The sequence below is a fragment of the Triturus cristatus genome, chromosome 12, assembly GCF_964204655.1.
Source record: "Triturus cristatus chromosome 12, aTriCri1.1, whole genome shotgun sequence".
In the NCBI taxonomy this organism is placed as follows: domain Eukaryota; kingdom Metazoa; phylum Chordata; class Amphibia; order Caudata; family Salamandridae; genus Triturus; species Triturus cristatus.
This window is the reverse complement of record NC_140595.1, coordinates 716,893,192-716,965,280: the sequence shown is the minus strand read 5'-3', so window position 1 is coordinate 716,965,280 and position 72,089 is coordinate 716,893,192.

The window sequence follows — 72,089 nt, the reverse complement described above, 5'->3', positions numbered from 1 at the left end:
TACCCCTCCTTGATACATAGTCAAACTTAGGGTTCAATGAATCAAATTCCCAAGATTTAGTTGCCCACCATCCTGACAGCTGATAGTACTTGTATCTTGATAGGGTTCCGCCTGTCAGGCAGGATAGGGACTCCCAATTCAAAAGCTGTGAGTCTTTCTGCAGATCCTGCCAGTTGAACAAGCCTGCCACTTTAAGAGGACAAGATAGTTGGTCATTAAGGCAGTCTGGTATACCAGAAGAGTCCCAAATCGGAGCCTGAGGCACATAATATGGGATTTTTAGACTCTTTCTAACGTACAGCCAGTTCTTAAGAGCAGTATCCAGAATCTTTAGTCTGACCCTCTTAAAAAACCTTGGGTCACCATACTTAAATAAAAAGTATTCTTGCCCCTGAGGTATACCATGTAATAAGGCTTGAACCAATAAACCCAGAGAAGAGGCATCTGTCTTTCCAGCTAACATTCTGAAATTTTTAAAATGAAACGAGTGACAGTAGACAAATAAGTCCGGTAGAGTCCACCCTCCCATTTTAAGGCTTCTCCTTAATTTTTTCCAGGAGATCCTTGATGTCTTAGTGTTCCAGATAAAGGAGCCTATTTTCCCCTGTATTTTAGCAATGTCAGATGCTGGAAATGGCAATGGAATAGAGCCAAATAAAAAAGTAATCTTCGGCAGAATAATCATTTTAATTAAACTTACCAAAAATACTCAAGGAGAGGCCAGACCATCGTTGCAATAGGCCACAACCGTCCTTATAAACTCTCATCAGGTTTATTTGAGCTATTTCCGAAATATTTTGGGCCAAAATTATACCCAAATACCTCATATGTGTCTTAGCTCCACCTGCCCCTCCTGCTTGGTTCCAGTGCATAGTCTCAGTTTTTTCCTTATTTACCTTATACCCAGAGATTACTCCAAACAATTCTGCTTGCTCAAACAATCTTGGGGTAGCCTCAGCTGGATTGGAGGTAAACATAAGGAGATCGTCGGCAAATAGAGCAAATTTTAGCTCTAGGTCTGCAATTCTAAAAGGATGAATCATAGGATCAGACCTAAGATGACAGACAAAAGGTTCAATATAGAGATTAAACAACAGAGGTGATAAAGGACACCCCTGCCTGGTTCCGCGAGAGATTATGAACCAGTCTGAGAGGACTCCGTTTACCAAGACTTTTGCTCGAGGGCTCTTACATAAGGACTGAACAGCTGAAAAAAGTTAAGAGGAAGTCCAAACCTGGACAGAGCCGACCACAAATAGGACCAGTTTACTTGATCAAAAGTCTTAGCGGCGTCGATGGCCAGAAGGGTCAGCGGAAGCGTCTTAGCCACTGCAACATCTACTGCTGCAATAGCTTGAAAGGTTAGCTCATTTAACTGTCTATCAGGAATAAAACCTCTCTGATCCTGATGCACAATCGTTTTAATGACTTTGGCCAACCTTGTTGCTAAGACCCCTGCGAAGATTTTATAATCAGTGTTCAACAATGAAATTGGTCTGTAAGACTCAATTTTTGGGGATCTTTATTAGGCTTCAGGATCAGAGTGACTGTGGCTTCAGACCAAGTATCTGGAGTAATATCACCCAATAGGTATATTCTGTTGAACAAAATCGTCAAGGCGGAGACAACTTCCCCTGACTCTATCTGATATAGTTCAATTGGGAGCCCGTCTGGGCCAGCTGCCTTGCCCCTAGCCATTTTTTTTATCTGGGCGAGGACTTCCTCTTCCCTTATATGCGAAGCCATAAAGATGCATTCTGTTTCCGTTAGCCGAGGGATCTCTATCCGGTTTAACCACTCTTCTATATTCCGGGTAGAAGGACATATATCTTCTTTGTATAGGTTTTGCATGAATGATCTGGCTTCCTCTCGAATGAGGACGTCATCATAAGTGATGACTCCTATATCTTGAAGCAGAATACATTTATTCTGGTTTCGAACTCTATCAGTTCTGGCTTTCCAGGCAAGAAGTCGGCCACATTTTTCCCCATAGGAGAAATTCTGAAGCTTACTTGAATCCCACCTATCTTTTAAAATTTTATCTAGACTTGCCTGGTATTCTGCCCGCAAATCATCTAATTCACTTTGGATAGATAGTATATTTTTTTGAGGATCTACGAGGCCTGCTGGAGCTGCTCTTCTTTTTTCTTGATCTTAACAAGGCTCTCTTTTTCAATCCACCTCCTAACCTTATTTCTCCTGATCGTCCATGCGCTTATGGTCCCTCTAATGTACACCTTAAATGCTTCCCATATAGTCTGATCGTTTGCTGTTCCAGAGTTGAGCCTGAAATATTCCTCTATATCCGATTTAAAATTTCCTATAACCTCCTCCTGCGATAGTATAGACCTATCTAATATCCACCTTCTCTGTTGATTTTCTTTCTTCAGGTTTATGGTCAATTCCACCATACAGTGATCGGAGAGTATAGCTGGAATATATGCTATCGAGTCTACCTCAGGGTAGAAGACTTGGTCCAACAGGAAGTAATCAATCCTCGAGTGGTGCCTATACTTACGGCTATAGTAGGAACAATCCCTCCTGTTGCCGTTTTTCACCCTCCAGATGTTTATTAGGTTGAAGTCTTTAATAATATTTTTCAGCTCTACTAACGACTTACGGGGGGGGGGGGGGTATATTTAACCCTAGATGTACGATCTAGATTCTCATTCAAAACCAGATTAAAATCTCCTCCCATTACAACTGGTATTGTCAAAGCTGAGAGGCTGGTTTTTAAACATGATAGAGCTCCGGGTGTATCCTGATTGGGTCCATAATATACTGCACATGTTAATGGAGAGCTTTCAATTAGAAGAGATGCAACTAGCCATCTCCCTGAATGGTCCGTCTCAAACTTTTCTACTCTAATCCCCTTAGTAGATCGAATTATAATTGCCACTCCCCTTGTGTTTCCTATCTATTTGGAACAGCAAAGCTCTTGAATCCACCTATGCTTACCAAACGCTGCCTCACATTCATATGCCTCCAGGTGGGTCTCTTCCAATAAACAGATATGGGCCTCTGATTTATTTAAAAATTCACAGACTCTAGCCATTTTCCTATTATCTCTCAGTCCAGTGACATTCCAGCTAATAATTTTAATTCTATTGGGAATATTATTCATCAGGGGTTTTTTCTAAGTTTCTCCTACGGTGGATCATTTTTCCTTCTAAATCTATTCTCGCCCCAATTTCAATCCTTACTTTCATTTCCAAGATTATATGAGGAACACGTTTTTCTTTTTTACTCCCTCTACTCCCCCTCCCCCCTACATCCCCCCTACATCCCCCCTCACCCCTTGAGGAACCCCCCCCTTATGGTCTTTGGCGATCCTGTCGCCTATCGAGAGTCAATGAACCCAACTCGGGATAGAACCTCCCATGGATAGTAAGATCATAATCGAGTGGCATGCCGTTTTCCCTTTACTCTTTATAATTTTTTTCCTTTTTTTTTTTCCTCTCATTTCTCTCCTTTATACTACACCCCTCTCTAAAATGTTTTTTTTTTTTTTGAGATATTATAGGGGGATCTCAGAGTACGGGTAAACCTAATAGAAAAGTAAAGAGAAAAGAGGATGGGAAAAAGGAAGCAGTCACATCTCTTGCTTCTCTCGTTTAAATTTTTATTTTATTATTTTATTTATTTATTTATATTAGTGTGGAGTCTTCCTAATATCAGACAAAAATGTGTCTACTTCCTGCGGAGATGTAAAATTATATGTTTTGTTACTCCAAACGACCCGTAGGGCTGCTGGAAACTTCATTTGTACCTGCGCCCCCAGACTTCTCAAATCTGGCATTCTAGAGCCTAGCTCCCACTGCCTCTGTGCCGTTGCCCGGCCCACCCCAGAGCGAATGAGGTATTTAGTGGTATCTATCTGAAGGGATTTATCAATTAACGCTCGACCCAATATCAACTCCTTAACTGCATATGTTTGAAAGTTAACCAGGATTTTCCTTGGGGCTTTCCTATTGGGATGCTGCCTAAAAGGATCCCTATGCGCTCTCTGAATTTCTTTTTCGAGGTCAATCTCGGATTTGTCTCTTAATATTCCCTCTCTAAGGAGCTTACAGATCAGAGTCTTGACGTCGCCATTTTCCGCCCCTTCAGGTACATTAAAAAATTTAAGATTGTTTCTTCTGGCATGCAACTCTAATCGCTCAATATCCATTTGCAGCAGTCTATTCTGAGCCTTTAAATCCACTATATCTTTAGTGTGGTCTTGAGTAACTTGAGATAAGGTAGCGACCTCAGCCTCCAGCACCTCTGTTCTATTACTAATGTCGTCCAGCTTCTGCTACAGACTTGTACATTTCTCGTTTATCTCTTTCTGATTAAACTCAGAAATTTCTAATTTAGACAATATATCTCCACGGAGAGATTGGAAGAGTTGCACGAGCTGGCTGCTTCTGCCATCTGAACCCCCTGAGCAGCACCTCTCAGTATCCATCGTATCCGTCTCAATGATTTCATTTTGTGGACTTGGTAATAACAAACCGCCTGGTTCTAGGGGGTTTTGAGGCTCAGAGATAATTTCAGCGAGAGAGGTTGTTTGGACCGACCCATCAGGTTCAGACATTAAAGGGGAAAATCTGTTCTCAATCCGTATTTGGGGATGCACAATATCAAGATTTATCTGGTTATCGGCCTCTTTGGAGCAAGTACTTTTAGTGTTAGAAGTGTTAGAAGTGCTAGAGGTACTGGATGCGTTAGATGCATCCAAGATGTTGGAGGATGAAACAGGTGGGGTTACTTTATTCTTGGAGGTAGCTACTTGCTCCATAATATTAAAAAAAGATTTCAGGGAGGGAGTTGACTTAAATAGGGGAGCACGACCTATAACAGCCTGACTTATTTTTTCTCTTCCATCTTACTACCCTTATTCCTCTTTTTTCTCTGCCGTGGTGTGGTCGGAATTACTATGCTGGCCCCACCAGAAAAGGCAGGCTGCAGCTCGCTTTCTATCTGTGAGCGTAGCTGATATCTGTTTCTTTGAGCAATTGAGATAGATTTGGTCAATCTATCAGGTAGCTCAGCGGCCAGTGGGTCAGTCCAACTTTCTGGTGTCCGCCTTCTCGCCCTTCTCGCTCCCCCGGCCTCTCCCACCACTCCTGCTTGACTCTCCCTCAGCCTCTGGTCCCTCTTACCACCAAACAAGCCTTCACCGCAAGGTACACTTAATCCCTCTTCCGGTAGAGCGTCCATGCCTACATGGGTCGATAGCATAGACAAAGTGCATCCCACAAGGGTCCCAGAGTCAGGAAGCTCGCAGCTTTCCCAATTTTTAACTGCAGCGACACACCGCAGATATAGAGAATCTGGTGGGTTACAATTCATATATGCTCCATCAACCTCCCCCGTCACTGACCGTGTTGCTCTTCTGCTTCGGAGTGGCCAGGAATCAATCCTGGCAACAGCTGCTCTGGTCCGCCGCCACAAACCTGCCCGGCGTCTACCGCCAGCTTCCCTCGCACAGCGCGGTCCGACGTTCGGCTCTGCAAACGCTTCCGCCCCCATCCGCAGCCGGGTCTTCACGGTCCTACCGCCTACCACTCAGGAGCACGCCATACCGCCAGTCCGGAAAAAAACAACAGGAGTGTTTAGTACCAGCAATACAGGTGAAAAAATCATTTTATCATTCTCGCACCTTTAGCTAAAGAAACGGCATCTTGGGGTTAATCGTCCATGGGTTTTCCTCCCTGTTGGTCCGGAGCTTCCGCGACCAGCGTCAGCCAGCCGCCATGCTCCCCTCCTCCACTAGGGAGACTTGAGCAGTGTGAGCACCGCGCATCGATGTGCCCGCTGTCACTGCAGTCCAGAAAAGAACGGACCGGATGTTATTCATAAGGATGTTAGGGGTGGTAGTAGTACTCATGCTGTTGTCTTTGACAATTCTGTCAGTGCTCCATGTTTGACCATCATCAAGTAACACAACATTCTTGAAAACATTGCATATAACTTTTTTGTCCGAAAACTTAGAACAACCTGAATGTACAGTTCTAGGTAATTTCACTCTTATTACATCTCCTTCCTTCCAACATCTTACCTGTCTTTGTATTTTACAATTGTACCTGTCAACATATTTCTTTTGGTGATCATGTATTCTTTCCATAATTCTTCCCCTATCAACCTCTTACATCTTGTTACCCACTAGCCACATAGGACTTAGTTTTGTTCCTGGTTCCCTTCCTTTTAAGGACCTAAATGGTGATACACCAGTAACAGAATGAGGGGATACGAGGTAAGACCTTATTATCTCATCCAAGCCTTCTTGAACATTGGTGCCATTATTTACATTGAGTTGGATGCAATCCTTAATCATCCGATTTATTTGTTCGACAAGTAGCTCTCGGACAATATAATGCAGTTTGAAGGTGAGTCACAGCAAATTCATTTAAGAACTCCTTCATGAGTGTAGATACAAATTGAACCAAATTGTCCGTGACTATAGTCTGAGGTACTCCTTCATTGTGGAATACTTTGTGCAAGAACGAAATGACTGTGCTTGTTGTTACATAGTTTACTGTTTTGGTGATTACCCATTTGGAATAATAATCCACTAATGTTAGTATGAATCTACCACTTAACCCCTTCACATTCACAGGGCCAATGATGTCCATAGCTAATTTATTCCATGGAAAGGAAGGTACCTCCGCCGCTGAAATTGGACCTTTACTTACTTGTTTACTTTTATCGCTCATGGCACATTGAGAGCATTGTCTTATTTTCCTCTCAGTCATAGTGTCCATACTAGGCCACCAAAAGTGAAGACGGATTTTGCTTTTGGTAAGGCTACACCCTAGATGACCTTTGTGTGCCAAAATGACAATCTTCTCTCTTAAGCTTTCAGGAGCTACTAGTTTGTTTCCTCTGTAGAGGTTTTCATCACAAACATACAATTCATTTCTTACTTCCTAGTATCCACTTTCATCACTCATAATGTCTGTGCTCTTATGTGGAAATATGGATTTTTCTGGTCAGTTATGTCCCCTATCTTGGACCCCAACGGTTCTATGTGCATGTTACAAGTACATGTATGTTTCCTCCAGTTCCAGTTATGAAGACGCAAACACATGTGCGTCCACCGTCAACATGTCCTCTGCCAGATCCGCCATGAATAGGACGGATATTCCATTCCTAAATATGAAAGGCCACCGGCTTTATATGGTTCACTTATGCCATTTTACAGTCCAGGCAAGTAGGCCCTGATTCTGTCATCAAACTCTTCTTGCCTTCTGCCTCTGAAAACTCCAGTCTGAGCCTGCATCTGTGACCATGAACTTTGTCTCATTCTCTGCGCGGCTCACGAAGCCTGACATCAGCCTATTCTCTGCCAAGAACTGTATTTCACCTTCGAATTATCTGCTTCCCCCTCAGCCGATGCATTCCTGCCTAGTAGTTTAAGTAAACATTCTTCCAGTTACCAAGCAAAAGGCCCGGCTTCTCTGCCCTTATGCAAGTAATTCATAGTCCTGTTACTATGGAAGATTCCTGCCCTCGCATTTAGTGTAGACACTTAGACGCTTGTACACGCACGCACAGTCAGTATAGAATAGATTCTGTCCGAGAGTCCTTCTTTCGTGGATAACATAGTTCTTTAAACATAGGATGTTAGATATGATTTGGGATTAGGTTGACTTGACCCCCCAGACTTCTTGTCTCCACATGTAGAGCTAAATGTCAAGTCCCCTTCACCCCCTAGTTACACGTCAATTACACGTCATGTTGCTGCGCGCGCATCTATGCCAAGTATTATCTTATAGATCCACCTATATGTGACATCATAACCAATTATGTTCCTTTTTACTCCTTATTACACCCATTTTTTGGTTACGCAGATAAATCGTCATTTTCCTTATCAATTGTTACGCCTACTGCATTCGCTTCATTGTAATGTATGATCTATAAAAGTCATTTCTTGTCAATAAAGTATGTACTTCACTTCCTGAACCCCCGTGGTGATGGAACTTGGAGCAACCGATTATAATCGATCACTGGAATAAAGCCCATTCCGAACCTCTAATACCACGGATTCTGCCTCTCATTTTACTGAGCTATTTTATTATGTTTATATATCAAATTAAGTCCCGGTAAAGGAATTTTATTTACCACATGAATGGCGCCCGAACAGGGACACTTTCTCATCTCACGCGCCGGCGGTGAGTTGCAGGCCCGGTCTCCTGCCACAGCTGGACGGACAATAACGCGTACCAGCAGGATTTCCTGTATCTCCCTCCGGTCAAGCGGGGGCGACTGAGGCTGCGATCAACACCCAGACGAGGCGGTGAGAAGTGCGAAGTATCCCGACCAGAGCCTAGCTGAGAGAGCAAGATCCGAGGTATACAGAGGCCCACCAGTTTCCGAAGTCCCAAGTCGAGTCCAGTTTCCGACGAGTCGAGTCGAGTCCAGTCCGGTCCAAGTCCAGTTTCCGAGGCCTTCCGTTTCCGAAGCTACCCGGTGAGTACCATTACTGGGGAGGCATTTCTGACGTGCACATAGGTTGTGCCGGTCAAGACGGGTTTGGGTACACAAATCCGGTCTGCACTGTTTTAGCAGTGTATATGTACTGTTTAGCAGTATATCAAGTATTCCGAAGTATCTAGTTATTGTCAAGAATTATGCTTGGTGATTAGTTATGCAGACGATCATCATTGTTGTTTCAGTTAAAGGTTTAATGTTAAATGTTAAATGTTTTAAGTACGTTCTGCATATTGTGGTATGAATGACTGTTCATTATCGTGTTTATTGTATTAAGTCTGTTCAAAATCAAGTATCAGGTCAGTTGGTCAAAATCAAGTATAAGGTCAGTTCTCAATATGCCGTTCTTTTCGAAACTAAGACAGATCACTACAAGAAAAGGGGTACTCGAAGAAGCCGTTCCTATTCCTCCTAGGGACACTCCAGGGTACTTCATGTATCATAAACATGGCTTAGACGCTATATTATTTCTTGATTTATGGGTAGATTACACCAAGGAATTACCAGAAAGTCAGAGGTGGCCCACAGCGGGAAAAGGAAAGTCAGACAGTCACAGAAAGATGCCGTTGAGTTATGGCGTAAAGAATCTCATAGACGTATGGAAAAAGCACGTAGACAGGAAGAAAAGAATAAAGAGAGTTCAAATAAAGTTCGAGAAAATCTATTAATTGAGGAAGGTATCCGAGTGAAATCAGAACAAGTAGACAGACAAAGAAATGCCCTTATGAATGGTATGTATCCCCTTCTGGCCGAAGGATTACCTAAGGCTACTCCAGAAATACCGAAAGACTTGCCACCCCCATTGTTCCCAATAAAGGTACATCCTAAGGGGCATCCTAGAACCGCAGAAGATGTTTTTCTTTCCTCATATTTAGATGACGCAGCTCCCGAGTATGCTAATTCCGCCCCGCATAGACCGCATACCAGGGAGGTCCAACGCCAAGATCCAGTACACGTATCCCTACAGCAACAGATCGAGTCACAAGTTCCGGCAAGCACATCTGTTTCTACATCTGTTCCTACAGCTACTTCTATAGCTGTGTCCACACCTGTAGTTGCCGTGTCACGTTCAACGAATCCTTTCACACCCGACACCCCAGATGGGGCCACGGGAGGTGCTACCAATATTTTTTCTACGCCACCCAGAATGAATAAACTTACTTTTCAAGAGTCAGCACATTCACGTACACCCAAACTCATAAGTGCCCGTACGCTGAAGGAACTTCTTATAGATTGCAGATATGACCCTGTGCCCGGTAAAGAGGACGAAATGACCCTGGCATCATTGCGTATCAGACGAGCCGCAGTGTATTTAGGGAAGTTACCAGGAATGACTGCGCATCTAGATAAAATATATCATTTTGTCCAAACAGGGCGAGATCCAGAATGTATTAACAGAGCTATGGAATACCAGAAAGTAGAGATACAGGGGGAACTGTTACGTTTCCTCATAAATTGCGTGATCAGAAATAAAGACCGACCGGGGGTAGACCCGGAAGCAATGCAAATTCTTACCAGATGGAGCCAGAATATATCAGAAGGGAGACATGATAAGTAAAATTGTATAATAGCCATGTGCCGAAAGATCTGTAAAGAAATAGAACGCCTACACGAAGAAAGATTAGAGGTAGACGAGTTCGAACAAAGCGAGGAAGAAGGGTCAGGACTGCCGGTGGGACAGTCGGACACCATAGCCTATGTAGGTAGAGGAAGATCTTGTAATAGTAATAGATGTCTTACTGACTCGATACGTCCGATATGTCCAGATAATAACAGGAATTTCCAAATACCTATAATTAATATAAGGTCTAACGAGCATTCGTTCCAAACCGCCGACAAACTACTCCAAGAACGAAGGGGTTATCATTTTCTCGATTCTATGGATGAACAAGATTTAGCCAGGGCAGCTGTCCATTGGGTGGACAGTCCCGGAAAATATAGTGATGATACAGTAGCACGCACATTTTTGAATCTCACCCCAGATGAACAGCGGTTAGCTGGGATTTATATGATTCAACAACTCCTCATACTATATCAGAGTCAGCATTCGGACCCTGGTCCCTTGCCTGACATATTGACTGAATTGCTCATGAATAGATGGAGGGGTTCAGGTACTAAATTAATTAAAGAAATTCTAGAATCAAGAAAGCAGTACATTCTTTTTGTATGTTCAGACCGTGTCTCATTGCCCGTCAAGGAAAGAACCACGTATTACATGGATAGACAGAATCCCTTACGAGAAGTGCACCCAATAAAAGGCGAGGACAATGAGTTTAAGCGCGTATTTGTATATACGCCCATATCAAAAATAGAATTGTTACAAATGAAGAAAGTGGTACCCAGTCATGACAAAGACCCAGCGGGTTTTCACCGAGAAATTAAAGACATGTTACTCATGGGAGAGTATACCTATCCCGACATTATGACAATATTAAAGGTATTGATGCCTGCTGGTATTTATGAGAAACTCAAGGAAAAAGAGTGGGAGGTAGGAGGCCAAAAGATAGAATGGTCAGTGTTAGAAGCGGAAGAAAAGGCCCGAACTGCAGGAGCAGGACTTGGGGATAAAACTAAAGCACTACCAGGTTTATTAGTACAGGTACTGCCACGTTTATTAACTACGAAAAAGGAAGATTGGGGTACAATTTCAGCCTGTAAACAGAAGCAAGATGAAGACACTAGTGATTACTATGCCCGATTTGAAAAATGTTTTGGTATAAATAGTGGCATAAAAGCAAGTAGCGAATCATACCCACATCTGTTTGTAACAAAATTAGTGGAAAATGCCCTGCCCCCAGTAAAGAATAGAGTATTAAAATTCGAGAGTACCTGGCAAGGTAACACTCCATCACAAATGTTACAAATGTTACAGTACCATCACAATAGAATTAGAGAGGAACAAGAACATGAACACAGACGCATGAAAGACACGAAAATGAAAATGCTAGTTTCCCAGACAGTTCCAGCTGAAGGACATAAAAAGGGTATGACACATTCCGGTGATTCAGCAGGACCTGTAAAAGGGACATGCAATTATTGTAAAAAGCCAGGTCATTACGTACACGATTGTCCAGTTTTGAAACATAATATCAGCATAGGTAAAACACAAGAAAGATCACGGCCATTTAGACAAGAGCAGAATGAACAAGGAGCTCCGCAGCATGCACAGGCCATGCCAGCCGCACAACAGCCAATACAGTTTGTGCCAGCTGCACCACCGTTGCCTGTTGCTGCCACACAGACAACAACACGACAAATGTATCAGACCGCACAGTATGAATATCCTGAGTATCAGAGATACGCATGAACTAGCCTAGAGAGGGAAGTTGACTTACCCCTTATTGAAATACCTGTAGATCAAGAAGGACCTTATGTACATAGTGAATTATTAGGCCAAGACAGAAAATTTTTACTCGATACAGGGGCAAGTCGAACAACCATAAAACGTAGTGAAGTTCCAGGGGCACCCCTCTCAGGCTCACAGAATATTTCCCTTGGTTTTTCAGGAAAACCTATTGTTAATGAAGTATCACAGCCTCTTCCACTTACGATAGGACCTCTGACCCGAACTACAGATTTATTGCTTACTAAATCATGTCCAGAAAATCTGTTAGGAATAAAAACACTGAAAGCTCTAGGAGCCATAATATGTTGTTCTCCGGAAGGAGTAAGGTTGTTTTTACGTGATTTTAAAGGTCACTATGTGTCTAGAGACATGGATCCCCGACTGCAGACTTTACCTACACATCTATGGGCACAAGGCCCTACTGATGTTGGTTGCATGAATATTACACCATATCGAGTCACATTAAAGGCAGGAGTGGTGCTACCACGAATGCGACAATACAAGTTACCACCAGATGCTGTAGTGGCTTTACTACAAATCATTGACGAGCTCATTACCCAAGGAGTAGTTGTAGAAACAGACTCCAATGTATGTAATTCACCGATAATTCCGATTCTTAAACGAACAGATCCAAAGGCCCCGCCAGTATATCGATTGGTTATTGATCTGCGCGAATTGAACAAGTGCATTGTGCCACAATTCCCTGTGGTCCCAGATATCTCGTCATTACTGACAGCCATTGATTCCGAAGCAACATTCTTTACTGTAATTGATCTCAAGAATGCTTTTTTCAGCGTCCCAATAGATCCGGAGAGCCAATATTTGTTCGGATTTAGTTTAAATGGACGTAGCTTTAAATTCTCACGCGCACCTCAAGGATTTACAGAAAGCCCCAGCACCTATAGCCAAGCACTGAAACGAGAACTCGATAGTATCCACATGCCAGTTAACACTGCCCTGCTTCAATACGTCGATGATCTGCTGATCACCGCAAGAAGCGAACCGGAATGTGAAAAAGCATCACTGACAGTTTTACAATTTCTAGCCGAAAAGGGGCACAAGGTGTCCCCTTCTAAGCTGCAATTCTGTGTCCAGCGAGTTATTTATCTTGGACACTCGCTGTCCAAGGAGGGAAGGCAGCTTACACCCGACCGCATTCAGTTAATAGCTAACATGCCAATACCCAAGACACAAAAGGAAGTACGGGCTTTCATAGGCCTCACTTCATATTGTAGGCAGTGGATCCCTCAGTATGCATTTCTAGCAAACCCACTCATTCAGTTGACAACACAGGAGGCAGCCACATCGACTGTTCTCCCTTGGACTCAGGAACATACACAAGCTTTTGAAAGCTTAAAGAAAGCTTTATGTCAAGCACCTGTTTTAGCAACGCCATGTTACAGAAAACAGTTTACACTCTTTGTTACAGAACGCGAAGGTACTGCCTTGTCAGTACTCACACAGGAACAAGCAGGAGCACACAAACCATGTGCTTATTTTTCTAGTACATTAGATCCCGTAGCTCAGGCTTTGCCTGCATGCCTAAAATCAGTAGCAGCGACAGCTTTAGCAATCAGACAAAGCGATGCCATAGTGTTAGGACATCCATTGACAGTTCAAGTACCACATGCAGTAGAGGTTCTTGTAAATAAAACGCAAACACAACACTTGACTATAGCGCGACTTACAGGGTACGAACTTACATTGTTTCAGCCACATATAGAAATCAGACGCTGTAACACATTGAATCCTGCCACACTTTTGCCAGTAACCGGAACAGACCCACTAGCTCATGACTGTATTGAAGTTATTACTATAACGACAAAACCCAGACAAGACTTAACCGATGTCCCATTGTCAGATCCAGACCTGACATTGTATGTAGATGGTTCATGTATGAGAACAAGTACAGGAGAGTTAGTGGCCGCTTACGCAGTCACAACAGATACTGAAGTCATTGAAACTAATCGTATAAATACTTTGTCAGCTCAAGCCGCAGAGCTCATCGCTCTGACACAAGCCTGTATTCAAGCCACGAATAAAAAAGTCAACATATACACTGATTCACGTTATGCATTCGGAGTTGTACATGACTTCGGCGTGCTGTGGCGAGAGAGAGGTTATTTAACTTCCCACGGTGCCCACATTCAGCACGGACCCCTCATTCATGCCTTATTAGATGCAATACATCGACCCACTGCAATATCAATTATGAAATGTAAGGCTCATACGAAGGTTACTGATATCATTTCCCAAGGCAATGATCTAGCCGACAGAACAGCTAAACAGACTGCTCAAACTCAAACCCCCGACATGATAAAGACAATAGTCCCGACACCGACACAGTGTATGACAGTTAAAGATCCTACTCTTGACATAATTGACATACAGACACATGCTACACCAGACGAAATAAAGAAATGGACTGAATTAGGAGGGATCCAAACGGACCAAGGATGGATGATGAAGGAAAAGTCTGTATGGTTCCTTCCTGATTCAATGGTCCAAGTTATAATTAACACTATACATAGTCCAGCACATCTAGGAGAAAAAGCTATGCTAGACAGCATTCAACACATTTGGTTCAATAAACATTTACGAGCAGCAGCCAAACAAAAAGTCCGTACCTGTATGATCTGTTGCCAGTTCAACCCAGGAAGAAGCGTTCCCGTAGAACAGGGTGGATTTCATCCTCCTGATCACCCTTTTGAAGCCCTCCAGATGGATTATATCCAGATGGAACGATGTCGAGGATTCAAATATGTTCTCGTAGTTGTCTGCGCTCTGTCCCGTTGGACGGAGGCATACCCGGTTTCAGATTACACTGCCCCGACTACTGCCAAACAGTTGGTTCGAGAATTCTTCCCACGATACGGTTTACCACGTGTTGTCTACTCAGATAACGGCCAGCCGTTCTCATCCGAATTAATGAAACATGTTTCACTTCTGTTAGGATATCAGTGGAAATTCCACTGTGTCCGACACCCCGAGGCAGCAGGTCTCGTAGAAAGACATAATCAGATACTGAAAATCAGATTGTCCAAAATATGCAGAGAGAAAGGTGTCGACTGGATAGTAGCGTTACCAGTTGCACTCTTTTACATGAGAATGGTAGCACACTCTCGAACAGGGCTATCCCCGTATGAGGTGATCTTTGGCAGACCACCAAATATGTGGGGGACGCCTATACCACGCAAAATAACTGATGTTGACTGTAATATGCTGACAGATTACTTGGCTTCCTTGATGTCTGCACTACAATCTTGTCGTTCACAGGTAGCTGCAGCCTTTCCCGACAACACTGAGGTGAAACCCCATGACGTAGTTCCGGGTGATCTCGTATTTGTGAGAAATTTCGACCGAAAGACTCAGCTGGAGCCCAGGTGGAAGACACCCAAGTTGGTTCTGCTCACTACAAGGACAGCCGTGAAGATCGAGGGCCGCAAGGGCTGGATTCATTCAAGTCATATCAAGAAATTTCATGGACTATCCTCGGATATAGACATTGTGCCCTGCACTCCCTCACAGACTGATTCAAAACTTCCTTTGGTTGAAAAGACTAAAACCGAACTCTATAAAGTAAAATTGAGGCCGACAGTAAAGAACTTTATAGACTAAAATTAAGGCCTAGGCCGTCGGACGATTTGATTGTTTAAGTCCTCTCCAAGGTGAAGCGGTTGAATTTGTCTCTGACATGTATCCTCTAGACCTGAATCATGGACAGCCGCGGAAAATGTTGAAACGACAGGCGTATTGTAAATCACTGCGTAGCCACTGTATAGTGACATTATTAATTTTGTTTTTCTTAAGTCTTTTAATAATTACTGCAAGTATATTGTTGCACATATATTACCCTATTGCCAGAAATGTTTACAATGTTACCGCAGAACATTCTTTTAGTGACCTACCGCCGCATGAATTGTCTTATAGACTTGCGCTGCGCAATAACACTTTCATTAGTATGTTACATCATTCCCATCAGACTAGTAATGCTACTAATTGTTGGGTGTGTGGCCGGCTCCCTCCCTATCAGAATTATGAAGGAGTCCTGCCATTCTTTCCACATCCGTTTACACATAATGGCTCCTGTGGAGCATGGTTCAGCTTAATGAATTCCATAGACTCAGACACAGCAGTTTATCAAGACCATTGGGTATGGGGAAATCTGAACCTAGTTTTATTCAAAGTCTGTTACCCTGACAAGGAGGGTCGCCCCAAAGGAACAGGAACTGATCTAGAAAATGAAGTATATGGATTAGGTAATTTTACACCTAATCTCATGATTCTAAATGTCGTATCCGAAGTTGAACTAGTCTTACCCACCATGTCAGTATTCCCAGCGAAAGGTGAATTGTGTGTAAGAAAAGTTGGTTCCATACATATGGGCCATAGTAAATGCACTACTACAGTAGAGTTCAGTGATCAAGGCAAATCTTCATTTAGAGCTTATCGCCACTCCTACTTTATATGTGGTCAGACTGCATATATGCGTCTACCTCTAGATTGGGATGGTACCTGCTACATTGCATTCCTTTTGCCACCTGTTTTCCTAGCTCCTCCTGATTATTATAGAAATATTCATTTAGTACACAACAGAGAGCGGAGAGATCTCCCAATTGTCGATTACACTGAAACAGCATGGGAAAAATACACAGATTTCAATAAAGGCATCTTTCCCTATATAGGTACTGTTACTAATAGTAAGCTGATACGTAGATTAACTAGAACCCTTGAAGCAGTAGTGAATGAAACTATTTCCGCCTTAGGCAATTTAACAGAAGAGCAGTCTGCTATGCGGATTGTTGTGCTTCAAAATCGTCTTGTCCTTGACGTCATCCTGGCTGATAGGGGCGGAGCTTGTAGGGTCATCAGATCAAGCTGCTGCGTATTCATACCAGAAAATTCGCCATCAGTATATAAAGCCATAACTCGCCTTCATAAGATTGTAAACCAGATACACCAGAACCCAGGCACTTGGACTTGGTCCAGTTGGTTTTGGAGTGTGATATCAGCCTGGGGATGGAAAGTTCTATCATTCCTAGGTATTGGCCTTCTCATACTATTCAGTTGCTGTCTATGTCTACAATGTGGACCAGCGATCTGTGGTCTGTGTGCCACATCGTGTATTCCACCACCAAGATCTCATTCGTCACGGAAGAAGAAAGAAGAACAAATGATGTTATATGAACAGATCAATGGATTGATGAAGATTGATATCTCTTAACGGGCAAGTAGGGGACAAGGAGGGAATGTGGAAATATGGATTTTTCTGGTCAGTTATGTCCCCTATCTTGGACCCCAACGGTTCTATGTGCATGTTACAAGTACATGTATGTTTCCTCCAGTTCCAGTTATGAAGACGCAAACACATGTGCGTCCACCGTCAACATGTCCTCTGCCAGATCCGCCATGAATAGGACGGATATTCCATTCCTAAATATGAAAGGCCACCGGCTTTATATGGTTCACTTATGCCATTTTACAGTCCAGGCAAGTAGGCCCTGATTCTGTCATCAAACTCTTCTTGCCTTCTGCCTCTGAAAACTCCAGTCTGAGCCTGCATCTGTGACCATGAACTTTGTCTCATTCTCTGCGCGGCTCACGAAGCCTGACATCAGCCTATTCTCTGCCAAGAACTGTATTTCACCTTCGAATTATCTGCTTCCCCCTCAGCCGATGCATTCCTGCCTAGTAGTTTAAGTAAACATTCTTCCAGTTACCAAGCAAAAGGCCCGGCTTCTCTGCCCTTATGCAAGTAATTCATAGTCCTGTTACTATGGAAGATTCCTGCCCTCGCATTTAGTGTAGACACTTAGACGCTTGTACACGCACGCACAGTCAGTATAGAATAGATTCTGTCCGAGAGTCCTTCTTTCGTGGATAACATAGTTCTTTAAACATAGGATGTTAGATATGATTTGGGATTAGGTTGACTTGACCCCCCAGACTTCTTGTCTCCACATGTAGAGCTAAATGTCAAGTCCCCTTCACCCCCTAGTTACACGTCAATTACACGTCATGTTGCTGCGCGCGCATCTATGCCAAGTATTATCTTATAGATCCACCTATATGTGACATCATAACCAATTATGTTCCTTTTTACTCCTTATTACACCCATTTTTTGGTTACGCAGATAAATCGTCATTTTCCTTATCAATTGTTACGCCTACTGCATTCGCTTCATTGTAATGTATGATCTATAAAAGTCATTTCTTGTCAATAAAGTATGTACTTCACTTCCTGAACCCCCGTGGTGATGGAACTTGGAGCAACCGATTATAATCGATCACTGGAATAAAGCCCATTCCGAACCTCTAATACCACGGATTCTGCCTCTCATTTTACTGAGCTATTTTATTATGTTTATATATCAAATTAAGTCCCGGTAAAGGAATTTTATTTACCACACTTATTAGGCCACCCATTTAACACCCTTTCCTTTACCTTATGGAATACTGAGTCATTCTTGATACTTTCATTCCATTCTTGCTTGTTCATACCTTCGGTAACTGTTGCCACTACAAATTCATCTGAATTCTCATTTTCATTTTCCTTGTTCTCTAAGGGTAATCTAGAAAGATAGGGGCAGATTTATGAGGGACTTGCGCCCCTTTTATGACGCCGTTGCGTCACTTTTGTGACGCAGCGGCGGCGTAAACCCTGCGCCATGTTGCGCCTCATTTACATCGTGACGCATCTATGGAGATGCGTCACGGTGTAGAGCCCTGCGCCACGTGAAACCTGCGTCAGGTTTCACGTGGGCGTTTCGACACAGGGGGGGGCGTTCCGTCGCAGGAACGCCCCTGAAAAGTGACTCAGTGAAATCTATAAGATTTCACTGAGTCACTTTCCCAACGCTGATGCGTCAAAACCCTGCGCCTGCTTGAAGCAGGCGTAAGGCTTGACGCACCATGTTAGGGATAGGGTAGGTTGGAACAGTGCTGGAGTTGCATCGTGTTTGCGACCCAACTTCAGCACTGCGCCAACCTTACGCAGGCAGATGCGTCACGTATCTGCTTGTCCTTGCGCCACGATGCACCACATTGTAAATGCGGCGCATCTGCGGTGGCGCAAGGGCAAACTTGCATGACGCATCTTCCCTGGCGCATCCATGCTGATTTGCAGGGATGCGCCAGGGAACATAAATCTGCCCCATAGTCAGCTGCTCGGTTTTGTTTACCTGGTATATAAGTGATCTTGAAGTTGAACCCTTCAAGGTCTAAGAACCACCAAGCAATCCTTGGTGTTTTTCTTTCAATGTTCTTTACTGAGAATGCACTTACTAAAGGTTTGTGATCAGTTATTATGGTAAAAGGTATACCCCAAATAAATAATCGAAAGTATTTCACCGCCCAAAAGCATGCAAGTGCTTCTCTTTCAACTACAGAGTAGCGTGATTCTGCTTCAGTCAAGGATCTAGATACGAAAGCCACAACTCTTTCCTCTAACTCTACAATTTGACTGAGCGTGGCTCCAATACCTCTAGTGCTCGCATATGTGGTGATTATGGTACTGTTGCTAGTGTCGAACTGACCTTAATAAGGAGCATTTACAATGTGGAACTTCAGTTTCCCAAAAGCCTCTATACACTCTTTGTTCCAGTCAAACCTAGTGACCTTTTTTAACAAGTTCCTCAGAGGATATGTAATTTCCGCAACGTTTTTAATGAACTTTGAATAATATTCGGAAAGCACGAGGAAGGATTTAACCTCCTCCTTTGTATTTGGTTCTGGTGCATATTTAATGGCATTAACTAGCTCTACCTTTGGCTTAATACCTTCTCTGGAAACTACATGCCCCAGACATGTTACAGAATGCACACCAATTTGACACTTTTCCTTTTTTAATGTAAGTCTAGCATCTCTCAATTTGGTTAATACTCTACGGAAAGTTTTGTTGTGTTCCTCTTCAGTTCTCCCAAAACCTAACAGATCATCCTGGAAACACAACACGTGTTCTATACCTTCCAGAATGTTTTGCATAGCTCTTTGGAAATTCACTGCAGCGGAGGCTTAACCAAAAGGCATTCTACAGAACCCAAAGGCACCAAAAGGTGTAATGAAAGTGGTGAGGTCTTTTCTAGATGTGTGAGGTCTAATTTGATTGTACGCTTGAGATAAATCAATTACTGTGAAAAACTCTGCCTTGTTCACCAGATTTAACATTTCATTTATATTAGACAAAGGATGCCAATCAACCCATATATTGTTGTTTAACTCTCTCTGGTCAATACATAACCTGATGCTCATTGTATTAGCTTTGGATGTGATAACTATGGGTGCAACCCATTCTGCACATTCTACAGGTTCAATCACTTCTTGATTCAACAATTTGTCCAATTCCTGTTTAAGAGGTTCCTTCATCATTAAAGGTATATTCCTGCATTTATGTGCTACAGGTTTGGCATTTTCATTCAACTTAATGTTGTGTTGATAATTTCTCAAAAAAGCAAGCTTGTCCGTGAAAGCGTCTGGGAATTCGTCAACAAGTTCCAAACCACATACTGTTCTCTCTACTAGCATGACCGGTATTTCAGCTGTGGGATCAAGCTTTATTCCCAGATCCTTCTGGTGTGCCCAACATAGGAGATTAGGTCCATTACTCGCTACATACACTTTTCCTACTGTGCTTCTACCCTTGAATGTAATTCTCATGGTAACCACTCCTTTTAAAGGAATAGGGTCTTTGTTGTAGCCTACTGGGCGTACATTAGGTTCATCTACAGTCAACTCACTTACACTAAATTTATCATAGAGAGTTTCTCTGTTAATAAACGTGAATGGTGAGCATTAATCTGCAAATACTTCTACTTTATGACCATCTAACCCAATTTCGCATTTAGGTAAATTAACATTATCTACCTTGCCATCTTCCATCACACCTACTTGTAATACGTGTACGTTTCCAAGTTCTTCATTGGTGTTAACCATATTTACAATTCTGTTGAACACATCATTGCAAGCCCGCGCAAAATATCCCTTGCGGTTACAACTTCTACACGTAGCTGTTCTAGCAGGGCAATGCACATCATTGGCCAGATGCCCTTACTCTCACAACGGAAACATTTAAGTCTGTTCTCTACATTTTCTCTATCTTTATTAAATTCCTTCCACATTTCTTTTTTCTTTACATTCTTGATGGCACACACACTTTTGAAATCTTCACTGACCGCAATGACATTTCCTTCACCATTCACACCCATTTCCTTAATGCATTTTGCTGTATGATCCACACTTTAGGCGATCTCAACAGCGTTTTTCAAATCCGCATTTCCAACCAATAATTTCTCTTGTATTTTCTTGTTATTGGTACAACACACCAATTGATCACGAATCAACGACACTGTTATTTCATTGAATTCACAAGTATTTGCTAGCCCCCTTAGGCTGGCTATATAATTTCCTACTTTCTGATTTTTCCCTTGTACCCTTCCAAAAAACTTATGTCTCTCTAAAACAACATTTATTTTATCTGCAAATTGTAATTCCAACTTCGTGATACTGTAATCATAAAGGTCTCTTTCCTCAAGACCAACCTGTTCCTCCTCTAATTCAGGAAGACTGTCAAAAACTTTTATACCTTCCGTACCTAAATTAATTAGGAGTATGTGTTGCCTCCTTATGGCTGAGAATCCGCTGGCACCTATGGCTATAAGATATGATTCAAACTCCTTCCTCCAATCCTTCCATGGCACAACAGGCTCTCCTACATCTGAAAGGAAATGCGCAGGTTGACTCATGCTAGCCACAGCCATTTTGATAAGGAGAGTTATACACTCTTTGTTAATAAGATAAGGATAACTTGATTTAAGTTTCACATGTGAATTAATGTAAAGAGAAAAAAGAATGTACTATTCTCAATAACTGTGCACTTATCCAACTGCAGTTCACTGCAAAATTGTGCTTGTTAGGTATGAATATGTATAAGACCTATACACATTTCTAAATTTTACACATGCTAGAGTTTTGTAATGAAAGTGCCACTGTCAGTCACTGAAGAACCAGAACCTTTTGGACCTGGCGGCGCAGGGTACGCCCTCCGTCTTCTGGGTTCACCTGCTTCATTACACAGAGACACGGGACACTCTGTCGGCGTTAGAAGATTGGATTTATTTAGCTGCAGCTAGTACAGTTATCCTAGAAGTACACAAAGTAGGTTCTCAGGAGACTGCCACTTCACTCTGTGGCGCATCAGATTAAATACTATACAATACAGAATTATTAACAAAATACACGCCCCAAGCAAAGAAGAAAGGAGCCTATAGGGTAAGTGGAAACCAAAGCGGAACCAGTAAGAAGGGTTCGAAAACAGAAAGATCAGATAACTCGAAGAGACCTCTCCTCCAACTGTGTTTGTCATCCCACCCCCGAACTAATTCATTAACAGATTACAACTGACTTGCAGGTGGTGAGATACGTTTGTGTGTATTGGAGGACAGGCATGACACAAGAGAATGCTAGCAGGAGACAGTGAAGGCCAATCGATAAGATATGATCAGGAAAGAATGGTGTGAGCCTACAGATAGTTGAAACAGGGATTAGGAAAGCCAGACACGGATTAGCGTACTCGGCTAGTCCAAACACCAGCCTCGCAAACAAGGCCGAGGACGTATTTTGACACCAGGCTACGGGAAAAGCAGAATATACTTCGTTCGCCGTGCTCCCTGAGTGATGGCAACACAAAATGGCGGTGGGTTACAAAATGGCGGGTCGATTCGATCGTGATCGAAAATCGAAGTTCCTCAGACCCTCCTTTTGCCAGAATTTAGGCAAGATAGACTCACGTTAATCTGATTACACATCAATAGCCATGAGATCATCAAGCTGTTGTTGTAACATCATCCCTATGTTTTCCGTTACTTGAGGTTTGGGTCTTGAAATGCACATAGTGGCACAAAGATCACAGATAGCGGGACCACAGTGCATACAAAGGCAACAGGCAAATATGATTGTCAAGATTACTCCAAGGAATGTCAATACTTTCCAACCCCATTTGGACAGTAGTCCCCAAAACCATTCCGTTAAGGACCAATCTCCTTCGTCCTGATGAATAGACTCGGAGATTATATGCAACTTGGAAATAGCTTGGTATACTGTCGGAGCGTCATTAGGAATGAAAATACAACAGCTTGACCCGATCAATTTACACACTCCACCACGATCGGCAAGAATAAAGTCTAAGGCAACTCGATTTTGTAAGGTCATAAGACGATCCGCCTGTAGTTCCGCTGTGATATTACTCAAGGCTCCTACAGTGATGTCTATTGTAGTCTCCACAACACGGACCAGTTGCCTTATATTTCTGCTGTTGGCCATTGGACCCCAGAAAGGAAGAAAACCTTTAAGGAAATCTCCTACTTCTTGTCCCGAGGTGTCTTTGGAGTCAATAATTCTTCGGCTGAGACGGGTTCGGTGATAATTGGCAGAAGAAGTGTAAGTAGGAGGAAGAAGGAAGGCTATGTAGTAGGTACCAGAGAAACCCGTTGGCAACCAGGTATAAGCTCTATCATGACAAACGAAATAGGTGCCTTGAGACGGTACTAGAGGAGGTGAGTTCAGAGAGGAATAAATGTATGTGTAGGAACAGTTACTCTTTGGTGCAGTGTCAGAAGAGCGATAGTTTATTTTTAAACAGAAATTACCTTGATGCGGTATAGTCCAGATTGGTGAGGATTTCTCTTTTCTCATTTTATTATTAAGACTCGACATGTATTGGGTGACGTTCCAATTGGTGTAGGCTTTTCTTTCATCGATGGAAATCTTGCTATTCTCCATGATTTTAGCCATAAGTACCATACCCTTAATCAAAGAACTATGACTAAAATCCGGATAAATAATTTGTGAAGCAACAGACCGTCTGAATTTACTTTGATATGCATTTGAGAAAATAACAAAGAATGCCCAAGCGGAACCCTCATAGGAGAAAGGGAGAACTAAATATGGTATTCCTTTCTCAGTAGTATGCGGCATAAGACCACATACCCAACAATCAGTTGTGTTAACCACTAATTGATGCTGGTGTAATAGCTGGACAAAGGAATTGTTGTAATACTCGGTCTTTCTGACAAGTTCATGTGAAGGAAAAGTATGAAAGAGGTGTGGAGAGATAGTAGAAGAAGGCAAAGAGGAGGAAAAGGAGGTGTTTTTTGGCTGCAAAACATAAACTATCCAACCAATAATCGCCAAAGCAATACATAATGATATCAAAATACATAGAGTTATACTGTAACGACTGTACATTATTTTACAAGATGCTTTCTTTAGTTCATTTCTTCTTTCTTCAATACTTGGTGTAGTTTCCATTTTCACTAGTGGATGCTCACGGCAATCTTCCTCAATCACTAAAGTCACGATGCTCAACCGTCCATGACACTGAAAGATCCTGCAGACCTATTGTCACTACTCAGGTCGTGACCTAGACTCCTACCATGACCCTGCAACCTAAACAGAACACTACACAAAGGAGAAGAAAGTCTCAAATGTTCTTTTGTCTGGGTCGAAGATGGTAGCGCTCTTTCCCTAGAACACTATGATCTTGAAACAATGTTCTTGGTTCAGTCGTATTTAAGCGACGATGCAATGGAATCGCTTCCTGTAAAATGTCGTCGTCCTCTTTCTCAGACAATGTCCCATTCAGGTGTGCATCGCTAAAGGGTACGAATCGTGGAACTGTTTCGCCTTCACAGTCACCAACCCCTCTACGAACCCACTGATCGAAAGGCAAGGGCAAAGGTTCTTTCTTACAGTGCACACTGTGAATCCAATTTTTCTTTCCTTCAACTTTAACTGCAGTCCTCGTCGTGAGAAGGACCATTCGGGGCTCCCGCCATCTGGGCTCCAAATTCTTTTTCTTCTGAAAATTTCGGATGCAGACCCAGTCACCTGGTCGGATGGAGTGACCTGGATCTGTGGAAGCCTCTGGCAAAGCACTCTGAACCTGTCGATGAAGGACATGCAATTTAGTTGTAAGGTCATGCAAATAGTCAATTAACATTGGGTAGGGCAAATCTGAGAACTTTTTAGGACGAGGTATTCCCCATACGTTGGCCGGACGGCCAAATACCACTTCGTAAGGGCTAAGTCCCAGACGAGAGTGTACTGCAGTTCTGGTGGATAGCAAAGCTAACAGCAAAGCATCAGGCCAATTAAGTCCCGTACTTGCTTGAATTTTCGCTAACTTTAACTTCAAGGTCCCATTGTAGCATTCTACTAAACCTACTGATTGGGGATGATTCGCCGCATGGATCTTTTGCTTGATTCCAAGACCTGCACAAACTTTTTGCATGACTTGGCCAACAAATTCGCTCCCATTGTCACTCCAGACAATGCGCTGCAATCCAAACCTGGGAAAGAACTCTTTCAGAAGGATTTTGGCTGTGGATAAAGCTGTATTGTCTTTCAAAGGGTAAGCTTCTATCCATCTCGAAAAGGCACATACTACCACCAGAACATATTTGAGGTTGTTGCATCGATCCATGTGAATGTAATCGATTTGCAACACTTCAAATGGGTATGTCGGAGGAGCAAAATGACCTGCTGGAGTGGGGGTTCCCTTTCCTGGATTATACATTAGACAAACAATACAATGCTTTACTACGTTGTCTGCACATTTCGGGATACTTTAATTTTGCCAAACTGGAGCTAGGAGTTTACAAATGCCTTTTGCACTAAGGTGAGCCGGACCATGAGCCATAGTAACCACTGGGAGTACATAAACATCCGGTAACAACCAACGTTGATGTTCAGATAATTCTACCCAACAACCCATCTCATCTAACAATCCCATACTTTCTCTCCACTTGCTTATCTCTCTTTCTGTAGCCTCTTTCTGAATCGTTTTCACGCTTTCCACTGTATTCTCACACATTCCTCTCTCTCTGACCCAATTCGCAGGACCTGCCATATACATTTGACTCATTGAATCCCTCGCTGTTTTCTTTGCTGTTTCATCAGCAAATGCATTTCCTCGTCCAACATCATCCATAATCTTCTTGTGAGCACTACACTTCACTATCGCTATTTGGACAGGTAAAGCAAGTGACTCAAGGAGATCAGTCACTAACTGACCATGCTGTATCTTAGTTCCATGTGAAGTTAGGAAACCCCTCTCTCTCCAGAGACGCCCAAAATTGAACGTGACACCAAAGGCATACTGACTGTCAGTGTACACGTTCACTCTTTTCTCTTTTGATAGTACACAAGCTCTCGTCAGTGCTAACAACTCTGCTGCTTGCGCTGAATTGTGTCTAACACGCGCAGTTTCCACAATCGTATGTAAAGTAGTTACAGCATAGGCTGAAACCGTATCTCCATTAGGCATCTTAAAACAAGAACCATCTACCCATAAAGTCCCATTTGGATTCTCTAATGGTGTGTCTCTCAAATCAATTCTTCCTTTTGTCTCTTCCTCAGTACGGAAGAAACAGTCATGCTGATCCTCAACACTCTCCTCATTTGGAAGGGGCAATAAAGTAGCTGGATTCAGAGTGTTGCATCGTTTGATGTGTACGTGACTAGCCAATAGCGTCAGCTCGTAACCAGTTAAACGTGCACTCGTGAGATGCTGTGTTTTCGTTCTGTTTAGTAAGGTATCCACTGCATGTGGCGCCATGACAATAAGAGTGTTATCTAACACTATCTCAGCGGACTGTCGGATGGAAATCGCTGCGGCTGCTGTGGCTTTGAGACAACTAGGCAATGCTTTAGCTACGGGATCTAACGTAGCCGAAAAATAAGCACATGGCCGCTGTCTATCTCCAAATTGCTGTGTCAAGACGATAATGCACAACCTTCTTTCTCATGAACATACAGCGTAAAAGGCTTAGTGTAATCTGGGGTACCCAGTACAGGAGCAGAACACAGAGCAGTGCGTAAATCAGTGAAACTCTTTTGGCACTCTTCAGTCCAAGGAAGGGGCTGAGGCGTATCTTTTAGAGTGAGTGCCAACAAAGGTTTAGCAATCAAAGAGAAGTTAGGGATCCACTGTCTAGAATAAGAAATGATTCCCAGAAAAGCACGTACTTCCCTTTGTGTGGATGGTACTGACATTCGAGCAATCGCCTGAATTCGCTCTGGTGTCAATCGTCGTCCCTCCTTTGATAGGAGATGACCCAAGTAGGTAACCTCTCGACAAACATACTGTAGTTTGGAAGGTGAAACCTTGTGTTTCAGCTTAAACAAGTGACGCAACAGTGCAACAGTGACATCCTTACAAATATCTTCTGAATCGGCAGCGACTAACAAGTCGTCCATGTATTGGATAAGGGCAGCACCAGACGGTAAGTGAAAAGTATCAAGATGACATTTCAAAGCTTGGCTGTAAATGGAGGGACTTTCACAGTACCCTTTGGGTGCGCGCTTAAATCGGAAGCTTCGGCCTCCAAGAGAAAAACCAAAAATATCCCTACTCTCTTCTGCAATTGGAATACTGAAGAAGGCATTCTTTAGATCAATAACAGAAAACCAAGTCGCTGTGGAAGGTATCATAGTCAACAAGGCAGTGATATCTGGAACAACAGGAAATTGTGGAATCACAATTTTGTTTACTTCTCGCAGATCAATTACAAACCGGTACACAGGAGGTTGAGAAGGATCAGTACGTTTAAGAACAGGAAGAATAGGACTATTGCATGTGTTGCCTCTCGTTTCTTCAACCACACCCTTCCGAATGAGATTATGAATGATTTCTAAAAGCGCCTTTTCACCTTCAGCAGAAATTCGATATTGTGGAATACGTGGTAATTCAACATTGGGCTTGAGAGTAACAACATAAGGCGGTATCTCAAGACAACCCAAATCATTCGGACCTGTGGCCCAAAGTGCTGTCGGAAGAGAAAGCAACTCGGGAGGAAACTGATCTTTAGACAGATACATTGGGGAGATCAACTTCTGACCTAGAGTGAGTTGTACTCCTGTAGGAGAACAATATATTGTAGCATGCATTCTTTTCAATAGGTCTAGACCCAACAGATTCTCACCACAATCATTTGTTAACAGAAGTGAAGCTTCCAAATCATAAGGACCAACGGAAATAGGCAAAGGACAAGAAACCGGATTGCGAACAGGGGCGCCAGAGAATCCTACAGAAACATTTGTTAAGCCAGACAAAGGTGCCCCAGGGAGTTTAGAATGAATAATAGAACTTCTCATTGCTCCAGTATCTAGAAGAAATGGCTCTGATACACCCATAGTAGTGACGTTGACATAAGGGCCATTTTGATCTACTGGGATTGGCACAACTCCTCTACTTTGTCCATGGCTGTCCTAGTTGGCATGAAGACTCTCATTTTCGCCTTCAACATAATGGTCCTCATTATAATATTGAGTGGATCTCACATTCTGCTGATCAAAGTAGTTTATGGAATTAGGAGAAGGAAGAGCACGCTGTTCCTGAGTTAACGTACCTCGACCTCTACCTCTGTTTGCTGACTGGAGGCCAGCACGACCTCGTGGAGCAGATGATGCTCCATTACGCTGCAATAAAACCGGACAACTATTCTTAAAATGACCTTCCTCTTTACAATAGGCACATTGATTAGGACCTAACAAAGGTCGCGGAATGTATGGCTCAGGTTTCTGATACAATCTCTGAAACTGCGGTGGCTGTTGAGTCTGGGGCTGAACATAACGTGGCGGATAAGCTTGCTGCAAGAGAACCTTCATTTTTAAATCTTTCGTCTTTTTCTCTTGCTTTTCTTTTTCTTCTCTGTCCCTATTCTCGTAATATTGTGCAGTAGCCAATATCTGGGCAGAAGAAGAAACAGCCCAAGAACTTTCTGAATCCTTTAATTTGTGTGACAGCTCGGGAAGCAAATTGAATACAAATTTGTCCACGAATAGTCGCTGTCCACCCTGTGTAGCCATGTCCTGACCACTATGATCAATAAATGTCTCCTCGAAACGAGTAAAGAAATCAGAGACACTTTCATCTTTCTTTTGTTTACATGCTGCTAGCTTATCCCAATTCACTCTCAATGCAGGCATCATAATTTTCATTAACATAATGATTCTACCAGGAAGCTCCGAGTTCAAGGCGTCAGGCTTTGCACCACCCACTTGGTCTCTATCTGTATCAGCTATGACATCCCAAGTAGCACCCAGTTCGTGTGCATGATCCTCTCTACGAATCTTAGCCCATATTGTCTGTGGGACTACATTACCCATTAACATATCAATATCTGCCAGATTCATAATACAAGCATCGATTGTCTGCGATAATTCTTTATAATAACCTGCAGGGTTCTTACGAGGATCTGGTAGAGTCTGCTTAAGGGCCAAAACTTCAGATCTCTTCCATGGTACATGTACCCATATACGCTGAAAGTGAGCTGGAATAGCTGGATTAGCACCTGCTGCCGCAACCTCTTCCTTCCACACTGGAGGAACCTCTCTCATAGGGTAATTTATCGATGTCAATTTAACCGATGGATCAGAATCAAGAAAAATCTGAGAGAACAATAAGGTTCTATAAGAGATGAGTGTCCTTACAGCTTCCTCAACTTTGGAACCTACAATAAGTCCTTTTTCAAAATCGGCTTGGACATCTAATAAATCTTGTGAGATCGGACTCGAACTCACATCTTCCCATTCTTTAATGAGAATATCGCACATTACATTAAAAACATACCTTTGCGTAGGTGCATTCCATTGCAAAAAGGTAGGCATAATATCAGACATACTATATTGTGGACCCTTCTTGATCCATCTTCGTGCCAGAGAATCTAGCTTCTCTCGTTCCTCGAAATCTGGGAACTGACTACGAGATTGTCTTCGAGCAAAAGCCGGAGACGCATTACGAGCTCCAAAAAAAGGAGATAAAATACTAGTGACAGAATCTGTGAGACGCTTACGCATAGACGGTGAATTAGACATTAGAACTGGAGACAGAATATTAGGAGAATTATCAAGAGGAGAACTAGAAATCACAGGAGGAGCAGAGGGCAAAGGTGAGCTAAGATCAGGAGATGAAGGCTGAGAAGCTGAAATTGATGGTAATACCGGCAAGGGCGGTAGTACTGGAGGAGGCAAATGCTGAAGAGCCGGAACCGGCGGAGGTACTACCAGCATCTGAGCAGGCTGTAACGGCTGAGGCACATTAGCATTTTGCGCATAAGGCGGAGGCAACCTCAATAAACGGGACATTAGGGGATCTTCTTCTATATCTTTCTTGTTATCAGAAGGAGAAGCAGGCAGCACCGGATAGCATTTATCTATCGCCATACGATGTTGTCTTTCTGAAATTTCAGTCGCATTGTCAATTTCATCATTTTTGAACTGTTGGGCAGCCTGTGTAATCGTCAAACCCTGTGCTTTCCTAGCTCGTTTTGCTTGTTTAATTTCTTTCTGTTTGGCTTCCTTACGCCAAAGGCGGAGAGAGTCAAACATTGCCGGCCGGGCTTTTCTTTTGAACAAAACTGTTTCTAAATTATCTAGCACATCAGGGTCAAAACTACAGTTTTCTGGCCATTTAAGAACACCATCTTTCTTCGTGTATCGAGTTCATGTCTCGTTAAAGGCAATGGGGCCGATACCATGTTTCGAGTAGAGCTCATATGTGGGAGTTCCAACCGAAGGAATCGGACAAGAGTCCTCAAGTCGGAAGTCCCTATTACAACCAAGACAACAAATTCTTCCAAACTTAGTCAGACCAGGCATTTCGCAATGTCTCTGGACTGTTCACAAACTTCAAGTGTGTAAAACTCAGTTTACGCAGCACAAATGCACTTACCCTCGGCTTTAGTCTTTGCAAAAACTAAATCTAAGTAACCTAAGGACATCAAACAAAGAACCAAAAATTTGTGGACGCGACCCACGAAAATACTTAACTTAACTAAGGACGTCTTCTTCCACCAACAGATGCCCGTCTATCGTCTTGCTTTACCATACATCACCAAAGGAATCGGCCAAAGCAGGGCAGCAGTCAGGGCAGTGGTCACCAGTAGCCGTCAGGAAGGAGTAACTGTGCTGCAAAAGACCTTCGGACCACTTTCGACATACAGGGGTTGCTTAGTGTGGCTCGCGAACCCTCCGGAATTTTCTTGCGAGGTTCCTCACGACCTTCGAGCAGAACCGGTACCACTGAAGCCGCCCCATGTTGGGCGCCAATTGAAGAACCAGAACCTTTTGGACCTGGAGGCGCAGGGTACGCCCTCCATCTTCTGGGTTCACCTGCTTCGTTACACAGAGACACGGGACACTCTGTCGGCGTTAGAAGATCGGATTTATTTAGCTGCAGCTAGTACAGTTATCCTAGAAGTACACAAAGTAGGTTCTCAGGAGACTGCCACTTCACTCTGTGGAGCATCAGATTAAATACTATACAATACAGAATTATTAACAAAACACATGCCCCAAGCAAAGAAGAAAAGAGCCAATAGGGTAAGTGGAAAACAAAGCGGAACCAGTAAGAAGGGTTCGAAAACAGAAAGATCAGATGACTCGAAGAGACCTCTCCTCCAACTGTGTTTGTCATCCCACCCCCGAACTAATTCATTAACAGATTATAACTGACTTGCAGGTGGTGAGATACGTTTGTGTGTATTGGAGGACAGGCATGACACAAGAGAATGCTAGCAGGAGACAGTGAAGGCCAATCGATAAGATATGATCAGGAAAGAATGGTGTGAGCCTACAGATAGTTGAAACAGGGATTAGGAAAGCCAGACACGGATTAGTGTACTCGGCTAGTCCAAACACCAGCCTCGCAAACAAGGCCGAGGACGTATTTTGACACCAGGCTACGGGAAAAGCAGAATAGACTTGGCAACACAAAATGGCGGCGGGTTACAAAATGGCGGGTCGATTCGATCGTGATCGAAAATCGAAGTTCCTCATCACAACAATTCATTCCCTCCTGAAACCTTCTAGAATTAATCCCCTCTCCTGCATTGGTCCAAGTCCTCCCACTTACTGTGAGTATTCCACACAACTGTTGTAAATCTCTGCATTCCAGCTGTGAAATCACTCACTGACAGAATTTCCCTGACTAGGCTCCAGCGCCGCATTGCAGCTGATGTCAAATGACTGATGACAGGAGTTCTTCTCCTGAGGCTATTTCCTCACTGCTGCATTCCAGTCTCTGTTCGTGATGACTGACTGGATTTCTTCTTGCTGAGGGGATTTCCTTGTCAAATCTGTGTACTTCCTTGTTCTTGCGTTGTTCCGCTTCAGCTCCCAACCGGATTAGCTGAGGGCCGGTACTTCACTCTTCCTTCCGACATCTTCCACTCAACGGTGCAGCACGCTTACTTCAGAGCATGTTTTGATAGGGGCTTCCTCTCACAGCTGTGGACTAACTGCGATTTCCTCCTGCCACTAACCTTCTCAAGTTCTGACTGCACGGTCTGCAACACTCGGTCTAGCTCCCATGATGTACCAGCTCGCAAAGACAAAACACAGCAACTTCCTCACTGAATACTCATCATTACAAAGCGGCAATTTATAACGTTCAGCTTCTATGTAAGCCAGTTTAAACTTTTCTCACAATGTATCTTCAGCTGATATGCCGAAATTCTTTTAAATGAGTCCACTTATAGTTTGTCCTAACTCTACGAGCTTCATTTGCCTCAGAGTCTTTGTTTTCACTGCTTGCTCTCTTAATTCCTTTTATCCATATTCTTCACCTCTTCTGGGTAATGTGTGGAGGGTGTGTCATGGCATCGTCCTCCTCACAACACTCGTCACCAGTGAAATATTCACCATCACGCCGAAATACTATCAGAGTCTTTATTAACATGGGTGATAACACGACATCCATAATCCAGTGACAGAAACTCTTTCGGTCCCCAAGAGTGCAGCATAGAACATTCACAGCATTCTAGGGAAGACCAAACACAGAGGAGGGGTGGGTGGAAGGAACCAATTAAGAAAGGAAATACAACAAATACATCTGGCTATGTGTCAGGAGAAGAGAAAAATTAAGACCAAGTACTTTGTAGAAAAAGAGGGGAGAATTCCCTCAGGACATGAACCCTCACTCACCGTTAGGCGACATACTTCATCATATGGGTTCCTTCCTCACATCGTGGTGTGGGCTACAACTCACCAAGTGGAGGAGCAGAGGTGTTTTCTCAGTATATGAGCATAAGACGTACAGGTGAATGAGGGGCAGAGCGCAGAAAATGGCGATAAGATGTGGTTTAAAAATGTCTAGCTGAGTCCACTGAAAGTTTATTAGATGGTCACAGTGACATAGCTATAAAGTAAGAAGATTAGGGATACAACAGATATGCCCTAGTTCATAAGGTCAAAATGTTCCTGCCACTCAGTCTTCATTTTTCTCTTCTCCTGACATAGCCAGACGTACTTCTTTGTGAATAGTATCATCTAAATGCTGTCACTCCATACCCAGATGACGCGCTTCTGGAAGAAAGCCAAAGAGAATCTAGAAGCCAGAGAGGAAGTCATGAAAAGGTAGTATGACCAGAAGGTCAAGTTTCAGCATGGCCAAAAAGGGTGGGTTTTGAAGCCTGTAGAGCCCTGGGATCTACAAGACCGCTGGTCTGGGCACTGTGAGGGGAAAAAGTGCAAGTGGTCAGTATGTGCTAGATATGGCAGCGTTCAACAGTCTACATGGGTCACTAAGTGGCAGGAGCCAAGGTGCAGCCCCTCCAGCCCAAAATCCAAACTATCCTAGCTTGGGAACCCCCAAGACCCAGACAGAGGTGGGATTCTTCTTATTCCTCACTGATTATTACAGGAGATTTTCCAAGGGGTATGTCACCATTGGTGCACACTTGACAGAACTGCTTTCTAAGTAGCCTCCTAGACATGTGATCTGGATGGAGGCACACCAGGACGCTTTTGATACCCTGAAGGAGACTATGTGCACAGCACATGTGCTGAAGGCCCCTGATTTATCCAAAGAATTTGTTATCCAGACAGACACCTCAGACCTTGGCATGGAATGTGCTCTCGCAGCTGAACGAAGAGGGCTTGGATCATTATGTAGCCTTCATCAATAGGAGTTTACTTCCCCGGCAACAGAGGTGGAATTTAATAAAAAGGGAAACTTTAGCAGTGGTCTAGGGACTAAACAGTTGAGATCATACCTGTTTGGTGCTTCCTTCTGGGTTCAGACAGACCATAGACCCCTCAGATGGCTAATGAAGATGAGGGGTGAGAATCCCAAACTGTTGAGGTGTTCCATCTCCCTACCGGGAAAGGACTTTACAATGGAATGCTGATTGTCTCTCCAGGTTTTTCCACCTTAGTGAAGAGAACTTCCAAGGAGTTGAGTAGTTCTCCCCACTTCAGCTGGGGGAGGGGTAGGCATGTGTTAGCCCAGGCATCTTTGGTGTGGTTTTCTCCTAACTTTTGCCTTCAGACGTCCTGTTTTGCTGACTTCATTTTTGCTGGCCTTAGGACTCTGCACGCTTTACCACTGCCAACCAGTGATAAGTGCTTATGTTATCTTCTTAAAACATGGTAAGTTTGGCTTATACCTATCGGCATATTTACTTTACGTGTAAGTCCCTAGCACGGTGGCACTACCTGTGCACAGGGCCTGTAAATTAAATGCTACCAGTGGGCCTGCAGCCCTGTTTGTGCTACCCACTGAAATAGCACTTTAAACATGTCTCAGGTCTGTCTGCATTGCAGCCTGTATGCACAGTTTAACCTGTCATTTCGACCTGGCATAATACACTTTTCACCAGGGAGGATAGTAGGGATGAGCTGAGCACAGCCCCACTTACACTTGACTAGGATGTTTCCTGCCCCCAAACAAATAGTTAGTCTGGAACCAAGGCAAGGAATGCTCAGTACCTGTGCACTTCAAAGACATGCCTCTAGAAGCTTTTCCCACTTCAAAAGTAGAAGTGAGTATAAATATTGGACCTCAAACACCAACTCTTCTGTACACTTCTGGAGCTGTGGATTCTCTCCCTGGAAGAAGGACTGTTGTATAAATTTTGATGTCTGAGTTTATCAGAGAGATCGGACGATAGGACGATGGATTATCCAGCGGTTTCCCTTTCTTAGGAAAAATAACTATAGTAGTCTCCTTCCAAGACTCAGGGGGGGTTCCACTATATTGTACCCCCTTGAACAAGTCTTAGAGCAAAGGTGTGATGGATAACCCCAAGATTTTATAAACCTCAAGGGGGATACTATCAGGGCCAGCCGCCTTTCCTGATGCCAGCGTTGACAAAGCAAGTTGGACTTCTTCAGCTGTGATTTCCGACTCGAGCTCCTCACGCGCGGGATCGGCCATCCTTTGTTATGTTATGTTATGTTAAATGAACTTCTAGAGCGCACGTACACCAAAGGTTTCATGGCGCTATTGCAATATCGTACTAGATCGAGAGGTTACTGGTAGGCTTGAACGAATAAGAGAGTTTTGAGGAGAGATCTAAAGTGAGGATAGGATATTTCAAGTCTGAGTTCAGTAGGAAGGGAATTCCATGTGTGTGGTGCTAAGTAAGAGAAACTAAGCCCGCCGTGTTTTTTCCGGTTAAAGCGGGAGGGGGTGAGGAGGTTGGCCTGAGACGAGCGGAGAGCACGCGAGGGGAGGTAGCGAGTGATTAGAGAAGAAATGAAAACAGGCCCGCTACCAGTTAGGGCTTTAAAGATGGTACAGCCCAATTTGAACAAGCAGCGTTTGGCAACTGGGAGCCAATGAAGAAGTTTCAACAAGGGGCGGACGTGTTGAGTACGAGATTGGTGAGTAATAAGACGTGCAGCCTGATTCTGGACTAACTGAAGACGGTGAAGTTGATAGATAGGAATGCCAACATAAAGCGAGTTGGCATAGTCAATCCGAGAGATGACTAAGGCCATAAGTATCACAGTAAGGGCCTCGGTGGTAAAAAATCTAGCAATCTTCCGGATTCTACGCAGATGGAAAAAACAAGAGGAAGTAACTGCACCAATCTGGGGCTTCAAAGACAGATCATTACTGATCACTACCCCAAGGCTCTTAACCGATTTGGAGGGTGTAGGAGAGGTTCCTAACGAAGGGGGCCAAAAGTTGTCATTCCAGGGATTCGAGGGGCCGGTCAACACCAGCTCGGTCTTATCAGGGTTGAGTTTTAGTTGGCTGGTGTTCATCCAATCCCTGATAAAACACAAAGTGGCCTGGAAGCTGGAAACAGACGCAGTGGTGGGGTTGATGTTAAACACGAGTTGAAGGTCGTCTGCATAATTGAAGCAGACTACTTCAAAATTACGAAGTGAGTAGATTAAGGGAGCCATATATAGATTAAATAATAAAGGAGATAAAGAAGAGCCCTGTGGGACGCCACAGGTTAGAGTGGTTTTTTTGGCTGAGAAGGTAGCAAGGCGAACGGCCTGCGAGCGGTCCCCCAAAAATGAGGAGATCCATTTTAGAGCAGTGCCCTGAATGCCAGCATCTCCGACACGGTCGATCAAAAGTTTGTGATCGACCGTGTCAAAGGCTGCCGAGAGGTCCAAAAGGACGAGGGCCTGGGAGAGATTGTTATCAGCTCCCCTGCGAAGTTCATCCATCACAGCGAGGATGACCAACTCTGTAGAGTGCGCAGGCCTAAAACCGGCCTGGTGAGGGTCAAGAAAAGAGGAATGTTCAATAAAAGAACTGAGGCATTGTGTCACATGGGCTTCCAAGATTTTGCTCAGGTAGGGAAGGAGAGAGATGGGGCGGTAGTTAGTGAGATTGGTAGGATCAGCTTGGGGTTTCTTCAGGATGGGAATAATTTCAGCAGCTTTAAAGGAAGTGGGGACAACTCCTGTTTGTAATGAGTTATTAAGAAACGCAAGCGGGGGATCGGGATAAGAGAGAAAGGCATCTTGGAGGAAGGGGGGAGGGCAAGGGTCTGAAGGGGAGCCCGAGCTGACCTTTTTAAGAAGTGTAAAGAACTCTTCTTTGGAGATCAGGGGAATAGAATCAAGGAACTGAGTATTTTTGGGTGAGGTCCCCAAAACTGATTGGGGGATGGACGGAGGGATACTCTTCTTGATGGTAGAGATTTTCTGGATGAAAAAGTTATTAAGAGCATCACAGAAATCCTGGGTCGGTGCTGATTTAATAGTGACTCTATCAGGAAGAGATAATTCGTTAACAATGGAAAAAATATCTTTGGTCGTAGTAGATGAATTAGTGATTTTTTGTGAAAAGTACAAGGATTTGGCTGTTAGAATGGCTTTTTTGTAGGCAGTTAGCAGTTTAGTGAAGGTATCTTTTGTGTTAGTAGAGTAGCTACGTCTCCACCTACGCTCTGCTTGTCTGAGGAGAAGCTTTTTTTGTTTAAGATCCTCTGTAAACCACCTCTGGGCGTCGTGAGGCCGCCTAACGATGGAGAATTTGCAGGGGGCAACGGTATTACTGGCCGCACATAGCCAGTTATGGATAGCCGTTTCTTGAGTGTTAAGGCAACTAGTATCCATGGGCAAGGAGGCGGAGAGTAAGGAGCAAAACTCCTCTTTACTTGCTCGGCTCCAGTTTCTGGTTAACAGTTTTTCCAAGATTGGGAGTTTAACTGGTCGAGGTAGATCCAAGGAGAATTGGATAGAGTAGTGGTCAGACCAGGAGCAGGGGGAAATAGATAAAGAGGAGATGGACAGATTAGCTGTCCATAACTGATCAAGGATGTGTCCTTTAATATGAGTAGCAGTGCAAACATGTTGGGTGCAATTGAGACCCAAAAGAAGATCTGTAAATTCACGGGAGAGATGAGATTCATTGGGATCAGAAGGCCAGAAGTTAAAGTCGCCAATTATCATTAATCTAGGATTATTTATTATAAGTTGAGAGATAAGATCACCAGCTAACTGAGGAAAAGAGGGCATAGAGTATGGAGGCCGATAAAACAAAGCACAAGTAAAAGAGGTTAGAGAAGACTCAAGCTTGATAATAAGGGTCTCAACAGAGGGAATGGTAATGGCAGTAAGAACAGAAAACTGTAGCTGACAATGGATTATGGCTGCTACACCGCCTCCTACTTGCCCAGCGGGTCGATTGGTTTGTAAGATGTAATATCCTGTGGGAATGGCGGCCAGGATGTCTGGGAGGGAGTCATCCGTAAGCCAGGTTTCGGAGAGGAAAAGAACATCGGGTTTGAGGGTGTCGAGGAGGTAAAAAATTTCTAGTTGGTGTTTTGAGAGTGACCGTGTGTTCAAATAATAAAAATCCAGTGATTTTTTGGAGGGGTAAGGAAGATTGGAAGTATTTGGAGGGGGAACAGATAGGTCTTTCCTAATCAATGGAGTGGGAGGGACACAAGGAAGAGGATCGAGGGACAATCTACCACAAGGGGAAAGAATTCCACAAGAGGAAAGTTTCTGTTTAAGTCGGGGCATGATGGGCCAAGAGTAGCGGAGAGAGCGTAACTCGCTGGAGGAATATTTTAACTGTTGGGCTGCGCGACCTGCCCCTTGTCCCGGTCGGTCGCGGACGGGCGCAGACGGGCTTGCCTTTAGCGCGCCTTCGGCGCGCTGCCGGCGCGCCCGCTGCGCGCGTCCGCTGCGCGCTTGCGCAGGCATGCTCAATTTGTAGCCAGAAGGTCGCGGTGACTAGAGCGCCTCTTAACCCCTCACCCAAGATGGCGGCCCCGCTGGTGACTGTCAAGTCCTCCGGCCGCGAAAACGCGGCGATTAGAAGCACAGAAGACAGAAACGATAGCGAGGCGGGCCCTAGGATGCAGGTAGGGAGCTGGCAGAGCGGATGTATTTAAAATCAAGGCAAACAAAATTTAAACGAAACAAGATGCGTGGTCACAGAATATTTTTAAAATAATACACCTCCCGGCTTCCGCCTCAGGAAGTACTCACCTAGAGTATTACCTGGGAACAGACCTGCCATGCCTTGGGCGACCTCTTCTCAAGTTTTATTGATGTCCTCTTGATAGAGAGCCTGGTAATATTTTTGGAACTCCCTGATTATATCTTCCTGGTCAGTATAGACTTGACCCTCAATTTTAATCGATGTTATGGCGCTTGATGCAACCTTCTGCCTAGTGCGTAGCGCTAGCCTCCGGCCCACTTGTTCTCCAGTTTCATAGACAATATTAGGATGTGACTGATATTCCTTGGCGAGTTTCTGATTTAACGAATTAGTAGCCTCTGCTTTTAATGCAATAATTCGATACTGAGTTTGGACTCCCTCCTGTCCCAATGCTATCTGCGAAGTGTGTTCTTCTTCAGCACTAGCTAGGTCTTGCATCACTTGTTGCTTTTTTGATTCGTGGAGTTTTCTAGCTGTGGCAACAAAGGAGATCGTCTCGCCGCGGAGGGCAGTCTTGAAGGTGTCCCACACCACCCCCCTACTAGCACTGAACCTATTTATATCGAAGAATTCCTGAGCCCACTTTTTCATATCTGTAATATACTCGCTATTCACCAGAAGTTTCTGATCGAAAGTCCACCTACTCCGTGGTTTTTTAAAGCTAGCAATTTCAAACTCTAAACTCAAGGGATTATGGTCTGAGATTATTTTAGGGAGTTTCCTTATCCTGGCTAGAGGGGCATGATCCCTAGTAAAGAAGAAGTAATCAATCCTGACATATTTCTGATGTGGACAGGAGAAGTATGTGTACCCAGGGTTATCAGGGGATTTGGAGGTCCATATGTCTACTAAGCCATGACTAGTTATTAAAGATTTAAATGCCCTATAGACTCTGGGCTTCCGACCCATGTAGACCCCTGGTCCATGATCCAGAGAAATATTCAAATCCCCACAGAAAATCAAGGGAATAGGCCAGGTAGCAAGCTCCACTTCCAACTCCTCAAAAATCTGAGGATCGTCTTGGTTAGAGCCATAGACTGCACACAGCGTGCCACCCATAGCTAATTCAATAATTGCCCATCTACCCTGTGTATCCACTAGTTTCCGTTTTGCCATTCCCAGCATAGATTTTGCAAGGATAGCCACCCCCCTTATATTTGATGTCTGGGTGGTGCATGACAGTAGATTATAGCCTGTTGTTCTTAATACTTCTCTTGTCCCCCATGGAATATGAGTCTCCTGAAGACAAATTATATCGGTAGGGTTCATTCTGATAAGTTCTGCATACCTTGCCCTCTTAGCCCGATCGTTTAACCCAGCAATATTCCAAGAACATATAGTTAACTTCCCCATCTTAGATAAGATCCATAAACCAAAAGTTCTCCGCAGAGTCTTCTCAACCTCATTCCATTATTGAAAATTTGCATTAGTATCCCCGTTAGCATACCCATACGCCTGTGATTTGTCCCTCTTATTTGACCCAGCAATTTTAGTGATTTCTGGATATGCTTTTTCCCCTCCCCACTTTTGCTCCCCCACCTTCACCTCCTCCCCCCACCCCCCTCTTGATTCCCCCCCCTGCTCCCCCCCTCCCCCGCTCCCACCGTAAGGGCAGACAGACTCAATCCTGAGTCTGAGCAGGATGGTTGTGCTGCACTTGTGAGTGCTGAGAGCTTCATTGCTAATAACAGTAAGCTGGCGCTGCTTCAAACAAACTTCCCCACTTTTCGTCCCTCACCAGAGTGTACCCATAGCAATTCAGTACCACAGACTGAAACGACAGTTGTGCATTATATTTTTTTCTCCCCCTCATTGCATTTTTTCCCCAACAGTTTTAACTAGGTAGTCCATCCAGATACTCTCTAGCCTTTATTTCCGACACAAAATTTTTTATTTGGCCTTCAAAAATTACTTTAAGACGAGCTGGATTATTCAAGAAGGCCTGAGCCTTTTTGTCCTGGAATGGTTTGATAAGCTGCCGTAAACGCCACTGCCTTTCGACAGTGGAGTGACAAAAGTCTGGACGGACGAAATAAGAGATCTCATTGTGGATTCTTTTAGAATCAGGCCGTGCTTTTTCAAAGACCGCCTGGCGTAACAGAAAATTACCGAAATAAACGAGAATAGCCCGGGGTAGGGCCCCTGTTTTCACAGGCAGTTTCTGCACGAAAGGGACCCGATACGCGCGCTGGATCTCGAGAGCCCAATTCTAGCCAGTAAGCTCAGGTAGAGAGTCTCGCAATAAGCCAACCACAAAAGAACGTATATTTGCTCCCTCAGCCCCCTCAGGAACCCCAAGAATCCTGAGGTTGGATCTCCGTTGGAAATTTTCAATCTCCTCCAGTTTCCATCTAACATCCACTAACTGTGCCTCGTGAGATCCAACCATTACAAGGGTTGAGGCAGCGTCAGATTCCGCGATGACAATCCTGGACTCAAGATCAGTTAGACGTTCCCCAAATGAATTGCAGGTTTTCGTAAGTTTACGCATAGCTCCCTGCATTTTACGCGTGGCCAGCTGTGCCTTGCGATTATCTTGGCGAGTTTCCTCATGGTGCAAGGAGATAGCCTGGAAAATAGACTCTAATGTTGGAAGAGTTGGAGGAGTTGAGTCAGATAAAGCAAGGGCCGGTGGTGAACTAAGCTTAGGATCTGACAGTTGGTTCATTGGGGTATAGTCCCAGGTGAGCTCTTCACCACCGCTCTTCCTTTTCCTTCTCTCAATAGTATTACATTTGGGACCAGCTGCACCTTCCTCCTCACTATAGCTTAGGTCTGTATCGTCTGCTGACTCCTCAGTCCACTCGTCGCCGTCGGAGACAGAGAAAAATGTTTCACTGGGTTCCTTATCGAGCTCTGTTAGATTCTCGGAGTCGATATTGCTCCTGCTGCCGTCTGCCTCGATTTCAAGAGTGTGCTTAATGGTAGCTGGACCGAGATTATCATTAAGGAGTTGTTCATGTACCTGGGAGCATAAATTGTGGCAATTAGCAATATGGGCCCTGGAGCCCCCACTGTCCGTATCCATCTTTGCCATATTGCCTGCATTGGCCCTACTCTCTGGGTAGGTCACTGCTAGAGCCGGCGTTAATTTCAGCCCCTTCTTTAAACTAAGAGTCAAAGTTTGAGATATAGAATCGGCTGGCCTACCTTCAGTGCTGACTAGACCATTTGCCTGATTTCCGTCTCCATGAAGTGTGCTCGGTAGTGGGTCTGGGCTTAGCTCAGAGCGAGCCACTGCCCTAGGCTTCCTTTCATGACCCAAATCAGCTCTCCCACTAGGACCTCGCATCAACTCAACAACCGAGGGGCCAGCCGGGCGGCCTCTCTGCGAAGAACCGCCTCTTCCTCTCTTCTCCGGATCCAGACCCGCCAGCGTCCCGCGACGACCACCCTGCCGTGGAGTAAGAACACAGGGCTGCAGTGCACCCGGAGCCTCTGCAACAACCTCTCCCACCACGAGCCCGGGGGTCTGCTTGGAAACCTTGGACCTGGCCCCTGCAGCGGCGTTCGGACCCATCTCCTTCGTCTGGGAGTCCACAGGCGCCCCCTCGGCAGCCGACAGCGTCTGTAGAGACAGGACCTCTCACGGAACCACAGACCTGGCAGCGGTGATCCCGGCAAAGTATCGCAGAATGGAGAGGCCGATCGCCACTCCCAGAAGCCGAAGATAGTGGCTGCCAACCTTTTGAGGGTAAGATACTTCTGGGGTGCACCCTGCAGTATTCATGATGACAGCCGTGAGTTTTTCCCCCTTTTAAGGCAGCGTTTCAAATGTCCGAAGCCATCCGCACTCAGCACTCTGTGCACCTACGGTCTCAATCGACCACCATCTTGCAGCTTGGCCATTAGGCTAGGGCGGGTCATAGGACATCTGGTCTCCCCATGGCAACATGGTTTTATCCCCGAAAAAGGAACAACGGATCACATTCGCAGAGTTGTTTCTCTTTTCGACATCATGTCTGGGACGGGAGGCCAGATTGCCATGATCCTACTCGATGCCGAAAAAGCCTTTGATCGGGTGTCGTGGGAGTTTTTATGGTTGATACTAGAGCAGAACGGTTTTGGCCCACACCTGGTAAAAGCTATTAAGGCAATGTATCATCTGCCAACAGCTAGACTCCAACTGATGGGGGGAATATCTGGCAATATTGAAATCTCAAGAGGGACTAGACAGGGCTGTCCATGTTCCCCAATTTTATTTGCTCTCTACATCAACCCATTAGTTGAGAAATTGTTGCAGTCTAGACTTATTGCACCAATAAGTACGAGTGGATTTGAGACAAAAGTTTTGGCGTACGCTGATGACATCGCGGTCCTCACTCCCGATCCAGCTGAGTCAATCACGGCAATTGGGGAAATTGCCGAGGCCTTTGGCTGCTTTTCTGGTTATGCTCTAAATTCTGGGAAAACAATAGTAGTATGCACAGACAATCTTGAGTTTGTCGATCCCAGGAGAGCAACCTCAGCAGTCTACCTCGGTGTGCGAATAAGTGCCAAGGTCGATGAAATTAGTAAAATCAATTTCATACCGCTGATCAAAAATATTGAGATTGACTTAAGGAGGGTAAATGGGCTACACCTCTCTATCATCGGGAGGGGTAATTATTTAAAAATGACTATACTGCCGAAAATACTGTATCTGTTTCGCTCTATACGTCTGGCAGTTGACGATAAGCTATTGAAGATGTTGGAAACAACTTTCTCTAGGTTTATCTGGCAATACGGGAATATCAGACGAAGTCTCAAATACCTAACATTACCCCAGGAAAGAGGAGGTCTCGCAGTCCCAAATATTATGAAGTACTATTGGGCAGCATTTCTATTCCAGATTACCACTCTCCTATCGTTTAACAGCAATAAGGAAATAACACAGGGCTTAAATATACCTACGAACTCTCGCTTGGGAGAGAAGCCTCTGGGGTGTTACTGAGACAACTCGATCCCAGCTATTTTAAAAAGGTGCGGTTTAAAGTAATTTATGGCTCATGGAAAGTCTGGAAGCAGGTTTCTAAGGTTATGGGTATTCCAAGATTTTCTAGATATACTCTATGGCACTCTTCACTGTTGCCCCACCTTGCAAATGACGATCTGGGGAAAAGGTGGGAAAAACAAGGGACCTGTACAATAGGCGATTTCTGTGGGGGGGCCGAAGAGGTCCAAGAGGCTCAATTCCCTAGAATACAGCAGGTCTTTGGCATCCTTGACAATCAATACTTTAAATTCCTACAGATCAAACATATCCTTATCACACGGAAGCCAAAGATCAAGATGGAGGAGGTTCCGCTTTTAGAAACAGCAACCAGGGAAACGAGTAGAATCAGGGATTACTATAAAATACTTATTGATAAAAGCCCGGACGACTTAGAAAAAACCGAAGCAGCTTGGGCAGCTAACCTCAGTAACCCCGATGTATATATTTATATGACCCTGTCTCTAACAGCTGGAATTTTCTTAACATCAAATTTAAAAGCCCAAATCTATAAAACGGTATTCAATCTATACTTTACCCATGCTAAACTACATCATTGGGGGATGAGGGCCGATGATAAATGTCCTAGATGTGGGTCCGGTCCGGCCACCCTGGTCCATATGTTTTATGGTTGTGACAAACTGGCTCTACTCAAAGATGGCCTTTTGGGCTTCTGGGAATTACTGCTTGGCTTTAGACCAGCTTTAACTCCGACCCTGTTGATCCTGGGTCATGATAGTACCCTGGGCCTCAATACTGAACAAAAATATGGTATGTTCCTCGGGGCGGCGGTCTATAGGTTACTTTTGGCCACAAGATGGAAAGATCAGGAACCACCAAACTTCTATATGTGGCTTGCTAGGCTCCTCGGGATATATAAACAAGAGATGTCTATATATGCCTGCAGAGGCAGACTGGCAAGAGTTAAGGGCATGATGATCTGGGCGCTCGTCGCCAAATGGAGCAGAGAAGTGAGGACGAATTAGCTATGCCCCTGTACGAAATGCATGTATTATTGTTGTATTACTATATGTTCTTTTTTTGTAAAATGTTATCTTCTTGGTTTAAGCTTAAGTTTGTATTTGTACTTAATTTATTCTGGATATGCATTCAATAAAAATAAAAAATAAAAAAGGAAGAAGGACTGTTGTTTTGCTGAAAGGTTGCCACTCTCCTAGATTACTGCTGTTCTTAAGTACTTCTGCCCTGCTGAGCTGACCTGCTTTCTACTGTCCTCTTTCCTGGGTGAGAAGGACAGTATCTTCATATGTTAAACCAAGGACCCCAGGGTGACTCCAAGGGCTAGTTGGCTGGTCTTCTGACTTGATCCTCAGGGACAGATGGCTCCAAAAAACCTCAACTCTAGTATCTGGACTCTGCCAACTGTGAGTCTACCCTGCAAGTGGTGCCATTTTTTACAACGCAAAATCCATTACAACGCATTGCATTACAACGCATGACACTACAACGCATTTTTAAAAACTACCTTTACAACGCATTCCATTACAACGCATACTACCTTTACAACGCATACCATTACAACGCATAATATTAAATTGCATTTAAGGTAAGTATTAGATAGTATAGGAGTAAAAATTACTTAATAAGTGTTGTATAGTATAGGGGTAAAAATTACTATTCTAACTCCAGAGGGTGCAACAGTAGGGTAAGTGTTGGATAGTATATGGGTAAAAATTACTATTCTAACTCCAGGGGGTGCAACAGTAGGGTAAGTGTTGGATAGTATAGGGGTAAAAATTACTATTCTAACTCCAGGGGGTGCAACAGTAGGGTAAGTGTTGGATAGTATAAGGGTAAACATTACTATTCTAACTCCAGGGGGTGCAACAGTAGGGTAAGTGTTGGATAGTATAGGGGTAAAATTTACTATTCTAACTCCAGGGGGTGCAACAGTAGGGTAAGTGTTGGATAGTATAGGGGTAAAAATTACTATTCTAACTCCAGGGGGTGCAACAGTAGGGTAAGTGTTGGATAGTATAGGGGTAAAAATTACTATTCTAACTCCAGGGGGTGCAACAGTAGGGTAAGTGTTGGATAGTATAGGGGTAAAAATTACTATTCTAACTCCAGGGGGTGCAACAGTAGGGTAAGTGTTGGATAGTGTAATGTAATATTATGTGTTGTAATGGTATGCGTTGTAAAGGTAGTATGTGTTGTAATGGAATGCGTTGTAAAGGTAGTTTTTAAAAATGCGTTGTAGTGTCATGCGTTGTAATGCAATGCGTTGTTATGGATTTTGCGTTGTAAAAAATGCGTTGTAAGTGTAGTGCGTTGTAAAAGTTGCGTTGTAAAGGTTGTTCCCCCCTGTATTACAGCCAGGCACCTCATCAGAACTGCTGCTGCACAACGCATCCTTAGTGCACGCCCTTGCATTCCTCATAGATGACACCCTTGATGACAAGGCAGCCACGCAGCTCTTCAAAATGGATGCATCACCCCAACGGCATGACTCATCCTCGACACCGGACTTTGCATCGCAAGCCCATGCCGACGGGATCCTCAATGATGAAACATGTCAGGATCACCAATAAACCGCCCAAGACAAGATTCTCCGTGAGCATATTAGCTCTAAAGCATAGGTCAAGGCAAGGAACTAAGAAAAGAGCCACTTGTAGTTTCCAAGATGGCGGTTCAATTGACCGCAGTAGGAAACTATGTGGCGCATTCTAGTCTTTCGGAGCAATCATTGTCGTTCAGGTGTCGAGTGCGTTCTGAGGCGCACTTCACCTGAACCGTGAGGAAGATAGCACGCACTTGATTTTCCTCAGTAAATTCAAAGTCCGCAGTTGCAGAGAAGGCCTACGCATTCCTAGTGACGTCCCAGCTTCTAGTGGAAAATACTCAAGCCTACAGTAAGACTGTTCCATTGTTGTGGTGCGCCTAGCGTTAGTCGAGAGTTTTGTCAAGCCGGCGCACAGTTCTTCTAGAAATTACCAGAGCGATAAGAGACGGCTAAACCAAGTCGTATTTTGGAAGTATCAGTACAGTAGCATGAAAAGGGTGACAAAATGTGTATTGGTAGAAGAAAAAGCCAGATACAGATATTAAGCCAGTTGTAAGATAAAATATAGAAGTGAAATTACCTCTAGGTAAAAGACAATAAAAAGACACAAGCAGGAAGGTTTCCCCTCGACAAACTAAGGAAGAGTTTTAGTCAGGACGAGCAGACCGTAAAAGAAGATCCTAATATATACTAAGAAGTAACCGCCACATTAAAAGAACAACTTGACCTGAGGAGGTGAGGAATAGTGAGGAGTGGACCCTGTAGATATATGTATACAAGGTACTAGAGGCAATGGGTAAAAAAGCTTAGTAAATATCAAATCTATATTGTTACAGAGAACAAGGTCAAGGTTCGCCCTATCAATAAGAGGAGGAGCTAAGTTCACACCACTTCAGGATAGGTAGAGTTACAGAGGGGGTGTTGGGGTTTACAGGAGGGGTCAAGACTTAAAGTAATTAAAGAAACGTTTCTTGCAGCAACACTATTGTCAGAAGAAAAAGCCAACAGTAGACGATTGACGCTGAAGCAAGAAGTAGACGGTGTGAGCAGTCTCTTCTCTGTCCCATCCCCTTTCCCCCCCCTGGGGGTTCTCAAGCATCGTGCAAATACAGAAATTGCGCGTTGCGGGAACACCTTGGAGGGGCGTTGGGAACTGGCAACATTCTGCTCCCGTGCAAGTGGTAACACGGACTCTGACAAAACAGGACCTTGCATTGCAGCCTCGCCGAAACTCGGAACTGCCGCAACACTTCGACTGTGCGACACATCTTCGACGCGGACCTTCGTGATGCTCCACAAGCCCGGAATGAAGGTACTTTGTTCAGTGGGCCTGACTGGGTTCCTGTAGCTGGCCCCCACTCCATTGCTGTCAGCCTGACATTTTAAACTTGCATACCCTTGATTCTACTGGTTGGATGTCTGTCATTTTGGACTTGTTTTATTTATTAAAAATAACCCTATTTTGCTAACTTGATGTGGGATCCTTTTTGTGTAGTGTTTTGTACTTTATTACTTTTGCAAAATGCTTCACTCATCACCTCCAGATTAAGTTTGCCTGCTCTGTGGCAAGCTACCAGAGGGTTGAGCACAGGTTAATTTAAAGTTGGTTGTGCCTCACCCTGACAAGGATTGTGGTTGCTGCTTAACCAGGATTCACATCCCAATCAACTAACAACCGCAATTTTGTAGGGTGAGGATATACGCTGCACAATTACTTGACTACATGTCCAGCAATAATGGAGCCTTGCTGGTGGGTCTGCAGCATGTTTTGGGGGGGTGGCTGTATTGGCACGTTATTATTAAGGTTCCCAGTTTTCCGGGCCTCCCTGATTTTTACTGATAAATACAGACAGAAACCCACTTGTTTCCTGTCTGTATTTATTTTTAAAAGTGGAAAAACACTGAAAAGTGTGCTTCTAATGTGTGATTTTCCATGCTGCCTGTTCTGAATTCCATGACAACAGCCGAGTAGATAGATAGCATGAGGAGTTAAAAAAAAGGTTAGGTTATCTTTAAATGCAGGCATATATTACAATATATTTGTAGTAAATTGCTAATATTTACCTGTGGGCGTAGTGTTCTGCTATAATTGGCAACTGAATTTGCTAAAACATGACAGGCATCAAAGTATGAGTGCATGTTAATCAGTTAAATAAATGTGGAAATGTACCAATTTTGACTTCACTTATTAGCAAACCACAAAAGAAATATGGATAAGTACTAATAAGTTAGCCCAAAACATTGATAAATCTAGACGGATATGTTAAACAAATATATACCCCAAAACCGGGAGCCCTAGTTATTATGGACTTATTATTATTAATTCCAATGGCTCTGCTCTTCTCCTCCCTCTTCAATTCTACCCTGAGTCCAAAGTTGGGGGCTGACAGAGTCTGGCAGAGGGAATACTCTGTCACACATGTGGCAGGTAACGGCTATCCCATTTGCCGTATTACAGTAGTCAGCGCATGGAATATAAATGTTGCACTGTATTACAGTAAACAGCATATATTTTATTTGTCATGGTCAATGTTGCCTCTAATTTCTTTACTCTGAGTGTGGTAGTAAAGGGTTCCTGTGCACTAAAACCAAAGCTGTGTGCAGTGGAGGCAAGCAACTGCTCCCTGTACAAGTAAGTGCAGTGTTTGAGCTACCGTAGTCAGTAAAGTTTGCCACTTCAAATTTATATCAGTATAAATGTTGACTCTTAGTTGAATTTAAAACTCATATTTAAGGTGGATGTTCTAATATAGCTGTATCGTAGAATAGTTGGAACAGCAACCTGAAAGAATGGATTATGTATTCCAGTAGTATCTTCACCCAACAGATGCAGCATTTACACAACTCACATATTGGTACTGTAATGTAAACTTAATTAAATAGTGTGGCAGAGCATTCAGCAGAGCTTCCCGGTTCTTTCACATCAGGTATGAGTAGCTACTTCAGCCATGTTTGTTTCTTGCCATTTCATACCAGAGAGACTTTCCACCACATCATAAAAGGAAGCGTGCAAGTTTGCAAAGTAAAAGACAGAATTGGATGAGATGGCTCTTAGGTCTGCTGCAGGTGATGTGGAATGCCTGCAGCACCAAATACTAAGGCAGTATATCTTCTTTTATTCACAACTAAACGTGGACGGTCCCTTTATCTTACTCTACCTAGCAGGTTCTTTTTCATGCGTGATTTTTTGTCTTTCTCTTTCTTCCCCCCCTGTAGTGTGCACTGCACAGCATCTCATCATCACCTACATCAACACAGTGTGTGGCTTGTACTCAAAGTGCACAGCAGCTCCTAGCATTTTCAGGTCAACAGTAGTACATGACTCGATCGCAGTTTCCATAGACAAATGAGAGGTTTTTATAATTACCTTTCAGGAAGTGCCACTGATATGAGAAGTGTTCTTTTCTACTTTTCTTCTGCATGTATGGGGATATATGATCATTGACCTTTACTTAACAGTCAGTATTTTCTACCGGACTCTTGAACGGTGGCAAGTTTTAACACAGGACCACCCATATACAAGTAACTTTTTTGAAACTATATGCCTACTGTTGGCAAAGCATGCAATCTTCTTAAAGATGGTGGCTCTTCATGTCTATAATGCTTTTCTTAGTCTGAAATGAACACTCCAAACCTATGAGGAAAACCACCTGCACCTCCCAGTATCTGCAATACTAAAAAGGTCAAACAATTTTTAAACTTTACAATTATATCTAATGTGATGTAGATGTTTGGGTCAAACTGTACCACACAGCATAGCTGTCTGGCCGCAAAGGACTCTTGGGGACATGCAGGGTCTGACCTGATACTCTACTCTGCCGATTGCTCCCCATTGGCTTTCTGTTTAGCCACTGAAATATCCCTGCTTTCTATTTGTTGGCTTTAATTGCTTTGGCCAGTCCAGTTTGCTTGTGTATTCAGTGGAGCATAACTTTTCCACCTCTATGTTTTCTGATTGGCTCCTTCTATGCTTCCATCAGTGTCTACTTTCCAGGAACTATGAATTTCTGTTTTGTGGAGCACTCCATGAGAGTGCTCGTGTTTTCCAGCTGTCACCCTAGTTTGCTTCATTGCCCACCCTCAGTGCTCCTCAATGTTTTCTCTCGCATGTTCTACTCTCCCCCACACATGCTCCACACTCTCTTGCCCTGTCCTTCTCCCATCGCACTTCCCCTCCATATTGCTTCATCCCTACCGCGCACTTTTATATCTGGCCATCTCTTTTCTTGGTGTGCTGTCCCCCCATGCTCCCAAGTTTCTCCCCACCCACCCCTCATTCCCTTGGCTTTTCCCAACCAACTTCCATTCCTGTTGTTTTTCCCCATTCATCCTCCAGTCCCATTGCTTGGTACTTTCACCCATGGTGCCCTTTGCTCCCCACCTGCCCAGATGCTATTTCCTCACCCACCCTTTATTTATTTTGTTTTTCCCCACTCACCCTGACTTCCCATTGCTTCCTCTATCACCCACAATCCGCTCCTGATTTGTTAAGCACATCTAAGCTATTGGTTTTGTCAATACATCTTACTGGCCAGATCTATTAGGTTTGTCAATTCTTGTTTTCTGAGGTTGGGGGGGAAACTGCATAGAAGCCTTTGCTGTGAATAATGGCATTTTGTAATTGTATACCACTTTCCACTTAAGCCAATTTCCAGCTGCATATCCAGTTTTTCTTTTGTTACAGAGACTGCTTTATAATGAATGCAAACGTAAGGTGGTAAATGTGGAATCATAAATCCTGTCCTTCACACAGATTGCATTTTGTTCCCTCACATGGGGCCAGATCTACAAAGCATTTTTGTGTTTGCAAAAGGGCCGATTCGCAGAATAGAAAATCTATTTGAAAGGCTTTTTGAAATATACAAATCCCTATTTGTAATTTGGTAACCTATTACCGAATCACAAATTGGGTTTGCTATTCGATATTAGGAAGGGGCGTGTTTAGGGCAGCATTTCCTAAAACTGAATTGCAGTGGTATGTGTGAATGTTTTTCAACTGAAATGCAGTTGGAAAACATTCACATTTTACCACCTGCTTCAAGTAGGCAGTAACCCATCGCAATTGGGATTGGGAGCATTTTCCCCTTTGTGAATGTTTGTTTTGAACATTGTTTAAGAGCAGGCTGTGGTTCCTTGGACCACTGTCTACTCCTAAAAAATTAAAAGAAAACTTTTCATTTTTTCTTTTTTTTAAATGCTCCCATTTATCTTTAAGGAAAATGGACTGCTTTTAAAGAAAAAAAAAGGTTGATTTATTTAAAAGCAAGCATAGACATGGTGGTCGGCTGACCCCAGCAGGCCACCATCCCTGTGATTTTTGTGATTCCCAATGGGTCCCAAATTGAGACCTACCTCATTAATATTCATAAGTCAGGTCTATTTGCGACCCACTGGGAATTGCAAAATGTTTAAACCACGCATTTATACATTGCTGTTTGCGAATACCAAATAGCTAATTGCACAAATTTGCTATTTGGTAATTGCAAACACTTACCTTAATATATCTGGCCCTGTTTTGGGGTATTTTTTTTGCATCCAGACATGTACAACAACAGACCAGAACTTAACACAAGCCAGACCTATTAGCTTTGCAATTCTTGCAAGCAGTTTCAAATAAATGAGGAACAAAAATTAATTTGTTATGAATAAATAGAACTGAACATTTTTCAATTCTGTTCATATGGGGCTTTAGATTAAACATTACTAAAGTTCTTGAAAAGGACAGTGCTCTTCCAAGTGTCTTCCTGTTCTCCCCTTCACACCACTTTCCTCTGCAGTCTTGAAATCTGATCTGACCTTATGCCCCTGTTTGCCTCACATCTTTCTGAACTCCTGAATCTGAATAGCTCTCTCATCTCTTTCCTCCTTAGCACCCTCTTTTCACTTTGTCTTTCTGCTGTAATTCTGTACATTTCCTCCACTACAACATCCTCCATACACACAACCTTCCCCTGTACCTACAAGCATCACATTTTCTTTTCCTTTGGCACTGTCCATATTTCAACAGCTGTGACACCTAGAAGCTTCTCAGTTCACTGTATGCACTATATACAGTATACAAGAGGCTTGCGTTGCAAGAAAAAAATTAAAAGAAACACATCTGTAAAGATGAAATCCTCCCAAGGAATGCAAGGTGAAGAAACACATCCGAAATATAAACAAGGACTGCATTTATTACCTTTCTACACGGCCAGCAACTTTTGGTTAAAATATGCAATAATTGTAATGGGAAGTCTGTTGTTGGTGATGTAAAATGGAAACACATTTAAACAATGACGGTACGTACAGCAATTTACTTGTGAGCAAGGAGCTTCGCCCTCCCAAACACGTAGAGTTGATTTGCCAATATCATTAAAAACACGCTTGTAAGCAGTTTGGAGCTGCAGTGTGTTGTTTTATGGTAGGAGTGTACAACGCGCTTTGTGGAGATATATATATATTTGGAGGTTGTTTTTAGAGAAATTCAGGAATTGTATTTGCAAGAGTTTTTATATTGGAGCAGGGTGAATTGTGGGTTACTGTTGTGATGAAATCATCTATCTAATACTATGAGATGGTACTAATATACAGAAAATGTGTAAAGGTGTTAATGAAGATCATGACGTTTCTGTACTCTTTGTAGCCTTGACACGAATTGAGTAATAACTGTGTTTTCAATTCTAAAAAGTGTGTTGTGAAATAGAATTATTATGTTTTTGATTATGATTTTAGATCATGTCTAGATTTTAATTTGTATCATTCTGTGTTTGTGATAGCCCTGAAGAAGCGCAGTGGAGTGCAAAGCACTTGTTGGCGTTTGTCTAACTGCTCACAGTATTTGAGGCTGTTTTGGATTTATTGACATGGAAAATAAAACTTGAAGAAAGAATAAAAACAACTTAAGAAACCAAACAAGAAGAATTGTTGGGAATTGTTGCTTCCATGGATATCTTAGTTTTGTTGTTGTTTTTATATGATTGTAAAAAATATACTGGTGGGGACCAGTAGCTGGGATACTTAGCGGCAGGCAAACATTCTGTTAACCAAATTGTTTATATATAAGCTACCAAGGCCACTGCACTCACAGGGGAGGATGCTCATCCTCCGCCATGTGACGGTAGACTCACAGTCACAGATCAATGCTCCAGCAAAAGAAGATTTCCACGGGATATGGAAATTGTTTGTCCATTAGAACGTGTGGAAAAGCAGACATGTTTCGGCAAGTGCCTTTCGCAATGTTGGCATTTCGTGCCTTAAAGCTCAGTCAAGTACATGTTACAATTTAGTTAATTGGATGAAATTGTTAACTAACAATTAAAAAGAACTAGTATCAAGATCAAGTCAATTGTTGTCTTGCTGCAGTCGCCATCTTAAAGTGATGAAGCTATATATATATATACATATATTTATTTTTTTCACTGAAAAAAACATAGGTTTCAGAGCACGTTATAGTTAGAAATAAGCATTTAAAAAACCATAGAAATTAACTGAAAAAAACATAGGTTTCAGTAACATTATAGTCAGTTGGACATTTAACTCGTACAAAACCGGCATTATAGTTAGTTCAGCTAACTATAACTCTCGCCCCCGCAATGCACTGCTGATGACGTCACATATTACATCATTCATGACATGGTCAGTGACATCACTTATGACATCTCAAATGACATCACTGATGACATCATCCATGTGATGAATTGATGCATCTTCTCACACCCTAATAGAACCTTTGATGCACCCACTCTAAATTACAGACTGACCTTCTTAAAACCATAGACACTCCAACACCAAGAACTACGTACCCACTCACTGATTCTTAGGTTTACACACACATCCACTCACTCACCCGTACAGTCACTTATACTTATGGTTATTCAGTACAGGACTATCTTATGCACTCATACAGCTATATAGACACTCAAACACTGCCACTCATCCATAGAGGTACTCACACACCTAGTCAGTCATGCAAATAATTAATCACGCTGCAATTTACTCACCTATACAGTTATACACACACCAGATCACTTACTCATACAAATACTAGCACATTCTTACGATCTTATACAATCACTGATACAAGCACACACTCATCCTTACAACCACTCTCACAATCACACACTCTCACTTATAGCTATTTATATACTCTAACACACATATATACTGCCTTTCACATATGTAGTTACTCACACATGTACCACTGAGATATACATTCACTCACTAACACACCCATACACACACTCACCCACCCATACACTCCATCACAGATGCACTCTTGAAACCATGCACCCAGTGAATCACCCACTCAAACATCTATGCACAGAGTCAAACACACCCCACCCACACAAACACTCAGGCACCCATACAGATACTCAGAGAACCAATCGATAACCCAGATAGACACTCATGTAGCTAATCACAAACCCATGCCGCCGCTTACACACCAACAGACAGACGGATACAGACATTCACTCAGTTTAGTCACTAACCCATGCATTCAGTAAGATACATTTAATCACTCACTTATAGAGTCAGTCATGCACCTACTAAATCATCCATTCAGACACTCATTCTTCAATACGCCTTTCCCTATATATATTAAACATATTTAAACTTTACAGAAACACACAGTCACTGGATGATGTCATCTGTGATGTCATTTGAGACGTCATCAGTGATGTCATCAGTGATGCCACTGACCATGTCATGAGTGATGTAATATGTGACATCATAAGCAGTGCATTGCCGGGTCACGAGTTATGGGCTAATTTCTTTGGTTTTGTACGAGTGAAATGTCCAACTAACTATAACTTTCCCGAAAACCTATGGTTTTTTCAGTGAATTTCAAAGGTTTTTTAAATGCTAGTTTCTAACTATAACGTGCCTGAAACCTATTGTTTTTTAAGTGAATTTCAAAGGTTTTTTAAATGGTAGTTTCTAACTATGCCTACAGAGGTAGGACATATGAAGAAAGAAGAAAAAACGCACAGAAAGAAGCAAAAGAAATGCAGAAAAAAGCAACAGAAGTCCACAATGAGGAAGAAAAGTGCAGGAAGAAGCAAGGCGTGTGCAGAAAGAACCAACAGAGGAGCAGAAACAGGTCTTGTTCCAAAATCATCCTGTGCACACAACGTTTTCACATGGGTACTGGTGGTAGCTGACTCTGATTAACCAGGGCTAGAGTCAGTGCTATGCTAAAAGACACTTAGAATACAGTGAAAACACCTACATACACTAGGGAACACTATGCGTTAGAGTATCCCTGTGATTAGCATGGCCTCCTACTTAAGGCTCTAGTCCATAATAGGGCAGGGGGATTAAAACTACCTCTAAGTCAGAGGTGCAGAAATATGCTACTTTAACTAGTAGTCACGTTTGCAGAGTGGTCGAGAAATGGTGCTGGGCGTCCAACCAACGCTCAGGAATTCTGCTGCGTAGCACTTACAGGAGGTACCAGGAGGGATTTTTGGCCCCCAAACTCCCTCAGTACTAAATTGGACTTCATCCCCATCCCATAGTCTGCCACGAGGCACGTTTGAAGAGTGGTAGAGAAAGGGGGCCATGGCCTCTGAAGAGGTCTTAGCAATCCCCCTGTGTGGGACTTACTGGAGGTAACAAGAGGGGTAGTTGGCCCCCAAGGACATCCTTGGGGGCCAACTTTTCAAACTATTACCTCCAGTCACTCCCACACAGCAGCACTGGTAAGTGCTCATACCAGGCCACGCCCACTTTGCCCACCATTCTACAAATGCGCTCCCTGGCGCGCTCTTGGATGGGGTCCCCTTCACTGCTGGGGGTCCTTTAGGGGCCAACTAGCCTACCTTTTACCGCCAGTAATCCCCACACAGTGGGATTGGTGAGAGGTAGTCAAAGGCCATGCCCCCTTCCTCCACCACTCTGCAAACGCGCCCCCTGGTGCGTTGTAATTTGGAAGATTAAGTCCCCTTGTAGACACCTCCAGTAAGCACCACAGAGCTACACTGCAGAGGTGTAAAAAGGGGCATGGCCTGGACCAACTGTCTGCAATGCAGCGCAGTGGTGCTTACTGGAGGTACATAGTGGGCTAGTTGGCCCCCCGGGACCCTCAGGATTGAAGAGGAATTAATTCCCCACCTTAAAATGCGCCACAGTGCGTGTTTGCACACATGTCACTTCATGCCCCGCCCCCTCCCTTCACCACTATGCAAACGCATCATGTGGCGCATTTTAATTTGGGGGATTAGGTCCCCTTGAATCCTGAGGGTCCCTGGGGTCCAACTAGCCCACCAGGTACCTCCAGTAAGCGCCACAGACCTGCGTTGCAGAGAGGTGTAAAAAGGGGCATGGCCTGGACCACCTCTCTGCAACGGAGCGCAGTGGCACTTATTGGAAGCACCTGGTGGGTAGTTGGCCCCCAGGGGGCCTCAGGATTGAAGAGGAATTAATTCCCCAACTTAAAAGGCGCCACAGGGCGTGTTTGCCCACATGTCACCTCAGGCCCCACTTGCTCCCTTCACCACTGTGCAAATGCGCCCCGTGGTGCATTTTAACTTGGGAGATTATGTCCCCTTGATTCCTGAGGGTCCCTGGGGTCCAACTAGCCACTAGGTATCTCCAGTAAGCGCCACAGAGCTGCGTTGCAGAGAGGTGTAAAAAGGCGCATGGCCTGGACCACCTCTCTGCAACGCAGCGCAGTGGCGCTTACTGGAAGAACCTGGTGGGCTAGTTGGCTCAGGATTGAAAAGGAATTAATTCCCCAACTTAAAAGTCACCACAGGGCGTGTTTGGACACATGTTGCCTCAGGCCCCGCCCCCTCTCTTCACCACTGTGCAAACGCGCCCCGTGGCGCGTTTTAAGTTGGGGGATTAAGTTCCCATGAATCCTGAGGATCCCTGGGGTCCAACTAGCCCACCAGGAACATCCAGTAAGCGCCACAGAGCTGCATTGCAGAGAGGTGTAAAAAGGGGCGTGGCCTGAACCACCTCTCTGCAAGGCAGCCCTGTGGCGCATACAGGACCCCCGAATTTACATAGTTTGTGCCCTGGGTGGTGGCGGTTCCTGGGGCTCCGGGGGGGCCATGTGCCTCCCCCGCAAATAGTTAAGAAAAGCCCTGGGGGTGGTGGACCCCGGGGCTTGGGAGGGCCAAGGCCCCCCCACATTTTAAAAACAAGCCCCAGGAGGTGGCGGTCCCCAAGGCTGTGGGGGGGCCATGTGCCCCTTGCAAATATTTAAGGAAAGCCCCGGGGGGGTGGTCCAATGGCTTGGGGGGGGCCAAAGCCCCCCACACATTTTAAAATCAAGCCCCGGGGGGGTGGTCCCCAGGGCTGCGGGGGGGGCATGTGCCCCCCCAAATATTTAAGGAAAGCCCCGGGGGTTGGTCCAATGGCTTGGGGGGGCCAAGGCCCCCCACACATTTTAAAAACAAGCCCCGGGGGGTGGTGGTCCCCAGGGCTGCGGGGGGGCATGTGCCCCCCAAATATTTAAGGAAAGCCCCAGGGGTGGCGGTCCCCGGTGCTGCGGGGGCCCCCCTAGGCCCCTGCAATCATAATATAACATGCCCCCGGGAATTGGCCCACCCGGGGGGGTAAATAATAACGAAGCATGGGAGCCCGCGCTTCGTTTTTTTTACTTTCGCGGCAGGATCCGCGGATCGTCTTCGACTTTTGACGATTTAAAAAAAAACATGCTTTTTTTTACCCTGGGGGTCCTTGTGGGACCCCCTAAGCAGGCATAGGGGTTCAGGGTGTTTTTACCCTGCCCCCTTTTCTTGTTTTACGCATTTGTTTGTCTGTTTTCTTGTGACTCGATTCTGATGGCTGCCAACACTTCCTGGTTTGCAGTGTTGACAGCCAATTAGATTAAAGCTCCTGGTCGGGAGAGTCTGCGGATCCACCGCGGCCATAGATATCAACTTTTATTTTTTTATTTTCTCAGCAACTACTGAATGGATTTACAGCATTTAAAAAAAAGGTTTCTTTCTGAACCAAGGGCTACCTTTTTGCCAAATTTGGTGTAATTCCGTTCAGCAGTTTTAGCTGTAACCGTGTCTAAATTTTCCTATGGGAAATTGATATTTTGAACACTATTTTTTTAATTTCTCAGGAACTACTGAACGGATTTACACCATTTAACAAAAATGTCTCTTTCTGAACCAAGGGCTACCTTTCTGCCAAATGTGGTGTAATTCCGTTCAGCAGTTCGGGCTGTAGTCGTGTCTAAATGGGAAATAACATGGAGAAAACATGTTTTCGGATCCTCCTTTCTTCTCGGCCCCCGCTTGGCGAATCACCCCGAAACATTCAGGATAGGAGCTGACTGGAGCGGGCCATAAGTTTTGAAAATTTTGTGAAGATTCGTCAAACGGCGCCAAAGTTATTGGGAAAAAAAAAACGAGGATCATTTGGAAACTAGGTCCTAACTATAACTATCTACTGGCGACCGCCAGTAGCTATATATATATATATATATATATATATATATATATATATATATATATATATAAAATTCACTGAAAAAAACATAGGTTTCAGGTACGTTATAGTTAGTTGGACATTTCACTCGTACAAAGTGAGTGAAATTCCCCGTTATAGTTAGCTCAGCTAACTACAACTATAACTCGTGCCCCCGCAATGCACTGCTGATGACGTCACATATTATATCATTCATGACATGGTCAGTGACATCACTGATGACATCACTGATAACATCTCAAATTACATAACTGATGACATCACTGATGACATCATCCAGTGACTGTGTGAATCTTCAAAGTTTAAATATGTTTTATTTATATGCCAAGCTGTATTGAAGAATGAGAGGGTGTATAAGTGTCTGGATGGAGGATTTAGTAGGTGCGTGACTGACTGTATAAGTGAGTGATTAAATGTGTCTTACTGAATGCATGGGTTAGTGACTAAACTGTCTGAATGCATGTATCAGTATATCTGTTGTTGTGTAAGCTGCTGCATGTGTTGGTCAGTAGCTACATGAGTGTCTATATGGGTTATTGATTAGTTGCCTGAGCATTTGTATGGGAGAATGAGTGTGTGTTTGGGTGGGTGGGAGGTGTGTGACTGTGACTGTGCATAGATGTGTGGTTTATTCACTGGGTGTATGGGCTCAAGAGTGCATGTGGAAGCAGCTGTATGGGCGGGTGAGTGTGTGTATGGGTATGTTGGTGAGAGATTGGATGTCTCAGTGGTACATGCCCAAGTAACTGCATATGTAAAAGGCAGTGTATGTGAGACTTGGAGTATATAAATGACTATACGTGAGAGTCGGTAATTATGAGAGTGGCTGTATGGGTGACTGTGTACTTGTATCAGTGATTGTATAAGAGAGACAGTATGTGTTAGTATATGTTTGAATAAGTGAGGTGGTGTGTGTATAACTCTATAGGTGAGGAAATGGGAGTGTGATTGATTCTTTGCATTACTGCCTAGGTGTGTGAGTAGGGGTGGGTGGAATTTATGTAGTTGTCCTATGCAAATTATCGCAAAATTGCTCTAAATCTCCGCGAGCATGCAGAACCTTCGTGAAGAGGCGGAGATTGCTTTTCCCGCCCGTTTGCGATGTGGTTTGAGTGCTCATGATTGCCAACTTGCCCATGAGTTCGCTAATGGGCGCAGTCAACTTGTTTTTCACTTGTCCTACCTGCTCGCGATGGTTATTTCCTGTTCTGGGTCGCGTAATGCATGCTGACAGTGCCCTATTTCCTGTTCCGTGTCTCATACCGCATGCTCCCGCCCATTCGCGATAAGTATTTCCTGTTCAGGAATGCTTATTAAGTGTTAGCAGCGCTTTGTGCGTGCTCGCGGGGGAAATATCGCGCGAACTAGCCCACGTGGTCGCAATGGGCACGGCCATCTTGTTTTTCACTCTATTGCTATGGTTCTGGGCCTGATTTTCAATTCTCCCTGTATCTTTTCAATCCTTTGTTAGTGGAAACTTCTTTTGAACTTTTTTTATTTATTATCTATCTCTCTATTTTCCTGATTCTATATTTTGAGTTTTTTCCAACTGTTTGTGTATTTTTCAATCCTTTTCACTCTTTTTCTATTACCTGCCTTTTTAATTTCTTTTACTTACTTTTTTTATTCCTAACTTTTCTTTTCCACCCCGTCCTACTACCCAGAACCATGGCAAAGGACTGCAGAGCTCGTAGCCGTAGCCACAGCAGCGACCGCCTTCCTTGCAGAAGGCGAAACCAACCCGGGGTGCAGCGACGGGCCTTATTCGGTGAGGTTGAGGTGGCTGCACTGGGTTTTTTGTGCAGCGCCACCTCCACTTAACCCTGGCAGCAGGTGGCAGGCCTGGGTCCAGGTACAGGCTCCAGGAGCATCGGCAGCATTGGGGAAAGGTGCGCCGGGCACTGTTTTGCTGCTCTGGTGTCTGGCACACACAAAACCAGTTGACGAACCAGTGGTCCGATATCCTGGACCGGGAGCAGGACCTGCTGGACCTGCTAGGAGTGGAGGTCCCGGGGCTTGGTGAGTAGCTATTTAATATTACTACTTTGTGTCTGTTCTTCTGCTCTGTGTTATAGATTGTGAATATATTTTTTTACCGTCCAGCAAGAATGAAGCTGCTTACATTGCAGGTAAATTACGTTTAAAAATCTTCTGTGATTGTTATGACACATGTGCTCGGCGCTACTAATCTTACTTGTTTGCAACTTTGCGATCGGTGTGTGTGTTTCTTTTAGAGAACTTAAGTTAGGTAATGCTAGAGGGACTACTCCTTCCTTTGTCCTCCTGTTACTAAGAGATAGTGGTTGATTGATACTTAGGTTTAGTTACTTATTGGTATGAGTTGGTAATTTTTTACTGGTCTTCGCGACGCACCCTCTGTTACGTCACGTGCTGCTTACCCCAGTCCTTAGTAGAACCTTTTTTAGTTTGTTTAGTGAGTAGTAATAGAGACTTAGCACTAGCAGAACATCAGCAGCAACCTACCAACAATTTGTCCTCCATTTATGCATTTTTGAGGACAAAAATAACTGGAAATGCAGACTTAGTGGAAAGTTGTGCCACCTGGAAGAGGTGGGCTAGGTCAGGTGGTACTTAGGCTTAGTTGGTATTCTGGAATTAAAATGGAACACTGGTTTAGTGTTGGCTTAGTGTTGATAAATAATAACTAGTCGGTCTGCAAATCCCCCTATACTACTAGTAGACCAGATTAGATAGCTCAATTTTATTGCAATTGTTGTTTCCATAAATGTTTTTCTGACCGGTTTAACAAATATTTTATTTGTTTCACACCAATCATCAAGGTTTGTCTCTTTCTTTCTTATATCTTTCATGATTAGCATCCAGGAGCAACAAGACTGGGTTGGAGTCGGCGGGAGCAGCTGGCCAAGAACACCAGGCACAGGAGGAACAGGACCAGGACCGCTCCTCTATCGAGGGTTCTGCTGCTGGCCCAGTAAGTCCTCCTGTTGTTAATATTAATAATTATTATTCCCTAACTTTTACTGCACCTTATTTTTTCCGAACTATTGTTTCCATTTCCTAATGCTATTTTTTTACCAATTCTTCTTCGATCTAGACTATCTGTTTCAAAATTCTTCTTATCCCTGCCTCTAACTGCCTCTGCTATGACTCTCTGTACATCTACTATTCTGTCTGTAGCTTAGCTTGCCCAGTTGGCCACTCTTTATTTGAAAGGTTTTAAATAAAACTCAGGTTCACCAATAGCTCTAGCCATTGAGTCCAGTCCTTTGGGTTGTCCTCTTCTACTACTTCAAGTCTTCTGAATCTTGAGGCTTTCTTAACCTTGAGGCTTTGACAATTCCCACCAACAAAATAACCAACCAGATTTTACTATTTGTGATAGGATAGGACATACTACTACTGTTGTAGGGATTCTGCACATACAGAACTTTGCACAAGAAAATACGACGTTGGTGATGGGAGGTTAGACCTTCCTCACACCTCAATCAGAGAACCCACCACAATCCCCTGACTAACTAATTATAGACAGTGTCTCATTACTATTAGCTCTCAGAACCCCCCCATACCCAATGAGTAGACAACCCAGATTAGAACACTCCCGACCTCTCAGTCGCGGAAGCAATGCACATGCACATTGCATACCCTTTCGCTCACTCACTCGTGTAAGACCACACCAAATACCACCGAGTTTATTTTCAACTGACAAGCTCTGTACGTTGTTCTATAATGCAGCACCAACAGCAAAATGCATAAGATTAAAACAATAAACATTGTTACAGTTCGTTACACTTAGTTACAACAACTACAAGTAGAAGACAAAAGGCGAAATCATGATAACTGAACAGTGGTGGAAGCACCACCCTCCCCTTGCTAGGAATATAGTTTATATAAAATTATAAATGAAGATCTCTCAGCGAATTCTAGTGACCCCTCACCTTAGAAGAACCTAGTACTGGTTACATCAGAAAATCTGCAAAGCTATGGTTCGTAGAAGGGAATCTTCCGTCTGTTATGAGAAAAATGGTGCACGTTAGTACTATATTGCAAGCATTTCTCAGTCGTGCCAAAAAGTGTTGCATTTTTTGGATAAACAATATGGACTAACACCACAACTCTATACCAAAGTGGCTTTTTTTTTTACCATGTACACAGCGCTCATACATTAGCAGTATGAGCTCATGTGGGCTCAAAGGCATCTTGCGCACCAAGCTGCAAGGTAACGTGCACAAAAATAAAAGACACAAAGGTAAAAGGGTTGCATGGCTCGGGCTAGCTAAGCAAAGACTAGAATGACCCTACTACCTGATTTGTACTAGTGATGTCTGTTGTATATGTATGTATTAACTTTTTTTTCAATCTTGCTAGTGAAAAATAGGGGGAGGTGTATATCGCATCTAAAAAATGTGTTATGTTTCTTCTAGGCGTACTACCGTCCAGCAGTGAAGGCAACGCAGGGGGGAGCCAGCAGCAGTGGCAGGGGGTGGTAAGATGGATTACTAATCCTTACTTATTGACAATGCATTGCACTCACTGCAAGGGTGCACTGTATACTGTTCTGTTGAGACATATTAAGTAAGATGTTGTTGTTGTGAACGGTTAAAGACTAAGCCTGGGCAAAGCACTACGCTATGCTTGCGTAGTTTGCGCTACTTCGCACTACGTGAATTGCACGTAGCACAGTGCAAACACGCGTAGCATAGTGCAGCGGTCATTTTTTTCATGCTCGCGGTCCTCAACGTCAAGTTGGCGACCGCGAGCAAGCAAAATGACATCCAGGCAAGACTTTTTCTTTGTTCGCGATCAGCAACATCAAGTTGACTATCGCGAGCGTGGGAAATAAACCTCCCGGCGAGATTCTCAACGCGGGGACGTCAGGTTTCTCATTGCAAGTGGTCGCGTATGCTCGCGACTGCTCGCGTGAGAAACTACCAGTCTGCATTGAGAAAGCTGCCGCTCGAGTACAAATCTACTTGAGCGGCAGAAAACTACAGCTCGCACTGCGCAAGATGCCGTTTTCAATGATTGCACAATGCCGGAGGCTTGTCTGCACTGTGCAATCATTGAAAACAACATCTTGCACAGAGCGAACAGGGTACTACTCAGTTCGCGAAGTGCTACGCGTAGCTCGCATAGTGCGAAGTGCACTTTGCATAGCTACGCGTAGCGCTACTTCGCGAACTACGCCCAGGGTTATTGAAGACACCCTTTGCTTAGCATTAGTAAAAGCATTAGCGGCGGGAGTGTTGAGTAACCAATGGCCTCTTCTATTTGACTTCAACTCAGCTGTGAATGTTTTATGGAGAAGACTAAAAGTCAGATCAGATGACCTTGATGGATGGGTTGAACAAAAAAGGGAAATAAGGGTGGAAGGAAGAAGGACGGGCGACAGTTAACATTAATGACTGGCAGAGAAGGATACGTGGGATGCATGCATACATAGGTGGCTGATAGGAATCAGATGCATGGGTGGTTGAATGCCTGAAACTCCCACAAATGTTAGAGGTTGAGGAAGTGGGAGGATAGATACATACCACAAATGTTATGTACTGTGCTTGCTAGTGTTACTGTGCCACTATGTGTAGAATTAATTTGTCTTACTGCAGTGCTTTGCTAAGAGTATATTTCACAATAGTATTTTTTTCGTGATATAGCTACTCCTTCCAAAGGGAAACCCGACAGGAAGGAGTTGGCAGCCAAGGCCCGGCGCCGGAAGCTTGAGGCCATACTAAGGGAATACCAGCGGCTGGTGGTTTTGGCGGAGGAGGAGGCAGCAGCAGCTGCAGCTTACTCCAATGCCCCGGGCTCCAGCCACCCCCTCCAGCGTTACGGTGCCACCGTCTGGCAGCCGCCCGCTGCCACCCATCTTACATCAATGCTGCCCCCCTGTGGATGCAATTGCCGTGCGTTGAAGTGTCGCGTCGCTTGGCAAGAGGAGCAAGTCCGTGTCCTCCTAGAGAGGCGAGCCCGCCGATAAGACCCAGTTAATTGCCCCTTTTTTTATTTCTTCTTTTGGTGGGTGGGAATCGGGCGTTGGGGTTAACTTTCGTTGGACAATTGGACTTTTTCCTCTCCTCCTAGTCTATGCATTCTGCAACTGGACTCAAAGGGGTGTGTGAAATTGAATTAATGAAATATTTCCCATTATTAATTATGCCTCCCCCAAACTTCCTCTCTTACCTGTGCTTGAAGATTAACTTAAGCACAGTGATGGCTGCATGGTGTTTATGATTTTCTTTCCCAACATGCCATTGGTTGTGGTGGTAGTAGACACTGGCAGTAGCATTTGCAAAAAAAGAAAATGAGACAGTCAGTCGCCTGAGAGAGACTGTTGGAGGAGTAGTAGAACGAAGTATAGTACAAAACTTACTGCCAAACAATAATGTGCAAAAATCCAATAAAACATAATGGTGGTGGGGATAGCCTAGTACATAGAGTTACAAACTCTAGTTGTGTCGAGTCACTCGACTAGGCCTACCTACAGTACACTCAATACAAGCGTAACCGTTAGTGCTGTGTGGGAGTATGACAACAAATCCAAACGATGCCGGCAATTAATGCTGATGGATTAGGTTCCTTTGGTAAAAAAATCACCTTGTGAATATATACTGCTCATGGGTGGGCAAGCAGAAGAATATCCTCGTCCTGCTTTGAAATTGAATTAGTGTTACTTTTGCCACATCCGCCCCAGCAAGCATGTGATAAATTATTGGTGTCCATTTAATTTAGTTACACCTCAATAAGTCACACCGCCCGGGGGTCGGGGGTCGGGGGAAGAGGGTTAGGGTTTGATGAATGGTTGGAAAGGGGGGTTTAGGGAAAGGTTTGACAAAGAAAAACAGTACACATGGACAACAACAAAAGAAAAAACAATCTTGGCAGACAACCATATCCATAAATCTGTTAAGGGAGAAAAAGGAAAAGCATGCATGTTGATAATGATAACTTGATGGTTAATGAAGTACTTACTAACTACAATTAGACAGTACAGGGCAGCAGTATATTATGCAATTTGCCTTGCCTGTCTGCCCTCAGAGACCTGAATTACATACAGTTTCTGTTTTGTTGTACCTGCCCGGGTTTACTATTAAAGATAGCAAAGGAAATTCAAGAATAGCTGTAGGGATGATTTGAATTATAAGCAGAGAGCAAACATACTAATAAAAACAACACACAGTACTAATGATTGAAGAAAACAAATGAAGCAAATTATTTAAAATATGATGAAAGTTGATACTGTTACTGTATGTTATCCTGGTTAAAATGGGGAGTTGTATCTCGGCATTCCTCTTGGTCCTCCCTTGCATGGACGCTCCGGCCATCAATCTTGGGTGACGCCACTGCCTGCCTGGCAGATGTAGAATTATTGGTCAGGTAATTGTGAGTTGTTTTACCCAGTATAGCACAGGGTAAGGGCTGGCCTGTAAATGTAGATGGAAAAACAAAAGGCATATTGAAGATCAAGTAGAAAAAAAAATGCATAAATTATGGTGGAGTGCAACAAGAACACTTTCAGAGGTGGCATGGATACATCATGTCTTCTCTAGTCTGTTTCCAGCATTAACCTCCAACAACAACAGGACAGAGCAGGCCCATGGCACCAGCCGTGACCCCTCCTCCATTTAGCGTACTTTTTGGGGGGACAGAGGCAGACAAAGCACATAATATACAGCAACATAGCATTTTACAAATTAAGTGACTAAATCAATGCACCACTCTCAGTCATACCACCACACTCGACTCCACCACTACACAGACCTGTAGGTCTGCAGTGGTTGTTGTTAACTTGTTTGCCTTTTATTCCACTCATGAAACACCCTGAGTTATTCCATCAATCATCTTGGATCCTACTGAGTGACTGCGAAGATATTATGTCACTGTGGTCATCATCATGGTGTTGTCCAACTTAGTGTGCATTGTACAGATTGAGTCCCCTTTCCATATTCAAAATGCAATGGATTGGTAGAAGTACAAATTTGTTATTAAAAAACGAGAAGGGAAACAAACATTGCCTTGAGTTACTTTTAGTGTGTAGATTAGGTAATAGTACACAATGAATAACTTCATGCACTATAAACAGCAACAACAAAAATCACTCAGTCAGCGTCCAATGCATGTCATCATTAGGTTTATGACCTGTTCCTTCTCCTCTTCAGTTAATGGACAGTCTCTCTCTGCTCGGAAAGAAGGATAGCTATAGTAGTCATCATCATGTTCCACTTCTTTTGGAGGGACTCAACGAGGCAAGATTTTCTTCTGTTATGCTAATCATCGGGCTTGAGGGAAATAGATTTAGGGCGATTCAGGAGGATGGAGGAGCAGGACTCGGAGGAGTGGACTGAAATGCAGAAAGCTGAAACTCATATATGGAAATAAAAGACTAGAATACGGTGGTGATGGATTTGTTGTGATTCGAAGTTTCCAACCAAAAAGACAGACACACAAATAAAAGTCAATAAGGGAGAAAGACGGTAAGAAGTGGAAGTCTAGTTTTCAGGGAAGTATAGCTCGTCTGAAAAACTCTGGCAGTTCAACCAGAATTAAGTAATCATCATCTAAGACGCTTCACCCGTCACCTGAGCCGATGTCCTCATCTTCCTGCGTTGATTCATGTATTGTGTAATTCGGTGGTATAAAGTGCTGATTAATTTTGATCATGGTTAACTTCTCCACATTTTTGGGCGAGAGACTGGTCCTTCTCACTGTTACAATGGAACCAGCAGCACTCAAAACACGTTCAGAAGACACACTTGCGACAGGGCAAACCAGATAGTTTATCTCCAGCCAGCTGAGCAGTGGCCATTGACCACTTTTCCCATACCAATACCGCAATGGGTTATGATCAATGTACACCTCTGTCAGGTCATCCAGATAGGCCTGGACCATCCGCTCAATGGTGAGGGGTGCTACACTTTGTTCGGCCTCTTTTGTCTTAGCATCAGCACTGGACCTAGCAAGTCCTTGCTGTAAATACCAATCCTTTAACGAGTTTACTGGGTCTGATGATCCGGTTCTTGCTGTTGTCGATAGTGTTGGTGAGTGTTCTGAGCCAAACGCACTGCCCTCAGGCTTCAAAGTTAAACATGACGCTGGATGCACTGCTGCAGTACTTGTTGTGGTTGTGGGTGTACGGAGCAGGCTTTTAAATACCAGCCGTTCAGTTTCCAACTTACTGGCTGCCTCAGCTGTCCAAGTTTTGTTCTGGGCAACATCCTCTTCAAAAAAAGGAATTAATGTCTTACTTTTCAGTGCCAATTTGGACCATGGATCCAGAATTGTGGCGCAAATGTAATGTTTTTGTGTCAAAATCTTATTTTGCACCTTTGTATTGTCAGCTAAGCAACGGGATAAGCTCTCCACCAACTCATATGCTTCTTCTTTTTCATTTACACCTTTGAACACTTCAGACACCTCCTTCAGCTGTTACTCTAGCATTTGCAACAATGGGATAGCTTAGCCCATAGTACAGTCCTCCTTGCTGACTTCACGTGTGAAGACCTCGAAAGGAAAAAGCATCTCAGTCAGGCATTAAACTAGGCACCATTGGTCGATCTGAAGGGTCATGCCTTCCACAGTAGCATCTCCTCTTCACATGACATATTTATTGATTGGTCTGTACTGCTCAAACAGACATTCAAGCATGTAATAAGTTGAGTTCCAATGTGTTGCCACCTCCTGGATGAGTGCTTTGACTGGCATTCTACAGTTATGTTGAATGATACTCAGCTGCTTCCGAGCTTTAAAAGAATGGCTGAAATGAGTGCATATTATCCGGCAGGTGGTCAGTAAGTTGCTGACTATGGCTTCTTTTTTCAGAAAGTCTTGAACTATAATGTTAAATGCAGTGCGCCAAACACGGCACTCTGAAATAGGAACCAAGCTGCATGACCTTAAGTACATTACTGCCATTATCTGTGGAAACAAAACCAATCTTAAGCCCTCTTGGGCGCAGCCATTCAAAGACCTTGCTGTGAAACTCTTCCAAAATGTTTACAGCAGTATGAGATTTCTCCATGGCGAACATGGCTACAGTTGCATGTTTCCGAGTACCTTCAAAAATCGCAGCTGTGTCAACAGCACCTTGTGCAGATAGCTTATCTCTAACCCCCAAAAAAGAGATCCAGTGTGCAGTGATGCACATGTAATCAGTGGCTTGGCAACTGGTCCACATGTCTGTTGTCAGGTGGGTATTTTGAAAAGCACTCTGCTGCAAAGCTTGTCCGACCTATTCCAGCACATCATGATGTAGTGCTGGAACAGCAACTCTTGCGAAATAGGACCGGCTGGGAACCTTCCATTTAGGGCAGATGGCTGACACAAATTCAAGGAAACCCACCCCTTCCACAAATAAAAAAGGGAGAAGGTCCAGCGCTAACATTTTAGCCAGCTTTGCATTGTACAACAGTGCCGTTGGGCGGTTGCGTTTGTACTGCCCCTCTGACCTAAACATGCTGAGAATGGTAGGTTGGATTTTTTTACTTTGTGGGGCAGCTGTTTTCTTGAACCCAGTTCGGCTCAACGACACACTTTTTTTTATTGCAGTACTCGGTCGCCTTGGTGTCTCAGTCTGACTCTGAGTATGACTCTTACTGCGGTGCCACTGAGATGTTGCTGAGGATGTGGGTGGTACCACTACACTTCCCCTAATTCTTCATCCCCAAGAATAGCAATGGGTTCAGTTTTACTTTTTTCTCAACAAAGTAGGTGAGCCTCCCACTGGATACTGTGGTGTATTTTGAGATGACTTTTTTGGCCTCCGGTACCATAGTTTGCACCAAGCTTACCCCGCCTAACAGCCTGTCAACAAATTGAGCATATAGCAATGTTCTCCTCCTTACTACTAACCGAATAGAAGTCCCATACTGGGGAGGAGAACTTTCTGGCGCTGCTGGATGTGCCACTTTCAATACCAGATGAACTGGAGGGTGCGCGTGGAATTTGACTCCGTGCACTTACACTACCACTACCTACTGAGGTGGTGGTTGAGCTGGATGTAGGTCCTTGCCAGGCCTTTGCAAATATGGAAGCTGGAGGTCGTGTTGTTGTTATCTGTGTTGGAGGTATCCGTGCTACATCCCTCGCAGCGATTTTGGATAGGGTAATAATGTTGGTCTCCATCTCCTCGGGGCCGGGAGTGATGCTCGTGATAACTGGTTTGTCATCATCATCCCCCTCTTGTACATCTACCTCCATAACTATAAGGCTTTCTGGAACCTTCCTTTTCACTAGCCTTGTCTTGTGGCGTGCATCACTCCCAGACTGAGCTGGTGGCTTCCAAGTAGCATCAAGATCATCAGAAGTGGGGCTTGAAGAAGAAGATGATGGACTAACCCTCCTTTTCCTTGCTAGGGGTCTGGAAGACAATGGATCTTCTGAAACAGTGGCTTTCCCCTGGTTGTCTGCAGGAAGCTCGATCTCCTGAAATGCCCCGACTTCAGGAGGAACAACTACTATTGTGGGCTGTGGCTCCTGCTGTTCTTGTGGCTGCTGCTGTTCTTGCGGCTGCTGCTGATCCTGCTGTGGCGCCTGCTGCTGCCCACTTATCTGCTGAGTTTCTGCCTGCGTTGATTGTGTACTACTTTGCGATAATGACATTTCAACATCGCTGCTCGTTAGTAGACTGGCTACCTCTGCGACACTCATGGGCTTGGGCCTAGGTTGGTGGGCCTGGCCCACTGATGCGGAGGTGCTGCTCACAGCTTGGTCCCCGGACAACGCTGCTGCAGGCATAATTTTTTGTTTCCCAAAAAACATCTGGGGCGGCACACCAGTCTTGGTAAGTGCCACTTCCTTTTTCAGTTCCTTCTTCTCACCGACAACTTTCTTGGTACTGGAGGACCTGCTAACTTCTTTGGGGCCATCTTCTTCAGATGTCGGCAGGACGCAGGTGCACAAGTTGCAGAGATGTCTGTGGTCACACGTGGATGTGACGTGGTGTGCAGCAGGACTTCTGTCTGGCAGTACAACGGGTAATGATGATGACACCTCCTCCTCTGTCTTTTTGTGCACCTAAAAGCAAAGAAGCCATGAGAAGAACATCAGTGAAATGTTGCATTTGTTGATGTGGTTCAATTACTACTAATACAAACAATCAAATAAAAGATATAACTTAGCGTAGCCATTTGTGAGACTTTGTCAACAAGGGCTTTCATGGTATACTGTGTACACTCTCAGGAAGGATAGTAAAGAAGAAGAAGAACAACAAAAATTAAAATGTAAGGGAAGTTGACCCAGTTTGGCATTAAATTATTTGCTTGTCATCTCATCACATCATTCAGGGAGCTACTGCTGGCAAAGGGGCTGGATGGAAACAGTAAGCCAAGAGGAAAGCCATGCAGGCTTATATGGCAAAAGCAGCACACTTATATAACTCCCACAAGAAATGGCCACTCACAAAAAATCACAATCACCAAGCAGGAGGCCTGGAAAACAATGTACTGACAAAAGGCCTAGAAGAGCCAGGCAAACGATGCATGCTAAACCACACTGCTTTGCCTTTAATGCAATAAAATGCAAAAACGAAAATCCACAGGGCTAAACAAGGTCTGCAAGTTACACATCACACAGGTATTTATTTAACAGACACCCAAAAAGAACAGAAATACCCCCAAAAATACACATTTTGTAATTCAAATCAATGCCATCCATGCCCTAAATGGTGTTTAAATTCAACAGTACACACACAAACAGCTGTATCATGCACCCGTGACTACCTCTGAGCCTACTGGATGAAAGGCCTGTTGGCAGACTAGGCCACAAGCTTTCAGGCCTATGGCAAAAGCACACTACCTGCCTTCAAAATGGCCACCAGCCACATGGCCAGGCCAGGCCACCAGCCACATGGCCACTGAAGACAGACAATGCAGGCCTACAGCAAAAAGCACACGGCCTGGCTTCAAAATGGCCACCAGCTTCATGGCCAGGCCCACAACAACAAGAAGCCTAGGCCACAAAGGAATAACATTCAGGCCTATATGGCAAAAGCAGCACACTAATAATAACTCCCACCAGAAATGGCCACCAGCCACATGGACACTCACAAAATCAAAAGCAACAAGCAGGAGGCCTGGAAAACAATGTACTGACAAAAGGCCTATAATAGCCAGGCAAAGGATACTTGATGCTAAACCACACTGCTTTGCCTAATGCAATAAAATGCAAAAACGAAAATCCACAGGGCTAAACAAGGTCTGCAAGGTACACACCACACAGGTATTTATTTAACACACACCCAAAAAGGACAGAAATACCACCAACAACAAGAAGCTTAGGCCACAAAGGAATAACATTCAGGCCTATATGGCAAAAGCAGCACACTAATAACTCCCACCAGAAATGGCCACCAGTCACATGGACACTCACAAAATCACAAGCAACAAGCAGGAGGCCTGGAAAACAATGTACTGACAAACACACCACACACAACAAAGGCATGTATTTAACACACACCCAAAAAGAACAGAAATACCTCCAAAAATACACATTTTGCACATCAATCCAATGCCATCCATGCCCTAAATGATGTTTGAAATAAATTCAACACACACCAAAGGAACAGTTGCTTCATCATCCACCCACCCATGACTAGCTCTAGGCCTACTGGCCACCCACAACAATTAAACAAATAAAATAATGATAAGTACCAAAAATTGTAGTTGCAGCA